Raw genomic sequence first — 72,089 nt, forward strand, 5'->3', positions numbered from 1 at the left:
CAAAAAAGAATATCTCAGTTATAAAAGGTACAACTCACCAACAGTCACATAATGCTTTCACATCTCAGAAATCAGTTCATTAAATGAACAATAAGAGTGTAGAAGGTCTGACAATTAACAGGTTAAATTCAATACAGAGCAGGCAAGGCACCGTCTCCCCACAGAACTCATAGAATACTTACAAATATTGACCATGCATTCCACAAAGTAGAAACCATACAGGTTATACTCTATCTGCTTGGAAATTTTAAACACACTTAATTCCCGGGTTAAACATAAAGGCAGTTGAATCTGAAATTACCCGCTAGAAATAAATAGTAACAGTCACCACAGCTTAAGACTCTCAGACACAGCCAAGGCAGTACTCAGAGGAGCATTTTCAGTCTTAAATACACTTATTAGAAAACAAGAAAGACTGAAAATAAAACTTTGCACAATACACCTTAAAGCAGTAATTGTCAACACCCCTGCAGATAGAGTGGTTCTTTGAAAGTAGCCTAGGAGTCAGAATCATTTATATATTTAAAGCCCACGGAATTTGCATGCTAACTTGTGATAAAACTGCAGACTAGTCAAAATTTGAATATTAAATTAGTTTGTAACATTGGTTACTTCATCCACCCTGATGAGATGAATTGGGTTAAGAGTCACATCTTTGAATAATGCAAGGCCTTACTCGTTTTTCTATCTTTACTCCATTAAAGTATTACACGAATTGAATTAATTAATGAACTGGACAATTTTCCAAAATATGGAGCTCACTGGAGGAATAGAGTAAAACAGAATACAAAGGTCTATGGTGGTTACTAGGTTGGGAAACACTGACCTCAACATGAATATTAATCTCAGGTCTGTGATGTCACGGGGTTATGTGCCTGGTGTTGCAGGATTCAGGATGGGACCTCACAAATGCAGAAGAGCAAGAAGGCAAGAGCTGCTATCAGCTTCCTTGCCTTATTTCTTGAAGGCAAGATTCATGGATTTCAATAATCACAATGTCAGATAAATTTTCCAATCTCAACAAGAGACTGATAAAAATCTAGCTCCTCTGGCTGTATGTCAAAAGAGTAGAGCTCCAGCACTAGCTAGCACAAATGACCAGAACCTAAGACCAGAACCTGTGGTATTAACGGAGATAAAAAGATCTTAGTAGCTGTTTATTTAAAACATTTCTAAAAGGTTCACTTACTATCCTTATAGGACAAATTTTAATTATTTAAACCTCAGGTAACATTATTTCACAAACTACTGTTTATGCCAAAAGAAATTAATTGAACCTCATCAAGTACTATACATACTTTTTCACAGGAAAAAGTTTTTTAAAAGGTCCAATTCTGAACCATACCAAAAAGAAGCACTTCAACTGAACTGAAACACACACAGAGGCCACATCTGTAATATTTCAAATGATCAATATTTGAGCTACTTAAGTGCCAATAGGTGAATTCAACATGTCCTTTGAAATAAACAGTGAACATTTAAATTTCAAGACCTTCTCATTGTATTAATTTGCTCTGGTTTATTTTTTAAAATATCCCCCTTTGTTACAGTTAAAGAATGACTCTTCCTCTCCCATATTAAAAACAAAATGACTGTATTTCTCTCCCCAACCTACAGCTCTGCTCAGCCGAATTAAAAAATTTTTAAGTTTTTTTCTTTACTACTAAACCACTATCTTCAATTTTTAACTGGCCCAAGGGCAGACTTCCTTACACGACAGCAATAGATACAATGCAGAATTCTGCCAGCAAATATTACGTATGACCCCAACAATACACAGTCTCAAAAATCAGTTATGTATTTATTTGTATAGAGTCAAAGGTAAGACTTGAAAATCCTACATAATAGTTCATGAGGCTTAATAATTAATCCAGTTTGTTTTTTTTTTTTACAAAAAAAAAGTTTTCCTCCACAAACTTGAGGATGTTACTATTTTACACACTTCAGATATGTGTGCTAAAACACCAGACACCTATTCAGCTTTAGCTTTCGCAGCAGCAGTATTAAGTCCAAAAAAGTCTTTTTTGATGATGTACCGAACACACTGCAAAATCACGTTTCTTTCATGTCGAATGTCCGGAGCTAAAAGCTAAAAAATGATAAATAAAAAGATTAGCTGGTAAATAAAATACATCCAAGAAACACCATCTAAAATATCATGTGTGTCCTCTCTATATAAAGAACACAGAACAATAAAGATGTGTATTATATTTACTAATTATTTTACTAAAAAGCAATGCAAGAATATTTCCTTTTAACCAAAACTATCTAGCTTTAAGCACAAAAGTTCACATTTGAGGTCCTCTCTAGGAGTACCAAGCAAGGGACAGGAAAATTAGCTTTAAGACTCTAAAATTCTTTAAATCTAAAAATCATGTCAAACAGGATCCTCTCAAACCCAAATCTATAAACAGTAGAGAAACTGGTAAGGAGCTATAGTAAACATAGTAATAACGAAACTAGCAGCTAAAAAATCCCAACATTCCCAGTCTTGCAGAACTTCTCATTTTTCTGCTTACTGTAACTGAAAGAAAGCTGAAAATCCCTGGTATCTAGAATACATAACCAAGGAATTACATGTGATTCGCCAAAAACAATAATGTAACTACTCATTTTATTTCTGAGGCCATTAATGTAGTTCAGAAACACCCACACAGGAACATTCAGTAGAAAGATGATTTAATATACCACTTACAAGGTAAACATTTGCAAAAATGCAATTTACTTTACTTTGCACCAAAATTTACAAAATAGTATATTACAGATCAATTTTATTAAGAAGCCACTGTGTCTACATGTAGCATGTCATACAGTGTAGTCCCAAAACACTTCAGCTATAGCAGAAACACTTATCTGACCAGGCAAAATCAGACTTTGCACAGAATGTCAACAGATAGTTTTACAATTCCACTAAAAATTTCAGAGTATTTCTCTCACTCTTAGACATGAAAGTGTTGGATCTTTGAACAGTTTCATGTCCATTTCTTAGAATCAAAAGAGGCATTGCTTCTTTATTTGTAGAAAGATCATAAAATTTTGAGCATAAATCATGCTGAGAATAAATCCAATAATGCACAAAACAAACATATAAAACCCTTTCTCTCCCTTCCCCCTGTATTGTATTTAACTGTGCTTTCAGTAGGAAAACTTTAAAAAGGTAAGTAAACTTCAATACTTATTTCTTTACCAACCACTTAAACCTAGATTCTTTTATTTTAAGCAGTTTTGAAAACTGTAATTATTCCACATTTACCGAATATCAGCTATATTCTAAATGCAGCCTCAGAATTAAGATACATAGATCACTCTTTAAGGAGCATGTCCTGGTAACCTTAAAACACACACGCACACACACACACAAGCCCAGCAGCTTTATCTTCAAGACACAAGAAGAACACGAAGATCATAATATAAAGAGAAATCACTCACCATTTCCAGGAGATATGGATGGTGTGTTCTTGGTTCAAATAATGTTTGATGGTTGCGATAATTCTTTTTCCTCTTAGGATTTGTGTTTTTAAAACTTTTCTTTTGGCTCTCATATTTGGCTTCTGAGGAATTTCTAACAGTTGCTTTAACATCTTGACTTGGTTTCTTTGGAGTATTGCTATGAAGAACCTGGTCTTCTGCCAGAACGTCTGCTTCAGTCTTGATGGGAGCCTCTAAATGTGATGAAAAATAAACACAAAAATAAAAAACAAATTAAAAAACAGGCAAAAGTTCCAAAAATAACAACAAAAAAACCCCCATAATAATCCCCTTCCCCAGCCATAATATTGGCTACTTATTAATTAAAACTGAGCATGTACAATGTATTACACAAAATTTTTCAAACTGGGAGCTACGACTGCCAATAATTGAGGAGACTGCCATAAAGAGCTACAGAAAGTGATCTCTATGAAAGAAATAATACCAGATGGAAACTTGGATCTACACAAAGGAATGAAGAGTGCCAGAAAGTCAATATGTGGATAAATACAAAAGACCTTTTCTCTCATTTGAAAAAATCTTTAAGGATAATTGACTATTTAAAGCAAAAATAATAACAATGTATGTGGGCTTTATAACATCTGTAGAACTAAAATCTAAGATAACAATAGCACAAAGGAAGGGAAGGGGAAAATCTAAGTATATTGCTATAAAATTCTTACATTATAGGAATACCTCATTTTACTGCACTTTGATTTAATGCTCTTCATAGATACAGTGTAGTGTACAAATTGAAGGTTTGTGGCAACACTGAGCAAGTCTATCAGCACTACTTTTTCAACATCATTTGTTCACTTCGTGTCTCTGTGTCACACTTAGAACCATTTAAAACCCACTTAAATAAGCAGCCTTCTAGATACTATTTCATGGTTCAGAGAAGGCTCCCTTTATTTCCTTGGTTTATTTATTTCAAAGTCCCTCTGTGTCAATATCCTACCCTATCCTATAGCCCAGAATTAACCCTGAAAGCTAGAAATTTGCTAGTGACCTGGATGGCTGAATAAAGCTGAATTCAAATTACATAAAATAATTCTTAAGGCTTAGGAATGTGAAGCAAGGACTTTTTCCTTAAGGCAGGATATTTCAGACAATTAGTCAAAATGAATTCATATAAAATCAACTATCTCTTTTAATAGAGTAACATCTTCTATTGTGTATTGGATAAGAAAAGCTATGCATTACTGTGCAGGAAGACAGCAAAAGCCACACAGAGAAAGACTGTAACGGAAGGCAATACAGTTGGCTTCTTTGGACTTTTATGTCCCTAAGCCTAGGCTTTACATCAGCTTTGCGAACCTATCCTCTTGAAGCTTAAGGGTCTATAAAGTGGAGGGCTGAAACCTCAAAGATCCCTTCCAGTTTCCTTTCTTCCTTCTAATTTAAAAAATAGTGGCAGCCTCAAAATGAAGACACGAGTATAAAATGTCTTATCTGAGGAGTGAGAGAAGAAAGCATTAATACAGCTTGTTTTTATGGGATTCAGTAATCTGGTAATAACTTTCTTTGCTATCGCCTGTCATAAATACAAATGATAAGCAGGAAATGTAATATGTGTTTAAAGAATAACTTCATATCAGTGTACTGGAAACAAGAGTAAAGAAATAAATACTGTCTTTCTTAAGATTAAAAGAATAATAATAAGAGGAGGCAACCATCTGTTAAGGAATACTCTGATAAAGCCAACATAGTTCAGATTTCAAAATTCAACTAGCTTTTAACCAGCTACCACAGTAAAAGGAAAAAAGGAGAAAAAAAATTCCTATGTTATAGATAGGCCGAAACCTTAACTTTCATATTAAAGCCCAACTCTTCCTTCTTCAACATCTTTCAACCACACAAACATTGATTTTCTCTAGCCTAGCCAACATTAAAAGTCCTGCCATCTTCATCCAATTGCATTCAAACCTTCCCTTCACGCTACATATTCACTTTTAAGACCCTCTACTCTTCAGCATAGCCCCTACTGTGATTATACATCTGAGATACACACTCGTGAACTCTCTCATGGTTGGTGAAGCCTAGATAAAATGACCACGCAGAGCCAGGAACAAGGCACAATAGGACACATGCTTATTCACTAAACAAAAATGCTGGACTATTGATAGGAACTTTGGGTTAAGAACCGCCAAATGGCCAAGCCTACTTGCAGCTCTTTAGGTGGCCCTAAGAGAGATGCTGGTGACTGAGCTGGTTTATCATCACCTTCAAAGATAAGACATGTATCCTAAACAACCTTAACTTCTTAGAAAGACTATCAAAAGGATTCTGTGTCTCTCAACCTTTAAAATACACAGGCTAATGCAACACAAGTATAGGGTTACTGTGTTTTCCAAATGAGATAATTTAGGTAAATGTGCTCTATAAAGGGCAACGCCCCACATACAGGTAAGGAATTTTATTATCCTCTTTGTCACAAAGGACCTCTCTCCACCTACTAAAGGTGCAAAAAACATGTTAAGACAAGGGTTCTTGAGAGTAGAGAGAAGTAATTAACATTCTTTGCTCTATCTTTTAGAATTTTCTTTGTTTTCATTAGTGGATATTATCTCTTCCCCTTCCTATCCTTCCACTATATTATTTTTGCCCTTTACTCCTAGAGAAGCAACACATTTTCCCATTTCTCTCACTTCCCTTCATCCCATGTTAACTTCTGAATCAAATGAAAAAGGCATCTGAGGATCAAATAAAGAATGTGCATGACACATCCTGCCCTCAGATACATACACATGAAAGGGTGCTACTGACACACGGTGCACATCAAAGGCAAAAAGCAGCGAAACAAAACAAGCCTAACGGTAACAACTGAGGCCACGACTTACCTTCTGGCTCACTGTCTGACCCCGAGAGGCTGCCATAGCTGCTCATTAGGGAGCACAGGGCTGGAGTCACTTCCTTGGGTATGACAGCACTTTGCGGTTTCTCCTCTCTATCAGACTCTGAAATAGAAAGATCTAAGAGTAAAAATGTATACCAAAAATATCCACCACCATAAAAAAGAAAGCTGACAGCCCCCTACTCCATCATGTGTTAGTGAAAAGAAGGTAATTTCTATCATGTCCTCAATCTTCCCAAAAATGAAATCCAGGGGATTCGAAAACTTTCCCCTTGGTTTAAAGCTTTATGGTCAGAGAAGCTATCCGCCGCAAAGAGAAAACAGAGGGGCAAATGCAAGCTATGTACAACTGAGTTTCTTACCACGCTACATGGGTTATGGAACTTGGGCCTTCTCTAAATTAATCACACAGTCTTTGTTATTAATTATTTTATTTATGCTATTAATTAATTTTATTAAGGTAGCAGGAAGGCCATAAATTTACTGGATTAGGATCATGGACTCTGAAAATTAGACTTAGAATAAATAAAATATAAACTATCCACTCTTTCTGTTGTTTTTAAGACTGGTTTAGAGGGCACAAATAATATTTCAAACCATTCTATAGCTAAAGACACAATGAGTTACACTGAACTGAATCTGCCCCAAATTTTTATTATTTAGAACTTCTAAGAACTTAAGTAAACAAGCCAAGTATGAGAATTCAGCAAGTACTAAGAGCCTGCCAAAGGCAGTGTTTGATCGGAGCCCAGCAAGCCTAGTTGTAGCCCCAGGACACCACCTATTACATTCATTTTTGGCAGCTCTCAAAATGTATTACATCTATTCCAAACAAGTCAGTAATGCCTGACTGAAGAATGAAGACAATAAGTAACTTGTCTGTGTAATGAACCAGCTCAACCCACAGCCAATATAAAATGTTTCAAGACAGTATTTAACGTTTACCAAGTCAGTCTAAAGGAAACCAAAACATGCCAGTAGGAAACAGGAGTATACTTTTAGGTGAGTATGGAATTACCACTTTCTGGTGGATGAAGTTAAATCCTCTCTCCTCCACCAATCCACACTGCCCAGCATCACCCCTTTAAAAACTGCTCCTTGTCAATTTTAAGCTAACTTATGACTTTTTCTCTGGAATTAATAAAGGGAAAGGAAAATATGCAGTTATATATATTATATATAATAATATATATTATAAATATATATAATATATAATACATAGTATATAATATATACATAAATTACTAGTGGATAAAACAGAATCTGCAACAATATTACCATGGAGACCGCTCATCTCATTGTTTGAATGAAGATATGCCAAAGTATAGTATTTCCTTCTAATATCCAAAGAGGGGCACCAAAAAGTACATTTGACTATATAACGCTCTTTAAAAGCATGAGCTCATTTAATCTTTATGAAGTAAAACCTTCACTACTAACTACAGGTGATGAAACCAAAATTCAGAGAATTTGAACTCGGTGATCCTTCAGGTAACACAACTATACAACAGCTGGCTATCAAATTTAAATCCTGGCTATCTAACTCCAAATCCCAATTCGTAACTAGTGGGCTAGAATATCTCCTACAGATATATAAAGTCCTCTTCTTAAAATTAAGTCATCCTACCAAAATGTCTATACGGTCAAGAATAATGCTAATAAATATCTTCCAGCTATAGCCCATTTCTCTGTTCCCTTTCACAGCAAAACCCCAAGTAACTATTTATATAATTCACCAAGGAAATCATCTAGCCCTGAAATTTCCTACAGCTGTCTGACACACTCCAGAATCTACTCCAACTGTCTTTCAGGCCCACCACACCAGTGAAAGTTTTTCTTCCAAGTTCACCGGATTCCTCTGTGTTGCCAAATCTAGAGGTCATTTGTTGATGCTCATTTTATTTAACTTCGCGACATCTGACAGTACAACTGACCCTTGAACAGTATGGGCTGGAAGTTCACGCATCCACTTATACATAGGTATTTTTCAATAGTAAATACTATTGAAACTGACCTACAGTTGTTGAATCCATGGATTTGGAATTGTGGATACAAAGGAACCGCATTACCCGGAAGGCATACTACAGGTTATACTTGAACTTTTTAAAATATAAATTTATTTATTTATTTATTTATTTTATTGGCTGTGTTGGGTCTTTTTTGCTGTGCACGGGCTTTCTTTTAGTTGTGGTGAATGGAGGCTACTCTTCGTTGTGGTGCACGGGCTCCTCATTGCCGTGGCTTCTCTTGTTGTGGAGCACGGGCTCTAGGTGCATGGGCTTCAGTAGTTGCAGCACATGGGCTCAATAGTTGTGGCTCATGGGCTCTAAAGCGCAGGCTCAATAGTTGTGGCGCACGGGCTTAGTTGCTCCGCGGCATGTGGGATCTTCCTGGAGCAGGGATTAAACCCGTGTCCTCTGCATTGGCAGGCGGATTCTCAACCACTGTGCCACCGAGGAAGCCCCTATACTTGAATCTTCTATCACGTGGAGGGTTGCTGCCCCTAACCTCCTGAATTTTTCAAGGGCGAACTGTAATCATGTTTTATTTTTTAAAAACATTTCCTTCACTTGGCTTCCAGAACCCTTTCACTTGGCTCTCATTTCCCAGTCTCTCTATTAAATTCTCCTCACTGACCAACTTCAAAACTCTTGAGTGTCCCTGGGTCCAATCTGCAGCAATCTTTTCTCTTTATGCCTCCTCCTCCTCCTCTTCTGACCTCATTTTACCTCAAATCTTAAAGTACTATCTAGATGCCGGTAAATCACAAATGTATACCTCCAGCCTTCAATTTTCCCCTAAACTTCAGAATAACCTAACTGTTCAACATCTCTACTTAGATATCAAACATGCATCTCAAAGGTTAATATGTCCAAAAACAAGCACTTGATTTCTCCTCCAAACACGCCTGCCAGCAGTCTCCATCTCAATAAACGCCAGCTCTTCTCAACGGTTACGCCAAAACCGAGCAATCACCCTTGACTCTTCTCTTTCTCACATACCACATCCAATCTAGCAACAAATACTGTCAGCTCTATTTTGAAAATGTATCCAGAATCATACTCCTCTTCAATACTTCACTACTCTAACCCAAGTCAACTTTTCTTACTTGGACAGTTCTAGCAGCCTCCTAAAAGAACATCCTGATATGACCTGCTCACCCCTGCAGTCCATTCTCCACCTTAACACATCACATCATCTCTCTGCTCAACCTCTCAGTAAAGTCTCAAGTCCTTCCTTGTCTACAAGACCCTACTTGATCTGGTCCTTCACCACTTTCTTCCTGGCTTACTCCACTCCAATCCTGCTGTTCCCTGAATACTCAAAGCATGCTCTCACCATGGGGTGTTCTCATTTCTTGCTTTCTCTGCTTGGAAAGCTCTCCCCTTGAGTCTCAGCCCCTAATTTCACTCAGATTTCTTAATGTCGCTTTATCATAGAGCTGCCTTCGCTGATTATATAAAATAGCAAACCTCTTTCTCCAACTGCCATTCTCTATCCTTTTTCTTAGCTTTAATCATCCTCATGATGGATATCCACCCGTGTTTATTTACTGTAGCTCCCCCAGGCAGAACATAAGGTACAGGAGAGAAAGGGTTTGGCTCTGTTCAGTACCGTATCCTCAAAGCCTAGAACAGTACACAAGTACTCAACAAATATTTGAAGAACAGACTGTTGCATGAACGAGTTAAGGACAAATGCAGAAAGGTAATGGGTACAGAAGGACACCGCTGTGCTGAGGTGGTGCCACAAAAGAAACCTGGCTCGGCCTGGACCCAGAGCTCACTTTCTTTTCTTTTCAATAAAACGATTCCACTTTTTTCTTAAAAAATCACATACACGTGTATGAGAAAAATATTGAAGGATCTAAAGAAAACACGACCAGTGGCTGTCTCTGTAAGATAAGAAAGTAGGTTGTGTTTTTTATTTTATGTTTTTCAGTTTTTCCCTCACATTTTCTGCATTATTTTTGTAATCAGAAAATGAATAGAAAAAGAAAACATCGGAAAACAAAACCTGGAGGAAAGTGTTTCCTCACAATTCAGTTCAAGAAGTGGACCACACAGCTTTAACTGGCCTACATATCACCCCTTCTCCTGCCTCCCATTTTTTCAAAAACTTTGTATTTTCAAACAATTTTAGATTTACACAAGTGTTGTAAAGGAAGTACAAGAATTTCCATATACCCTTTACCTAGCTTCTTCTAATATTAACATCTTACATAACCACAGTACATTTACCATAGCTCACAAATTAACATTGGAATAGTACCACTACCTAAACTACAGACTGTATTGTAATTTCACTAGCTTTTCCACGAATGTCCTTCTTCTCTGTTCTAGGATTCAATCCACCATATCACACCACATTCAATCACCATGACTCCTTGATCTGTGTCTTCTCCAAATCTGTGACTTTTTCTCCGTAATTCCTTGCCTTCCATGAACTTGACTGTTTTAAAGACTACTGGTGAGTTGTTGTAGAATATCCCTCAGCTGGGTCTGCCTGATATTTTCTGATGATTAGACTGAGGCTGTGGATTTTAGGTAGTGCCCTGCTTATCACATCATATTAGGAGGTACATATCAACCTGACTTACTACTGAGGAGATTAACCATGATCACTTGGTGATCTCCACCATAAAGTTACTATTCTTTTCTTTCATTATTCCATTTCTAGAAACAAGTCACTACGTCCAGCCCACATTCAAGGGGAGGGAAATTAAGCTCCACCTCTTGGAGCGAGGAATAGCAAAGACTTTTAGACATACATCTAAACCACAACCTGGGTGGTTGGTGTACTCATTACTAGGAGTGTCACAAAGCTCACTACACTGAACTGCCTTCCCAAGGACAACGGCTAGCAGTTCACACAAATGAACACCACTTTTGCCATTTCATTCCCCCTCAGTTATGTTTTGGGGGCCCATCACACATCATGACACTTTAAAAGGGGTATCATCCTTTTGGCACTACCAAAACATCCTCTATGGTGACTTTTCATCTCAAAAACAGAAGGCTGTTCACAAAGACTCTCGGATTGACTTGGCACTTCTAATGTAGGCATTTCAGGCAGCCATCCTGGAAAGGCTATGCTGAAGGCATAGCTGATAAAATAATACTCAAGAAACTTCACTCACATTTTAATAAAAACAGCCAGAACATCTCTCTCTAAACTAAAAATACCAGTATAAAAATAATAGCAATGAAAATTATAAAATCAAACTTTAAATGGATTATAAAATACCAACTCCGATAATTTCTCTTACTGCTGAAAAACCCAAACCCAAACCAAAAAACTAGTGACACTCTTCTTAGGGTAAATCTCACCTCTCTTATACAAACACATCACGTTCCCACTGACCAAAAAAAGAAAAAAAATTTAACATTATCACCAGACTATGAGTTTCTTGAAGGCAGGGAAAGACTTCTCTGAATCATAGGGCTGCGCAAGCAAAATGTAGGACCTCAGTAAATTCCTATTGAAATGAAAATAACAACAAAAAAAAATGCCCTTTGAGCCCAACTCTAAACACCAGAAAAAGCTTCTCATTTGGCTTCTTTCTACAACTTATTTCTTTATTTGTGCCACCCTCCTCTCCCCCTGCTATTTCCTATCACCTTTATGGAACAAAGCACAATTATATGCTGTAACCCCGAGAAGATTTAGAAATTAAGCCTCATAAAGAAAATGCTATATGTTGAAAGTCACTCCAAAAAAATGGGAACCTTGGTTTACAGCTTCCAAACCTCAAAAATAGATATTTTCCAACGGGCATTTATGATTTTTGATGTGCTAGGCCAGCTTATTTTCTTACTTTAATATCTATCTCTAACAACAGAAGCCATCTAGCTCAATTTGATGCATAGTTAAGACTGATGTCCCAGTGTTCTATGACAATAGCTTTATTTACATTATAATGAATGACTAACAAACTGGATCCTTTCTATTTTGTGGACACTGAGGCACTTCAGTCAGTGATGCTCAAGGCCACAATACTGACCAGCTCCTTTCTTTCTAGCTCAGACAATACTAGTTAAAACCACAGGCCAGGAAAGCCACAGAACATGCTGTATTCAAACAACAGCATAGTGTCACCAAGGAAATCTAGTGACAACAGGCGATATTCAAAACTCATACGTTGAGAGACTCCAAATGACAGGCTTTCCTTTTGAAACAATGTCGGTTCCCAATTTAAAGCATCTGTACAATTAATGAGGGTTCAGATACTACTAACTACCATCAAAGAGAAAGGTGGGCTCAGGCAATGATTTTCTAAACATGATATGAGGTTTACAGAGATTCTCAAGAACTACTATCTTGTCTAAATGTAAATGGCACTGTCTCAATAAGGTTTGAAGCCCAAAAAAGGGCAAAAAATAAAAGAAATGGGGAGATCTTCATTTTTAAAGTGAGGTTAGTGCTGGAAAGTGTCAACTGCCACATCAGAGCATGAATAGGGCCATCTGTCACAATGCTGTCCTGCCACCGACCACGTGAATAGCAAGCACAAGCAGATCTGAACGAAGGTTGGCTGGCTCTGGCCCACGTGAAGGAAGCTGTCTCCAAACAAGGTAAAACTGATAAACTGGAGAGGTGAGATGCTGAGAATATTTAGGGCATGTGAAAAAATGCTACATATGGTTTTCTGGAGCTACACCTGGAGTGGAAAGTTGAAAAATCAACACTGTGAAACACTGATTTTGGAAAACATAAAAGTCCAGAAGAAATCCTAGTTAAAGAATAACACAAATTTAAATGGAATCTTTCCTACAAAATTAAGCTACCATAAATTGATTGTTGGTATTTTGATTTCTTTGAAGAACAATATTATAAATTTATACCTTATTTTTAGGATTTTTATATTCAAGACTTACATTTTCATCTTTGACCTTGAGAATAGGTAAGGGTTTCCACATTAAGCCAAAACAAAAATTACTTGATATCTTTCATTTAACTGCTCCTAAGAATTTGACCCATTGCTTTCCACCATGAGGATGAAAGGTATTTAACTACTGTTTCTCAGGTCTAAAGTGTCTCTTGAAGATCTAGACAGGTACAGGCTTAAATAAAGGCAAGACATAATCATCTTTTCATTAGTGTTTCACCAGATTGACACACTGAAACACTTCTTTAAAAATGAGAAAACAGAATTATCCAAACAAAGCTAATGATACAAAAACAAACAGTATTCAATGTTACAGAAACCTTCTCATGTTCATTTAGAAAATTGCATAAAGCGAAGAACTACGTAATTTTCAAATTAGTAACTTACTGTTTATAACAGCAGTCTTCATATTTGTGTTTCAAGTATTTTAATGGCATGGAAGTTTATACTTAGATACAGATTGTATTTCATTATCAAGGTCACAAACATGAAGTTTGAAGGAGTATATGGGCTCTCTCCAACTTTTTTTGAAGAGGGAAAAAAAAAAAAATCAGTGCCCAAGAGTAAATTCAGCCCTGGGCAAAATGTCTTCCGTCTTTTCCTCACTATCAGCAAGGATAAGAAGGTGCCTTTTAAAAACTCTCTCCCACATCTCAACTCTCCTAGACTCACACAATATTTTTTTCTTTGGCTAAATTCAGACTTCCTGTGGAGAGGCAGTGTAGTATACTAGGAGTAAGGCACCTGAGCTCTAACTCTGGCTCTGCCATTAACTAGCAGCATGACTAAGGGAAATTACTCACTCTAAGTTCCTTGGTTTGAAAACGGAAGCAGCAACCACACATACCTACAAGGCTGTTATGAGGAAGAGAGTTAATGTCTATTAAAGCATTTAGAGCACAGTAAGCACTTTACTCAATAAGTGTTAGCTGGTGTTAAAATAATTTATGGTTATTATTCCTACTAAATTTTATCTTGTCATTCTTAGCCCAACATTCCCTTATGCCAAGATCATTTTTCCATCCTGATTTAGTCAATGAAGTAGTTATCCCCCCATTTCTTCCCATCCATAAATTCAATAATCTGCCCCGTGATTATCATAGAAGGCGCCTTCCCCCTAGGTGAGCAGAGCCTGATAGCAAACCTACAATGTGACATCAGTAACATCCCTTTGCAGAAGAGGAAGCACTAGCAACTGGATGAAGCCTCGCATTGTTATAGGAAGGAAAGGTGATAAAATATTTACATAAATGTTGTCATTTTTCAGAAGAGAAATGAAGCCTTAGAGGTATCTTTCTGTGACAGCAACATTTTGTGTCCTTTAATTTTTCAACTTATAAGCAAGAGTAAACTTATCTCCTAAATTTTAGAAGGAATTCAAGAATAAGCAATAAACACACAAAAATATACTCTATGCTGTGAGGAAGAACGGTATTATTTAAATACATGGAATTAATATTATTTACCCAAAGAGACCATGTTCATGCTGAGTAGCATAAATACTGGCTCCCATTGGAATTACTGCTCTCTAGGCGGGAAAATTCACATAATAGTGCAAATTTGAATCCACAGCATCTATACATTCAAAACAATCTTAAGAAAATTTCCGAGATTATATGATACTATGGAAATTATCCAATAAATATAATCTTTCTCCCACATTTCTGCCTGCCTCATGCATTCATTCCCAAGATTCAGAAAAATTTCTTAAAATAAGGTTTTTGACAAAACACTCTTATTAAGAACAAAAGCATCATTCTAACTTTTTACATTTTTGCCATTAAACTCTCCACAAACAAGGATGTGAAGAATCAACTTCTGCATCACTGTTTATACTTTTAAAAACACGGTGTTTTCCTATTTAGCTTACCAGAATCGGTGTTTACCAAAACACCCAGAGGGTCTGAATTTGCCGCGGGTGGACTCTCAGGCTTCGAATCACATAAGTGATGGCCTGACCCAATGGGTGCTCTCTGTCCAGCACGGCCATTTTTCCATTTGTGATGTTTGCCAGGACTTCTGATTTGTGCCATCTGTGAATGTCTGGTCATCCCCTTCATCTTGCTGGGGTAAGAAAAATACAATTCTTAATATAAAAGGCACTGACCTTTCAAGAAAAATTTGAAAAGCATTACTGAATGCAAAAGAAACTTCCCTGTCAAATCAATCACTTGTCGCCTAGTACATTAAAGAGACCAAAATAAAATAAATTCAGTGACTTTCAAAGACAGAACACTCTACGGCAGAACTTTAAAAGGGTAACACACCACAATATACCATATTTTATCAATACCAAATGGCACATTTTCTCCCATAATTTAATCCTCTGAAATTGCATTATGTTGTACAATCACCAGCAAGTGAATTTAATTGGCAGCATTCTTTCATTCCTATTATACATAAGATAAAATGTTCCTTGGACTTTACAAAGTGCATTAACTCTTACCTACTGAATTTTAAGGAGCCTTAAAGTTTCTGGGGCTTTTACAAATATGCTACCTTGTTTCTTGTTTAAACTTCATGATAACTCCTTGAAATAGATTAGACAGGCACTATTCTCTTCACATTACAGGAGGATAAACTTAAAGATCATAGACCAAGCACAATTTCACAGCTAGCTCAAATCAAGTGCCCTCTCAAACCACTGCAATTACTACTCTTAGGAGGAAAACAAATACTTATGTGAGCACCTGCTTATGTAAACTATGCATAGGAAAAAAAAAGACCATTTAAAAAAAGGTTCATTACATATACATTCAATGGACAATAAAACGAGGTAAGAAAATAATACTAAGACACATAATAATCAAACTGCTCAAAGCTGGTGATAAAGAGAAAATCTTAAAAGCAGTCAGAGGTAAAACATATTTTATATAGAGCAGATTTCTCTTGGAAACAATGCAAATGAGAAAACAATGGGGCAACATCTTTAAAGTACTATAAAGTTTTTAAAAACTGTTAACCTAGAATTGCATACCTAGCAAAAATATCTTTCAAATAGGAAGGTAAAATAAAGACCTTTTCAGACACACAAAGTAGAATGAATACATATTCTCACCATTGAGTTTTGTATAGCAATGGACTTACAGCCATACACAACCATATGGATGAAGCTCACAAGATAATTCTGAGCCATAGAAACTATACACTAAAGAAGACATACTATATGATTCCATTTTTACAAGGTTCTAAGAACAGGTAAAATAAATCTGATCATAGAAACCAGAAAATAGATTACCTTTGTGGGGAGGCATGGAACTAAGGAGGGCCTAAGAAAGCTTTGTGAGGTAAGGACATTCTACATATTATTAATCTGTGTGGAAGTTACATGGGTATGTAGGTAAATTCATTGAGTTGTACACTTCAATACAAAATAAAATGGAAAAAATTCTACGAAGGTGAGGCATTGGGGAAAATGGCATGTCATACATTGCTGATGGGAGAGTAAACTAGGAGAGCTGCTGTAATAGGTGTTTGGCAGTTAGCTATAAATATTATAAATACATGTCTTTTGACTCAGTAAATCCACTTCTAGGAATCCATGCTCAGAAATATCTGCACATGTGTAAAATATATGTACAGGGCAATAATGGCAACTTTTTATTAGTAAAAGATTGGTGAGGGGGCTTCCTAGGTGGCACAGTGGTTGAGCATCCGCCTGCCAATGCAGGGGACACGGGTTCAATCCCTGCTCCAGGAAGATGCCACATGCTGTGGGGCAACTAAGCCCATGCACCACTGAGCCTGCGCTTTAGAGCCCGTGAGCCACAACTATTGAGCCCATGTGCTGCAACTACTGAAGCCTACGTGCCTAGAGCCCGTGCTCGGCAACAAGAGAAGCCACAGCAATGAGGAGCCCACGCACCACAACAAAGAGTAGCCACCACTCACCGCAACTAAAGAAAGCCCGCGCACAGCAAAAAGGAGACCCAACACAGCCAAAAAAAAAAAAAAAAAAAAAAGATTGGTGAAAGCTTAAATGTCAATAGAGAATTGGTTAAAAAAAAAAAAAAAGACGACCGGGTGGGATATTCTTATGCTTCTTACACACCCTCAGAGAATGAGGAGTCTTATTTCTATATTAATATGGGACAATCTCCAAGTATATTATTTGGCTAAAAAAAGCAAGACGTACAGTAGTATCAAAAAGGAAAAAAAACAAAAAACACTACTATCTATCTATGTGCTGTATATAAATGAAATATCTCTAGAAGGATAAAATGGGTTGCCTCTGGGAAGAAGAACTGTTTAGCTAGGAGACAAAGATAGAAAAGATCTGTTACTGTAAATCGTTTTGAAAACCACATAAATATACAGTATTACTTATTTTAAAATATAATTTAAAAAATCCTAAGTAAAAGAGTTACAAAAGCAAAGATTTCAGAATTGAAAGTATAGAGGTTTTAGGATTTGGGTGTATGCTCTTTTTATTAAGTACACACATTCATTTAAAATAAGCACTGAGAATACAAGCAATTTAAGGAACTGACCCATACTGCGTTGTTGTCAACACTGCTCCTCTCTTTTCCTTCTCGAGTTTTAACTTCTTCTTCCTTTCAATATTAGCCAGAGTTGGGTAATTTCTAGAAAACAATAAAAGTCCATTATAAAAGGGCTTTTAGAGTACAACCTTAATTACACAATCAAGCAATTGCTGCATTTAACAACTTTTGTTTAACGAATGACTAATACAGTAAATTGATATAAACTTTTAATTCCTTCAAGAATTTTTTTAAGGGAAAAAGTAGACTATAGCTATGCTACTCAAAGTGTAGACCAGCTACCAGTCCACAAACTTTGCTACCAGTCTATTACCAGGTAAGGAGCTTACAACAGAATTTAAATAAAATCTATCATATAATGTGCTGAAACTGATACAGTCCATTTATTTGGCACATACCCACAAATACTATAAGAAAAATATGTTCAGTGTCAGTCCTCCCCTGAGCCATTGGCCTCACCAAACCTGAATAATAATAAAACCTACATTTTAAAACATCAAAAAAAAAAAAAAAAAAAGAAAGAAAAATATGTTTCTTTATGCATATACTTATACAAATACATACTAGTAGTTATATCCAAAGTCACCAAGATGAGGAAGAGACAGTTCTCAAAAAAAGCTACAGTCTACCAGGAAGGTTAAGAAAAGCATGGTTATTTCTAAAGAATAGCTATAACAAAGGGCAAAATATAAGCACCCAAAGGAGTACAGGGGAAGGTGGGAAGGGAAGATTCTATCTAGATGGAGAAATGCACAAAGAAAGGAACATGAAAGATACTGGTCTTAAATGGTATTAACAGACAAAAATCGGATGGAAAAGCATCAGAGATTTTGGTTGGTTTTTTTTTGGCCACTGCCTCAAGGACTGTGGAATCGACCAGGGATCGAACCCATGGCTCCTGCAGTGGAAGCACAGCCTTAACCACCGGACCAGCAGGGAACCACTCCCCACCCTCCCCGGGGCTTTCTTTTTTTAGTCAGAGTGTTCTAAAGCAGAGCAAACAAGGCTGACAAACCAAGGCCTCAGAAAGTGTGAGAGAATGGGAAGTGGTTCATTTTGAAACAAAGTGTTACAGGTAATCACACCAGAAAGGGAGGCTGGGGCCAAAATGTGCCTTAAATGCCAGACTAGAAAGCTTATTTTTAATTCAGGGGCAATGGGGAGCCACTGGAAGCTATGAACAGGGAGAGATATGAACAAGGCAGTGAGTAAGATTAAATCTGACAGCAGTGTGCAAGATGAATTGCTCTGACAAAGCTTTCTTTGTTCCTTGGCACAGTTGTGTGGAGACAGAGGCACCAAATTCTGGTGGTGCGAGGAACAGATCCTAGAATTATAAAAAGCACGAAAGGAAGGGAACACAGACAGCTCTCTACCACTCAGCCTGGCTGCTCACTAGAGTAAATTTTGAGAAACATCAACACATCATGTTCTGCCATTGTTTCAAGGACACTGTTTCCAACCCTTTCCTTTTTTAACATCTGCATCACTGACTTGGATAGCACAGACAATACGAAGCCCATGGGCTGCGCACACTGGAAGATAAGAAAGAAATGACATTGAGTAAGTGGTGAAGTCATCAGAAAAAAAGGCAATGAATTTCAGTGAGGACAGTGCAAAGCACTCTATCCAGCCAAGAAAAATAAACTCCATAAATAAAATATGATTAATGTACAAGTTATAAATAAACATAAGAGGAAAAGAGCAAGGTCACAGGAGATAAAAATCTGACAGCCAGTCAGCACCACATGACTAGAGTTTTGGAAAGCAAACATAATCTAAGGTGATACGAAATGAACTCTGGCACAGGTACGAGCATGAAATCATCCTCTCACGATACTCCAAAGTGATCAGAAACTCCCAGGGCACTACATCCAGTTTTGTACTTCTAAACTGAAAAGGGATGTTGAGGAAAAATAAAACCTGGAAGGGATTCAAAAGAGACTGAAAGATGATTAACAGGATGAAAAATAAAACCTCTGAAGAAAGATGAAAGGAACTGGAACTATTTGTAGCCTTTAAAAGAGGAAAAGAAGCTGTTCTCAATCTGAAGACAAACTACACAGAAGCAGAAATGATGCAGAAAAAGGTGATGACTTTCACAGGCCCCATAGTGTCTAGACGTGTAACTCACAGCTCCTCAACACTCTTCACACCTCAGAAATTCACTTATTCTTACTGCTTGTGTTTCTTTAACATTTTCCTTCTCTGTATTACAGACCAACCCTTAACACGTCGGGCCATATGCTAAACATAAAGACTTGGTCCTGCAGTGTCTCATGTGTAAGCAAGCAGATGCTGGTAGTGCTTCTCGGTGACAAGGACTATAAAGTTTGTTACAGCAAGTGGATCTGGGCTGAGATATAAGAAAGAACTCCTTAAATGAGACATCAAGAATGTTGTGGAAATTCCTTGGGTGGAAGTCTTTTTAAATAGCTCACTTTTTCTTTCTGGCTGACTGAAGTATCATTTTCCTAAAGGTAAAGATCTTTATGTCCCTTCCAAAGTATGAGAGTCTATTTTTCAGCACTTAAATTAATAAAATTTTCTTCTAAAAGTCATACCATTCTTATTCACATAGAACCTAGAGACTAAAAACTAGGGAAAACAAGGGTACCAGAAAGGAAATTATCCCCCCAAATGGGAAACCAGGAACACAAGACCTAGTTATACATACAACAGTAACCAGGAAGCCTCTTCCCGCAATACACTACTCAGAGACAAGAATAAGAAGTCTGGGTCTCTGATAAAGGACACAGTTCAGGTTTCTAAAGTACACAAATTCAGAGAAAATTGTTGGAAAAAAATCACAAATTGTCTTACATTGCACAATTACATACCAATAAAATTTAGTCCAATATCTCCTGGTAGAGAATGGATGTTATAAAGCCGTAAAGACTGTGACAAGTGGTCTTTTCACAGTTGGTTTCTCTATTTTTAACTACTAAAATCACTTATCTCCCTACTTCCATCTTTCCCCAACACCCCAAAAGGAACTGCCCCTGACACTGTATGCTCTTTTTCTTGCTCTCTTCCCCTTTTTCATTTCTTACCCCCCCCCCCCCCCCGCCCCCTTTGCCTTCCCTGTGTCTAAGCCTCAAGCCTCCAGTGACAATCCTTAGGCCCCAGAGCCAATAAATGGGCAACATGGAACCAACCATTATCTTAGCACCTCTCATTCTGGTTACATCTTACTCTGTCTTTATCTTCAAATCACCGCCCACTCGTTGGCTTTTCCCTTAAGCCTGTGTGTAGAAAAACACAATCCCTCTTTACTCTCACTGAACCACAGCTGCTTCAACACTACTGCATTTTTATTTCAAAGTCTTTTCAAACATCAAAAAGATGTAGCATTCTTTCAGAGCACATCCCCTGTGTTGGAATTCTGAAGGAACTGGGGACGCGACTATGAAGTGTTTCCTCAGAGCCACAGTAACTACCGAACTGAAACAAGTAACACAGAACTACTCCACCTAGTGGACATCCAGTCTGCTCTAAATACGTTTCAATGTCTCTAAAATCGAGGTTTTGGAAACGAACCTCTTCCACTCATTTTCCCTAATGCCAAATCATACAGCATTTGTGCCCCACAGGACAGGCATTAAGAATCACTATGGGTTTTTTTGGCTGGGACTTTTTTGCAGGTTATTAGTGGAAAGCCTTAAGGTTTTTAATTAAACACAACTATGGATGTTTGTGAGAATCATGCATTAAAAAAGAATAAATTTCACCTTAAAATTAATTGGGGGGGGGAGGACGGCACGACCCCCTCTTATAAGAAGTCTTGCAAAACAAACTGGTTGCCCTGCCTTCCAAAGACGCCAGGTACCCCTTGACCAGACACTGTTATCCCGACACAGCAAAAATGAATGCTTCAGTTCTCTGGGCTCTCGTGGCCATCTATGGGCATTCTGCCTACGTCTCCCATTACAGCTAGAGTCTTAAAGGCAATAGCCTACTCCTATCTGTTTTCAGTAACCCTGGCCACATATAAAACAATCTTTGCCTTTTCAAATACTGAATGTTTACTTCTAATTTCAAGTTAAACTCTTGTCAGGAAGTTATTCAAAGCTATAATGTACAGCAACATTAATTCAAAGGTGACTGAGATTTCTCAATTACATTAGAAAACCGAACTAGTCTTCTACCAGGGACTTTATTTAAACACATGCTACCTGAGCCAGTTTGCATCTTCAAATGTTAATATTCCTTAAGTTTCTCTAGCCAGTGGAATTTTTTCCTTTAAAGCACTTTCTGCATAAAACCACAAGGTGGCAGAGTTCACATTTCTATGAGGAAAGTCACTGTAGAAAGTAATGCATCGAAATACGGATCAATTTGGTTTGTCTCAGTGATGATCTGTCCTACGTGGTGAGAATTTATTGTTCAAAACCACAGCAGTTTAAGTACCATTAGTTATATTACTGAATTCCAACTATAGTTATTAATGAGATCAACGCTGCCCAATTTCTTTAACAATGACAAAGGTATAGTTTAAAACATAAATTAAAAATACCAATCTCAGCAAGATTTCTCCAACCACTTACTTGTATATACCAAAAGAGAATTATACCCATAATAAAAAATATTTTAAGCCTCATTTACATATATTAACATTTATAAGCATCCCTTCTATCTGCGGCACCATGGGATATAAACAGTCACCTAAACCATGGTTCTTACATTTCTAAAGCTTGTAATTTATTTTTTTTTAAGACACATAAGCAAAAAAGTTCATCAATAGGACCATAATGAGGGGCATCTACACTAAAGAGGCAGAGGGGATACCACATTCAAGGAGGGACAAGATAGTCCTCTAGGCAGATAAAGGAAAATATTCCCCAAAATTTAGTCAGGCAGGATACTAGCTGGACTAAAGCAGTGAGCAGAACTTCAAGCATATAGAAGGGAGGCTTTTCTACAAGCAGTAGCATGATCAAAACTGAGGTTGAAAGTTCAAAAAACTTGTTTGGGATATGATAAAAGAAAAACACCAAGTCTGGCTGGGACAAAGAGCTCCTATAAGCAAGTAATGTGGGATTAATCAGAAAAGATGTTACAGGACCCTGACTGTCAGTTCTAAGGTGCTCTGTTGTCTCTGGCATTTTAGGTGGCTAAAATAAAATCAGTTTAACAAATTTATTTTTAAATTTTATTCTACAGTCACCTATGTAATTAAGAAATACATGCATACTAGCATCTAATTTTGCGTGAAAAAAGAACACACACAAAGAGAATGGCCTAACCTCATTGGTCAAAGTCAATTCCTTCAGTGTGATTAACACTGCTGAATATTCACCTGCAGAGCACACTTCAGCGGTGTGGTTTTTTTTGAACAACACTTAGCAACTGAGCCAGGGTTGAGATTTGGCCAGGTGGGTGCAATGAAGGGCGGTGGAATGAGGGAGCTGAGATGCTGAGAGTGGTGGAAGTGATTTAAATTTGGCAGGGAAGCAAAGATGGAAAGGGGGTGGGAGAAAAAAGACGGTAAAGAAGGTAAGAGGTGGGAGGCCCCAACGCGTCCAGGACCAGGTAGAGGTGACAGTGAGGGAGCTGGATGGAATGAAAGTTACGACCAAAGAGGAGTAAGCCCAACTTTAAGATTTCTGGAGCAGAAAGTCCAAAAGAAGAGATCCAGGGGGGCGGCCATGGAAGTAAGTGGCGAAAACGGCATGGAGGTAAAGGACACCGGAAACTGGAAGGTAAAAAGGTACCAAGTGAACGCTTTCTTGTAAGCTGTGAGTCTCAGAAAGTCAGTGGAATTCAACGTATACACACTTCTGTCGGACCATCGATATGTATATGCCAAGGGCGGGGTGGCAAGGGCCAGTGCAAGCCGTCTTGTTAAGAATCACGGGGGATGCTGTCCGAGCTGCAGAGAGCCGTGGAGACAGACGGCAGGAAACTCCGAGCAGGAGGGCCGAGAAGCAGTCACCTGGAGCCCATATCAAGGGGGCCCTGCAGGTCACAAAATCAGTCCGTTTCTGTTCTTGTTTTATTTGACCTCTCCACAGCCATATCGCTGATAAGCATATCTTCCTTCTTGAAATCCTCCCCTCTACTGGCTTCCACGACCGGTCATATTCTGAGTTTTCTCCTACTTCTCTGGCTCTCGCTCAGCAGCCTTGCTGGTTTTACTCCCTGGGAGGCTATCTTCCCTTTCCACTCTACCCTCTCTCTGAGGGGAGGATCTTCTGCATTCATGGTTTTAAAATATCTATCTCCAGCCAGTCTGGTTTGAGTCCCAGTTGCCTACACAACATCTTCAAATAGATGTCTCAGAATCTCCTCATACTCAATGATGTCCCAAATCAACACCTCCAAAGCCGGTCCTCTCCCAGGGTTCCCTGAGTAACAGGCACCACCTTTCACAGAGGTGCTCATGCCAGGAACGTGGACGTCTCCTCAAAACCTCTTTCCTCCTCATCCTCACAATTGTTCAATTACCAAATAGTGCCCACTTTTATCTCCCAAATGTTCTATATCCACCTAGTTCTCTCTGTCCCCACTGCCATCTCTCAAAAGCTTCTATCATCTCTTACCCATACTCAAGTTCCTATACTCATGCCAATCTGTCTGAGCTCTAATCCCTGCCTCCCCTTATTTCTTCCTAGTTAGGTCTAAATTCAGCTCAACCGTCCTGTGTCACGGAATACCCCACTCCTCCTTCCTCTTATATGCTGAGAGGGAGGGTAGAGAGGAGAACTGTGGGAGAGTAAAACAGCTAGAGACATAGGAGAACAGAATCACTGAAGGTGGCTACCATTAATTTAATAGCGGGTCCAACCTACCCAGTTTATATAATGACTTAACTTAAACAACCGTTAGATATAAGAGAACCAAAGTTGGAAAATCAGAAACTCATTTTAGAGCTTCCCTATTGCCTTAAGTGAACTCAAACTTGAGAGATTAAACAGCTTAGCTTCTTAGTTGCTTTATAATCACTGCTGACTAGTAACCACCGTCATTCTCCTTAAGAGAACTAAACATATACAACAGGGGCCAGCACCACTGAGCTACAAGAACTTCCAACTGACCAAAGTCAGGGCAAAGCAGCAGGGGAAAACCTTTGCAGATAGGCCATTTCCAATCCATCTAGCAGGATATAATCTTCAATACTGTCACCATCAGCTCTTCAAAAACTATCAGGAAGTAGAGCTAACTCTTCTTGTTTGATTATTCCTCTGTGCAAAATAATAAGAAAAAGATACAACCAACAGATAGAAAACAAATGAGCAAGACAAACAGAAAACAAAAAAACCCAGAGTGAAGTGGAATCAAGAGGAGAAAAAAACTGTACTTGTAAAGAAGCCACCTAGAGGAGGCAAGGAGCTTTATATGCACTGCTTCGAATTCTTCACTAAGTCAAATCAGGTCATGGTCCCAACTCCTTTGACTTTCAAGTTTGACCATGCAATTGGCTAAGGCTCCTTATCAATGCCAAGACTGGTTCTTCCCATACTGCTCCATTTAACGGTAACTCAGTCCAGAAATACTTATTCTCCCCACACTAAACCCCAGCTACTATGCAAAGTGCAGCAGAATCAAAGATGTCTAAGACTAGGACCACCTATAATATAATGCAACAAACGCTATTTTGATTGTATTAATAAGCTATGTATTCACACAGGAAGTAGTGACTAATGCTTCAGGGTAGGTTGGTCCACGGACTGGCAGCCAAATCGCACCCTTATGGCAGGCTATAAATCAACTATGTCCCAAAGCAAAATATTTAGTTCAGCTGACATTTTCTTCTTACAAGACTTTCTCAATGGAGGAAGTAAGGTATAGATTTACATTCTGGTACAAGTTCCTTATCTTGCTACAGACTGGCGCTCTGGCAGCACTGAGATAGAGGAAATGAAGAGTAAGAAGAGAATGACAAATCAGGTGACATTTAAGACAGGTCTTACAAGATAAATAAGATTCTGCCAGGAGATAAAGGGGAAAAGGCATTCAAGCATACCCTAGTCCTGGTGGCCTAGATTCTTAACATTTGTTAGCTAAAGATGCTCTTGAAATTCTGTTAAATCCATTGAGTCCATGTGGACTGGATGGACCCAGGTTTACTTGCTTAAAAACTAAATTACTCTGATAGTCCACCCTCATCCAATTTGCACACAGTATTAATAATTGATATTTCTATGCACACTTACTGAATTCTATGTGTTTTCAGTTGGTTCTAAATCTTTATGTTTATGCTGGTTTTCCTCAGAGTTACCTCTCAAGCTTTAAAGGGCAATAACTAACTTTTTCACATAACAGTGTAACATTTGGCACAGAACTACATACACATACATACAGTGGATTTAAATTGAAAACTTTAAGTTGAATGAAGTACAAGTTTAACCCGCTGATCAAAAGTTTTTAAGTATCTTTCTTGACCTATGAGGATAACTCGTCCTATCCCAGGCTCTCCTCATTTTTTAATTCCAGAGAATCAGCTATTGACTTAAAAGCACTGCTGACCATCCTAATAGTTCTGACTTGGTCTTCTGTTTCAGGATGAGGTATCCTGGTCCTTCCTGAGAAGATGATACAATAGCATCCTTGCGGGATTTTTCATTGGTAGATGCTAGCTAGACATCTACTAAGCTTTCTTCTCTGGTAAGTATAAAGCTACGAGTCACATGGTAAGGCCCAAATTTCTTAGACTTTAATTATCGGAAAACATTTCTTCTCTTTTTATAGATAAGGACAGGCACATGTATATCTTGTCACTGCTGTACTCCTCTGCCTAGAATACTGCAGTCATTCAACAACTTTTTTAAAGTAATCAAAACAATAAACATAGCAAAATATTATACTTTTTTTTTTTTTTAACATAGCACCCACCCATCACTGCCTCAGTACTGAACAACTAACAGAGGGGGCATGTAGTAGCTCCCCCGGAAGAGCAAAGTCCCATTATAACAACATCTATTTATGAAGAGTTCCTATTAGGTCTACCAAAAGCTACTTTAAATAGCCTCACCCAAAAAAATAATAAATTTTTAAAAATAACTAAATAAATAAATAGCCTCATGTAATATAGTTTACAGTCCTATTCCCTAGTACCAACATTATAAGGAATGCAATGAATCCAAACTGCAATAATAAAAATTGTGTGTTTATCAAACATCAAGTAGCAATGCTCTCAAAGTCACTATATACCAATTGTGAAGAACAACAAAATTAGGACTTGTCATTTTCAGTTGAACATTTGCAACGTTATTAAAGACCAAACTTCCTTTTTCAAACTATTCCTTAGGGCCAGAACAGTCATTATTTTGAAATACTTAGCCTTGCCACAGTAAAAGAAAGTTGTTTCACTAGTTCTGAACTCTTTACTCACTTTCTTCTTTCTTCCCTCCATCTTGCAATCTCCTCTGGAGTGTCTAACTTGATTTTCTTCATACCAGGAGCATGCATCTAAGGGGAAAATGCCTGCTGAATATCACAAAGCATATTGTATGCTTTTGACTACATCTCAGGTGTTATGGGGGATAGTGGAGACTCTGTACCCAACAGTAAATTTACTAGCAGAGACAATTTTAAAACTAAGTAGCAGGTTTTATCTATCCTTATTATGACTTTTCCTTCAAAGGAAAAAGAATAGTTTTCCTCATTTCTTTAGATTAGTGCTATTGATAAGAAAAAAAAAGGCGTAATATAATTTTGGTTAAAAGTAAATGTCACCCATTTCTTGACTGGTATTAAATACCCAAATGAATGACCTACCAACCAAAGTTGAGGGAGTTAGCTAGAGAAATAATGAATACACAAAACAATCTGAAACAGCATGGTGTAGTAAAACAAGCATAGCATTTGCAGTCAAGAAACCCAAGTCCAGCTAGATGATGGGTGATGACTTAGAGGGCTGGGATAGGGAGAGTGGGAGGGAGGCTCAAGAGGGAGGGGATATAGGGATATATGCATAAATACAGCTGATTCTCTTTGGTGTGCAGCAAAAACTGGCACAACAGTGTAAAGTAATTATATTCCAATAAAGAGCTTTAAAAAAAAAAAGAAAGAAACCCAAGTCCAAGAATCAGTTCTGAGGACCTGGGCAAATCATTTTATAAATCTGTTAAATAGGGCCAAGATTTGTCTACTTTACACAGTGGTTTATGAGGATAAAACTGAATAATAGTTGTAAAAATGCCTTACAAAGCACAAAGTGTTGCATGAATGTTACTTATTCTTAGTCTATGTAAATAAAGAGCAATGAAGATAATAGATCAATGAAATAAAAAGAGCATGTATCCAAAAAAGAAAAAAAAAGAAAAAAAAAAAGAACTTACATTTCTCCAGTGGAACTGGACAATCTTTTCATGTGCACTAAAAGAGCAATCTACTTCAGGGCACTGTAAGAATTTAAAAAAAAGACTATTCAATGTTTTCCATTACAAATTTACTCTACTACTATACATACAGACATATTCTAGTCATATTGTGTAGTATCCCATCTATGTGGCATTATCGCTGAATACTTATGACAATAGCGAAACAAAAATCACTCCAAAACAGAGTTGCATTCTCAAAGTATATAGTACAGTAATACATATCTTTACTTCTCCACTTGAGTGAAAGCGTGACATCAGCAATGCTGTAAAATGTTCTTAATTCCTAAAATTGAAGGGCATTCCTATAAACTGAAAGAAAGAGAACTTTTTCAAACTAAGATTTTCTTTATAACTTTTTTTACTTCTCAAATATTTGGCTTAAAAAAATGTTTAAGTACTTAATAAGGTCTAAACCATTCTTGGAGGGTGCTGGCCACGGCAAATTACACAGTGTGGTTAAATAGTCAAGGGCAGGGACTTCCCTGGTGGTCCAGTGGCTAAGACTCCAGCCTCCCAATGCAGGGGGCCCGGGTTCGATCCCTGGTCAGGGAACTAGATCCAAAACGCCACAACTAAGATCCCAAATGCCACCACTAAGAGTTCGCAGGCTGCAACTAAAGACCCTACAGCTAAGACCCAATGCAGCCAAATAAATAAATAAATATTTTAAAAAAAGAGAGAGAGAGAGCGCGCATCAAGGGCAGCCTTAAAGGTGAAAGAACTCACAAAGGAGGCAAATGGAGCAACCAGAGGAGAGGCCAGCCTCTCACAAAGCAGAGGAGGCGAGCATATACAAACAGCTGCCAGGCCTCCCTTCTTGTCTGCTGCTGTCTCACCTCTTCCTGAAGCAGTGGGCTTCCCACCTTCAAAGGGCAAATCCTAGCATCACTGTCCCAATTTGTCAAGTCATCAAACAACATTTCTACGAAAACTATAAACTTTTAAGGAAAGAAAGCTCACAATTTCTACCAAATAGACCCATTTTGCTAAATAAATATCAGGACAACCAAGAAAACCTACTTTTGTATGTTCAGACATGTGCTTATCAAACTTCTCTTGATTTTTAAAACCACGATCACAGGTATCACAAAAATAGTGAAAAACTGGTTCCTTTCTTTTCTGTAAACAAAAATGAAGAGGCATTAGGCTTTTGCTGAGAACTCTTTAATCAACAGTAAAAATATGGTATGTATTTTGATTTTTCACATAACCTTTACATGTGGGAGAAACTTCTGAATACATTTCTAATGAAGGGATGATTCTGTTTCTTTTATTTTTAACAAATGCATTAGGAAAAGCCAGACTTGTTAAAAAAAAAAATTTACATCTGAGTAAAGCTAATATAAACCGTGAATACATTTCAAAATGGTAATCTAATTAAGACTTTATAGAGCATATGTCAAAATGACCTAAAAATAAATATTCAGGGTAAAAACAGTATTTCTTCTTTTAGGAGAAACAAGTGTGTGTGTGTGTGTGTGTGTGTGTGTGTGTGTGTGTGTGTGTGTGTGTGTGTGTGTGTGTGTGTGTGTGTGTGTGTGTGTGTGTGTGCGCGCGCGCGTATTTTAACTACAGAATGAGAAAAAAAGAACTATTTAGGTAAATATTAGTTATTTTTTATTCCCAATTTGCTACTTTTATGTTTAAATACAAAACAAAAAAGAATATTACAATGATAGGCTACTGTTCAATGTTGAGATTATGTTAATAAATACATTTTCACAATATTTTGTTAATATTAATTACATAGTTCTGATGTCAAAATGAAGGGTACTAATTTCATGCTGTAGATTTACTCAATTCATTCTAAACTAAGAAAAATTATTTGCACACCTTAAAAGTTATAAGACCAGATTGTAAGCTACATCAGAGTAAAGGAAGCCTATTTTAAGACTCAGTTTCTGAACATAACCAAGCATCGTTCCTCATTTTTAAAAAACACAAAAACTTTTAATTTCACCCTTCCCCTCCCAATCTGCTAGTAAAATAAATATATATAATATATATTATGTATAATTTATATTATACTTTTGTCACTTCACTCAAGTTTAATAACACATTTCTCAGTAATCATAATTCCCCATTATATTTACTCCTGATACTATGTTGAAATGGATTAAATGTTCTCTTTTTCTATAATTTCTCCATTTAGTGCTCAAAAAGATTTTGCTTGAAGTTTCTACTTACAGCCAAGACCCTTAACAAGGCTCCTTTTATAACAAGGCTCTGCTGTGTCCATAATGAATGCAAAACAGTGAGACGGTTATGACAGAAACACAAGATATGAAGCAGTGACATAGGGACTAAAGCAGCACATTCAAGAACATCTTTAAAAAATACCTTTTTCTTCTGTTTTCTCCTGGGAGAGACGTTGAAGTCATTGACCTTTGCATCATGTTTTCGTGGAAAATAAGAATGTTTAACTGAAAAACAAAAAGAGATCCATATATTTCACAACTATACAATTATTTAAAGTTTTGCTATAGCATGTCATAAATACTTGAGTAAAAACAGTGGTAAACTATCCCTTCTAGGAAGAACAGTAGTTGAAACAAATTAACAAAGATTAAGACTAGTTTACCAAATAATTAATACATACTGGTAAGATGACCTGTCCATAGATGCTTTGGATGTCTAAGTAAAGGAATGGACAAGCTAACTTGGTAAAATTCCTTGTATTTATTTCAAACATTAGAAATGTAAACTGTAAAATCCTTACTAGAGCTCTGTCAGCATCAATTTTACACCAGGAAAACAGATTCTTGTGAAATATATTTCCTCTTAAATATTCTTCCTTTCTTATCACCATGAGCCAACTCTGCAACCTTGATCTCTCACTCAGATCACTGTGACAGCCTCCCAGACTGCCTTCCAGTTCGTAAGCCCTCTCTTCCAACAGACCCTGCACACTGACACCACAAAAATAATCCTCCAGTCATCACAACCCTGCTCAAAACCCTAGAAGCAAGTAGCTTCCTAGAGTCCTTCAATTCCACTTTATTTTCTCACCCTGCTCTTTCCCCTACCCTCCACATACTCTGCTTCAGTCACACCAGAACACTGCAAGCTTCAGAACTCACCTCTTTGCTTCTACCTAAAAAATATCTTTTCCCAAATAGTAAACATCTCCCAATACACTTCTTCCAAAAGTTTTTCCCAACCTCCTCCATACTCTGAAATCTCCTTCTATAGTCACACTACGTTGTAATTTACATTTATGAACCCATCTCACCCTCGCTTGGGACTGTCTTAGGCACATTCATAGCCCCAGCATTTGGCATACAGTAAACACTGATTTGGATTCAATTTAACGTAAACTGAATGGTTTTAAGTGAACAATCTCATGGCTTTACCTATGATCTATATGCTGATGACACCCCGATTTACAGCTCTAGGCACAAATCTCTCCTAAAAGTACCAACTGATAGCTAACAGCCAGTTCACTATCTCTACTTGACACAAATCATTCCAAACTCAACTCCTGGTCTCCTTTCCAAATCTACTCCACCCACATCCTTCCACTTGCTTCACAAAAACTTTAGGTTATTCTTGTCTCCTCTTTACATCACATTCCACATCCAATTCCTCAGCAAATCATGCTGGCCCTACCCTACCTTCAAAATATATCTAGAATCTAACCACTTCTCATCACTTCCTGAGATCCACCCGGGTCCAAGGCCCCAGTATCTCTCACGTGGTTAACTGCAATACTTTAACTCATCCTCCTTTCAGGCAATTCCAATCAGTAGCCATTTTTATTTACTTATTTACTTGTTTATTGGTTTGCACCAGGTCTTAGTTGTGGCAGGTGTGCTCCTTAGTTGCAACCAGTGGGCTCCATAGTTGTGGCATGTGAACTGTTAGTTGCAGCATGCATGTGGGATCTAGTTCCCTTACCAGGGATCAAACCCAGGGCCGCCTGCATTGTGAGCTCGAGTCTTAACCACTGCGCCACCAGAGAAGTCACCTAATCAGCAGCCATACTAACCCTTTTAAAACACAAATTAAAGCATGCCACTCCCCTACATTAACCATATCATAACAGTAAAAGTCCCACAAGCTACAAGGCCCTCTTCCTCTATTGCCTACAACTCTACCCCAGGCTCAGTCCTTTCTAGTCTCACTGGGTTCCATTCTGATCCACAGCTCCTGCCTCCAGGCCTTTGTACTTGCAGGTCCCTCTGCCTGTATTCCTACTCCCCAGATACAGGCACTACTCTGATCCCTCACCTCCCTGAAGTCTTTGCTCAAATGTCGCCTTATTTATGACAGACAATGACATTTAAAACTGCACTGCCTGTAACTCTTCTTTGCTTTCTCTCTCCATAGCACTCACTGCCTTCTAATACACACTGCTTTATTTTGGTTACTGTCTGTCTTCTTGCACCAGTAGATGTTAAGCTCCTTAAGATAAGGATTTGTGTATGTTTTGTTCACTGCTATATCCCCATTTCCTGGTTCATAGCTGAGATTCAATAAATAATTGCTTTAGAGTGGGATGAATTGGGAGACTGGGATTGCCATATATATGTTACTAATAAGGAAAAAATATCAAATTGTATACTTTAAATATATACAGCTTATTGTATGTCAATTATATCTCAATAAAAGTTCTTAAAAATTTGTTTTAAAAATAAATAATTGCTAAATTTAATGAACAGGTAGGAAAAACATAACTGGAACAAACTATGAGATATTAATGACCAAACTCCAAAAGTGCAAGGTAGTATCAGAACAAGCGTGGAAAAGGAGAGGGAAGAAGGGATAAAGGTAAGGGGTGGTACGGAGAAGAGTAAAAACCTACCTGGAGTGTTGTGGGATTGCTGATGCCAAGGAAAAACACCAGGAGACTGTGTCCAGCACCATGATGTTGAAGCCTGGAAATTCCAGGAAGGCTGGCCATTGAGTTGAGCCTGAGAATCAAGGGGGGACTGGGCGTTGAAGGGGGGTTGAGCCCCGGGAAGAATCTGGGCGTCGAATGGGGGAGGCGCCTCGGGGAGAGCCTGGGCCTCCGCGGAGGTCTGCGCCTCGGAGGGAGGCTTGGACGCTGCCGCGGGAAGCGACGAAGGCGGAGGTGGTGGCGGCAGCGTCGCCCAGAGCATCCAGTTGTCCGGCAGCGAGGCACCGTCGCTCAGAGGCCCCAACGTGGGGGTCAGCTCGGGAGCTGGAAACCACCCCCTGGGAGTCGCGAAACCACTTGCCGGCTCACCCATGCCTCCCGCCTGGTAATGAACCCAGCTTGCAGATGTGTAGCAAGCCTTAGGCGTCACTTCCGTTATCGCTAATAACGCGGTTCGCCCAATCACAGGCTGATACGTCATTGGTCGGCGCCGGAAAAGCTGCCCTCGTTTTGGGCGGGTCGCGGGCTACCTATCCGGGAGGTTAGACCCGGCGTGGGTATACTAGTGTGAGAGACCATTGTCCGCCACCGCGGATGGCGAGGGATCTGATCGGGCCGGCACTGCCGCCCGGCTTCAAGGCCAGCGGGTCAGCGGAGGACGAGGAGCGGGACCCCAGCCCCGGTAAGCGGCGGCGTGTCCCCTGCCCGCCAGGCCCTCCCGCCCCGTCTCTGACCCGGCCCCGCTCTCGGAGTACAGGTCACGAGGCCCCGGAGGGCGGAGGAGTGGCGAGTGGGCGCGGCCCGACCCGAGCTAACTTTACTTCCCAAACGTGGCGGTGGGGGCTGCAGAAACGAGCTTTGGCCTGGTAATCATTATCACGATGAAGTGTTCGCGTTTAGCGCCTAATGGGCTGGACGCTGTGCTAAACGATCGATACACATTCAGTCATTTAATTCTCCTGGCCACTGTGTAAGGTAAAGATTATTATTTCGTGTTACAAATGGGGACACTGAGGTCGAGGCTGTTGCCTGGACCTCATAGCTGGGTAAGTGGTGGAGCCCGATTTAGAGCGAAGCCCGTGCTCTTAACCTCTGTGCCGTCTTGCCTTCTGACGTACAACGAGTGCCCTTGGTTCTTGCAGACGATGCTTTGCGCCGTAGCCCCCGACCTGCCTTCCTGGCCTCTCATCTTGTCTTTGCATCTGACACACAGCTCAGTGCTCAAACCAGTCCGAGTTTGTGCGTAGTTCTTCAGTTCTCTAGGCTCCCGCGGACCTCGCCCTGCACTTTTTGACATACCTGGCAAAACTCCTACCTCATCCTTCAAGCCCTAATTTCAGTGTCACTTCAGTGAAGCCTTTCCAAACTCCCAAGCATTGTCACGCCCTCCTCTTTTCCCGCGGGTTTTTTTCCTACTCAATTACATCACATATTTAATACACCGATTTTGAATAACTTGTTGACATATCTGTCTCCGCCTTTGCGCTATGGTCTTCTGTCCTTAACACATAGCAGGTACTTCGTACTTGCCAAATAAATGCTTCTCAGACCCTTCCATGATGAGTATCTATCTCCTTTCATGTATGTTCTAATTCGTAGTCTGGGACTGACTGAAGGTGGAAAAGAGTAAAGTTGAAAGAATAACTCTCCCATTTCTAATCTGCGTTCTTTGACTACCCAGAGGCCATGTTTCCACCTAGGTGTTTCTTTCCAGGTCTTATTTTTGCTATAGCTGTTAAAAAGTTAGGCTTTTGTTTTTAGCAAGGGAAGTTCGATTGCACTAAGGTTGAAGAAGAGTGAGGTAAACCAAATTTTTTATTTAGCACACAGGTCTGAGATGGACCAAATTAGTTTTATTTGAATCCTCTGGAAAATTGAATACTGGAAAATGTCCCCGACATCGTGTTCAAACCACTGTAGTGCATATGTTTTCTCCAGACCGGTCCATACACTCCACACCCTGCTTTGTGGAAGGAAAGTGGAGCCTCGGCTCTTTTGACACTGACTTATTCTCCTCATCTGCAGTGACCTTTACGCCACTCATCTCAGCTACCTTTGCAGTCACACACTGGACCCTATTCCATCTCTGAAAACTTTTTTGGGGGGAGGAGTGGGGTGGGCACACCTGGTAGCCTATGGAATCTTAGTTCCCCAACCAGGGATTGAACCTGGGCCCTCAGCAGTGAGAGCTCTGTGTCCTAACCATTGGACTGCCAGGGAATTTCCACATCTCTGAAAACTTAAATTCAGATCTCATTCTCAGCCAGAACCCCTTATTCATCCATCATTCTTACTCAATTACTCTCACGATGCTTTTTTTATTTTTTATTTTTGTTTTTAGCTTCATTGAGCCATGTAGTCTCCACCTCTGTCCTTTTTGGTCCCTTTCCTTTAATTGCTTCTGTCCCTGCTCAACTTAGTCTCCATAGTCCATCCGTTCGACCCTTCTCTTGTCAGTGTTTTCAACTGCCTTATCCCATTCAGTATTTTGTTAAACCCATCCAGCAAAACCCAGCCCTGGATCAATCCAGACTTTCACCCAAGCTTCCAAGTGCTGCTAGAAGAAACCTCACCCTTCCACAGGGTAATGATGCTAAAAACTATAGTTTCCTCCCTGGCTGGGTCCTCAGCTCTGCCCAGCCATCCTCAGACGTTTCCCCACGCAGCTCTCCTCCGCCGTGATCAACCATGGCTCTTTAAAACCTTATCCTTCACAAGGCAGAAATAGGGACACAGATGTAGAGAGCAAACATATGGACACCAAGTGGGAAAAGCAGGGAGGGTTGGGGGGGGATGAATTGGGAGATTGGGATTGCCATATATACATTACTAATAAGAAAACAAATACCAAACCGTACACTCTGAATATATGCAGGTTATTGTCTGTTAACTGTATCTGAATAAAAGTTCTTAAAAAAAAAAACAAACTTCTCTTTCTTCTTTAGACTCTCTCTCCATCTACTTCACAGAAAAAGTAGATGCCATCTGAAGAGAACTGCCTCACTTTTCTGGCACTGTGCCTAAAAACTTTCCTGAACCTCTGCCAAGCTCTTTTACCTACCCTTTGATTATAATGGAATAGGGGAACTATCTCCTTCCAAGGCTAATCCTTCCACTTTTACTTGGAACCCCTTCCCTCACTTGTCCTGGGGGCTCCTTGCCCTTAGCATTTAACCAGAACATTCATATTGTTCCCATCTTCATGAAGTCGTCTCCACATTCCCCAGTAGCTACTCCTCTTTCTCTCTGACCAACTCTGGATGCTCCCCATTTTCTCCTTAACCCACTGCATCCTGGCTTCTGTTCTTGCCAATCCACTGGGACCACTCTCACCAATTTCATGGTGAAAATAAACAAAGACCGCCCACCAGTTGTCTCTCAGCACCTTTTTGCTAAATTCAAGGCACCCTTTTCAGCCCTGACCTTGCTTGACCTCACGGCAACATTACCCCCTGGTGATCCCTCCTTCTCTCTTCTCTTGGTTCTAGCCACACTGAACACATGTTTAGATGTTCAGGCTCTTAGGCTTTCAGTTCTTTGCAGATGCTTTTCCCTCTACCTGGAGCACTCTTCCTCCAATCCACACTCCCTTTGCTCAGCTAACTCAGTCTCATCTTTTAGCCTCAGCCCAACCATCACTTTTTCTAGGAAACTTTCTCTGATGACACTACCTACTCCCATCAAAAGACAGTTGGATGCTCCTTATTGACATTTCCATGACTTAATCCTGTCACAGGATCAGCAAGCTTTTTCTGGACCAGATAGTAAATATTTTAGACTTTGCCAGTCCACAGGCAAAATCAAGATTATTATGAAAATATGTATATATAAGAGAAAACAAATTTCCACAAGTTTTTATTGTTGAAATTCAAAACAATATAACAGAGTATAATTTTGTGTATAGCATAAGTCTACTTACTAATGAGAAGAATGGAATTGCTTTGGAGGGAATAACATTTTGTTTAATTGGGGTTCAGAGTCAGTATTTCCTATTATCATAATCAATTGCTGATCTATAATGAGATTTAATGTGCTTTATACTGAGTACTTCTTTTTGTATGCATAATTCTGTGTGATAGATATTTCAAGGGAAACTTAATGGAATATATAAGGCATAATCTCTATTCTCATGGAAGTTGTAATCTATTTGTAAAATTACCATTGCAGCAGAAGAGCTACCCTAATAACATGCATCGCTGCTTTAGGAAAGAGATGGAATAGTTCATTACAAATGCCTAAAACAATTTTTCAAGACATTTTATGTAGTTCTGAAGAATGATACCTATAAAGAAGTAAAGCCGGGAATATCTTCGATTTTATTAGAAAGTCTGTGTGTGGTTAGTCTAAGTGTGGCTTATACTAACTTAGGCTTTCAGTAGTCTTTTTTTTTAATATTACCATTTCTTAGTATTATGTTATTTTATTGTCATAGTTATTTCTTTTGACACAACCCAAAAGGAAAATAAATAATTCTATATTTTGAATGTTACTTTTTTATTTTTCCTGTGAAATTTTTTTAAAAGTAAGGCCATTCTTTCTTCTCAGATGAGTTTTATCTTCATCTGTTTATTCCCATCTTTAAACTTATATCCGGCATGTTTCTTTAAAAATTAAAGACAAATTTATCTGTTAGTTATAATACCAAGGACAGCATATGTTTAGCCCATTAGCCTTTTAATCATTTAAACTATATAAAAGAGTAATAAAATCTCTTCTTGATCCGAACCAACCCAAAATTAGCCAGTAGTGTCGAATCGACAAACTGCATTGATAACATTCACATATGAGAAAAGAAAGGAGCAAAAGAGGAAGGAAAAAAAAACTTCTCTCTTTAATACTTAGAAGCAAGAGGAAGATGGAAAGAGCCAATCATGAGAGTGAAATGTAATCCCCTAGTCTCTTTCATGTTAAACTGTGAACCCCCAGAATTTGAAGAAAGGGATCTTTATGGAAGGTTGTGTGCCCCGCTTCTTGCTGTATTCTAAAAGGTGCTTTCTCTAGGAGTTAGTAGTATATACAGAGATAAACCAGAAATCAGTAAAGGCATTATTCATTACAGTCAGAAGTCAGATATAATCTCCATTTATAGTTGGGGAACATTTACATACTGAGATATTAACTATTCTTCAGTCTTGAACAGTAGTTGAAGATATGAATTCTATCCCCTAAGTCTTAATGTTTTCCTCTTTGTGCTGCTTGATGGTTCTTTTCTAGACATGCTGTGTTACAAGCTTAGAATTTATTTTCCAAAATTCCTTCCTTTATTTAATGATGTATAGAAGAATGTAGAAAAAAATGCATCCAATTTTTTAAGATAAAAGTTTGGATTTTTTAAGTCAATTTGTTGTGTATTGAGCCCTTGTTTTATGGTAATACACCAACAAGTGATAGGAAAACATTTTCATAAATAGTCTAGTGGTTCCAAAACTGACCCTGCCTTCTCCCCTGAGCTTTATATTAATATACCCAAGTACCACTGATCCTGCCACTAAAATTTCTAATGGGCATGTTGAACTCAAGATACGAAAAACACTCTTAGCTCTTCCCCCAAACCTGCTCCTCTCCTTGTCTTGTCCATATTACAGGACAGCATTACCATCCTCCTGGCTAGCCAGTCAGGCCAGAAACCTACAACTCATCTCCGTTCCTGTTTTTGCTCCCACTTCTCACATCCAAACCATTAGCAAATCCTCTTTGCCCTTCCTCCAAGGCTGGTTACAAATCAAACCATTTCATTTCAGCTTTCTAACTCATCTCCCCTACTCCTGATCCCCTGTTGTCCACATGCAAACAGTTTTTTTTTTTTAAATAAAGAAGGTAACTCAAATTATGTCTCTCCAAACTTAAAACCTTGCAGTGACTGCCTGTTATAACTAAAATCCAAACTCAATTACCACAGCCTGTGCTCTTATGGAGTACTTACTGTATGCCACATACAGTGTTATATGCTTAGCGTGTATCAACTAATGTAATCTTCATAACAGCCCTATGAAATTGGAGCTACTATTAAGCTCATTTTTACAGATTAAGACTGTAACACAAGAAGGTTAAATAATATCCAAATCACACAGCTAGTGAGTGGCTGAGCTGGAATTCATAGCTGGAGTCTAGCCCGAAAGCATATAGTGTGGCCCCTTTATACCATCCAATTTTGTCTTGTCACTTTGCTTACTTTGCTTTAGCTACACAGGCCTTTTTGTCCCTCAGACACATCAAACTTGTTGTCTCCATAGGACTTTTGCACTAGTGATTCTTCCATCTAGAATGTTCTTCCTTCAGATTGTTGCATGGCCACTGTTATCATTTAAGTCTCCTTAGAAATGTCTTCTCGGGGGACCTTCCCTGACCTCTGTCTTTAAAATTACCCTCCCACATATTCACAGTCACCTTTTTTACTTGTTTCTTTTTAAGTTGTTTCTCTAGAAGTAATTACTCAATACATATTTGTTGGATGGATGGATGTTGACTCTTTGTTGAATGTTGTTTAGTATATTGGTTAAGAGGTTCATATCCTAGCTCCACTATTTAGTTGTGCAAAATTGGGCAAGTCGCCGTCTCTCTGCCTCAGTTTCCTCATCTGTATGATATTAATACTACTTTCTTAATAAGGTTGCCGTCAGAATGAAATAGGTAAATGCATGTAAATCTCTTGTAAGTTTTTGTTGTTATTACTATTGAGTGAATAGCATACCTGGGAAGCTCTTTGGAAAATCATATTTCCAGGCCTTACCCCAGGCCAACGAAGTCAGAATCTCTGGGGCAAGGGCCCAGGAAACTCTTTTTAAAAAGTGGGAAGTTGTTGTATAACAAAGGGAGTTCAACTCAAGGATGGAAGATGCCTTAGAGGACTGGGACGGGGAGGGTGGGGGGGACTCGAGGGAGGGCGGGGGGGCAGTCGAGGGAGGGAGGGAGCCGAGGGAGGGAGGGAATACGGGGATATGTGTATAAAAACAGATGATTGAACTTGGTGTACCCCCCAAAAAATAATAAATAAATAAAAAACATAAATATTTTGGCGAATCTGATAAACATCCGGGCTTGGGAACTGTGGCAGTAGAGTTTTAGCATCACTGCTCAGGATCGACATAGACATTTGTGTCTGTGTGACGTCATGGAATGACATCACGCAATAATTTGTGATTTTGCTTAGCCATAAAGTGAGAGCAGTTTGCTCTGGTGAGTGGCCCAGAAGACCCTTACCTCTTCCTGGGCATCCCCATCCCAGTGCAGCCTCATCCTCTTCTCTGAATCTCTGCTAGTAAAGAGCAGAATTTAGAGTGCCTCTACTTTTGTTTCTGCTTGGAAAATCATCCCAAACAGAAAACTAACTGAGAAGTATGATAATGCCAGTAAAAAATTTTTTTAAGTGGTGATTCTTAGTCAGAAACCAGAGTGGATCATTTTGATTTTTAATATATTAGAGTGTGGAATGGCAAATTTGTTGTTTGCTTAGCTCCATGATATAAACGTTGTCTACCATATGCTGTCTGTAAGAAAAAAAAACATCATGAAACCATTTTGGCAGTTACACCAACCAAAATTACAACCAATGCAAAAATTGCAAGATGTCAGGGAAGTTATATGCTATTGCTATATTTATAAGTTTGGGTATTAAAGTTTTTGTGAATGTCATAGTTAATACTGTGTAAGACATGATTTCTGCCTTCCTGGAGTTGGAAAGACTGTACACAAAACAGGAGCAAATGAGATTAAAGTCCGTAATAAATGATAGCCAGCCAGTGCTCTGAATTTCAGAAAGGAAAGTGTGAAATATCAGCTGGGCGTTCATTGAAACAGTTGTGACTGCTTATGACATACACAAGACATCTTCTTCAGTTGCAGGACCAGCTCTGCCCCCTAATTATAAAAGCAGTAGTTCAGAGTCGTCAGACAGCGACGAGGACAGTAGTTCTTTATCCGAAGAAGGAAATCAAGAATCTGAAGATGAGGACACTGGTCCAACTGCAAGGTCAGTCACTTATTACATTAAATGGTAAACCAAGCTTCAAATCTGGTGTATGCTGGCTAGAACAGCTAGCTAGTGAGGGGCTAGCTTAACCTGTGTTTATACAGCACAGGAAGAAATTACTTCACATGGCATTTCCTCATGATCTGTACCTTTTACAAAGAAATTTGTTTTAGTAGTATATCACTCCCGAGCTATCTAGAATTTCAATAAAAGTCTTAAATAAAGGATTTTTCCTTAAGGTATTATTGAGGTGATGACTCTAAATAAACCATACATCTTCTTTTAAAAATTATGTATGCAATGTGTGCTTTTGTTTAAGTAAATGAATGATTACCTCTGACCTAGCCTTACTCACCACAGGTCCATGTAAAAAAGTCAAATCTTTGTTTATTATTGGATAGCAAGGGTTTTTTTTTTTAATGCATTTTAATGATTAAGAGACAGAATTAGCAACTTAAAACCCTTACTTAAGTGAATTTAAAAGCCAATGTCATAAACTTTTTGCTCAAAAAAAAATATCTAGCAAATAGAGTTTTTGAAACTTCATTGAATGGAACCTTCAACAACACAGATAATATAGAAAATTGATACATTACTGCTGTAAAGTAGTTACAAATCTCTATTTTAGACCACAAATGAATTCCAGGAAAAAATTAGTATAAGATCTGTGGTAGACTTTTTTTTCTTACTTGGCAAGATTAATTTATTGTTTCAGTGTTTATACAACTAGTTGAAGTTAATGTTCCTTTAAAAATGAAATTTTCTCTATGAAAAATATTTTGACATACACACATAAAATTGCACTACTGTTTTCAGAAAACAGAGGAGAAATCAGGATGACGAGGATGACGATGACGAAGGGTTCTTTGGACCAGCCCTTCCTCCTGGATTTAAAAAGCAGGATGATTCTCCTCCAAGGTGATACTGTGTGCTATTTCTGGCCAGTCTTTTCTAGTGTCTGCTAATTCATTAAAGAGTTTTCTGGAATTGTTTTTAACTTATATATTTATATAACATTTGAAATGAATTTGAAATAAAAATAACTATAATTTTAAAATTCATATAAGGAAAATAATTATTTACATGCTTATGACACTTTTATAATTCATAAAAAACTTCTGCATCTCTTATTTAATACTCACAAGGGTGCTCCGTGGTAGGCTGGGTGAAACATGGCCCTTCTTCCCCCTTTTTTTAAACAAATTAGATTGTACACATAGTCAGTGGTACACCTGGGGTTAGAATCCTGGTATTTGACTTCTAATTCAGATGTGTTCTTAATTGCTTATTGAAGGAATAGACGGATCCCTGTGTACCAAATTACACTGAACCTTAAATTTGTCATTTGTGGAATAAGATAGCAACACGTACCTTACAGAATTGTTGTGGTGATTGAGATTTCATATATATATACGTATATATACATGTGTGATTCTTATGTAGTGCCTGGCACAGAATAAACATATAATAAATACTGATTCCTATCTTCTCGCAGTTGTAAAATTGCGAATATGAAATTGCACACCAAATTGTTTATAATTCATAACACTATATCCCAACATGCAAGAACAAGTAGAAAGGCTGTTATACAATTTATATTCAGAGCTTATAATCATACTTGTCAGCTTCTGATTTTCATAAAACTTTTGGGCAGTAACTGCCTCTGACTTCAATGCAGAAAACACTTTTTGTTGCGAATGTAATCAGTTTTTGTAATGGCAGCAGCAAATAAAGGGATGCTTATTATTCAAAAGAAAAAAAAGAACTAAGAGGAATAGGCAATCCACTGCCTGTTTTTGTATGGCCCCTCCAAGCTCAGAATGATCTTCAGGGGGTCATTAAAATACAAAGACAAATATGCATGAGACCAAATGTGGCCCTGAGAGCCTAAGATTTCCTGTCTGGCTTTTTATGGGAGATTTGCTGACTGCTGGAATATAACAGTCCTTTCAAGAAAATTCATTATTAGATACATAGCAATTTCTTTCTTGAGAATTCTGTCTTGACAGTAATAAAATATGTGTGTGAAATAAACAAGTGGTAGCATATATGGAAGGCAAAACCTTATATATGCCCATAGCATGCCATGGTTATTTTCCTTTACTATATTTTAAGATTTTATGTATTGGTAATTTTATCTTCACAAATTCCCTGAGGCCAGAGAATTGAGTTGTAATTGCATTTGTAGATATGCTAAACACTGTACTCAGAAAAAATCCATACAGCACTTCCTTATACTTTATAAATGATAACAAAACAATGCCACACTTCCGCTTTTCTCATATGCAAAATTGTTTTGGTTCATAGCAGTTTTATGGACCAAGACAAGAGGTAGTTAAATGCCCAGGAACAAAACCCAGACCTTGTGACTCTAGTGCTGTTTTGCCCTACCAGGAAACCTGTCTGTAAGACTCCAGTTGAACATAGTGCAATCTGGAAAATTCAGCTTAGGACATCAGTGCCGTCTTGGTTGGTAACATTAGCACAGGGACATCTCTGGGAAAAACTTAATAGTATGAAAGAGAGTAGAAAGTGTCGTTCCTCTTTTGTTTTTTCCATACGTAAAGTAAAACTTTTTAAGGCCGAGAATTTAGGCAGTTTTCTCTTTGGAACTGATGTCAGTCCCCTCAGAATATGGCAGTAGGGTAGCTTGAAAGAAAATGAACTTTGGCTTCAGATAGACCAGGGTTCAAACTCCAGCTCCGCCACCTACTATTTGTGTTGTCCTTGGGTACCACATGCTATTTGTGTTGTCCTTGGGCATTATTTTGCTCAGGTAGAAACTAGAGTGACATATACCAACCAGGGTTTTTTGAAGGAAACAGAAAAGTACACTGGTTAAAATGTGGTTAGCATACTACCTTTTCCTTTCTCTTTGGGTCTGAAATGAACTATTTTCCTTCTTACACCCACATCATTATTGGATCGTTAGTGAGGACAGTGTTTAGGTGTTTATACTGCCTTGGGACACGTGTAACCATAAATCACTCACATCTGTCGTATGCATTTGCTACATATGTCCTTAGAACAAAATTCATACTTAAGTAGTTCTGACTATAATTATAGTGCTACTAAGGTATTTTTCAGTGGACTATGAAGATCAAAACTGAAAACCAAGGGACAAAAAAGATTTTCACAGGCTTTAGTTCATAATAAGGACTTTTTTTTTCAAGTTACTGTTTTTATTTAACATAGTTCTTTTGGGAAGCGGGTATACACCACTGCCACAATGAATGAGAATTACTGGTTTAGCATCTAATCATTGACTAACAAATAGAAAGTTAAAATACAAAAAATTAGATTTTTTTTATGATAGTAAAAAAATACTAGGTTATAGTGTAAAAATAGTATGTTGAATAAGATTCTAATTTTCAACATTTGTTATTATCTGCCTTTTCATTATTTGTGTGAGCTTTTATTGTGGAAGTCAGGGAGAATGATAAAGGTGCATTTTATTTTTCAGGCCTATAATTGGTCCTGCGTTACCACCTGGTTTTCTTAAATCGACACAGAAAAGTGACAAAGGCAGAGATGACCCAGGACAAGTATCATCATATTTCAACTCTGAGGTTTGGAAATTTTTCTATTTAAAGAATAAGATGTAAGAAACTCAAGACTTTGCATAGTAATAACTACAACATTTGACTCAAATGCAATGTAGGATACGTCATATTCAAACTAATTTAGGATTATAGCTAGGTAGATGAACTCAAAAGCTGTCACAGACCTGAGATTCTCTTAGAAAAATAACAAGGCAAGTTACGTGTTGACTGGGTGTTACCTATTCATGCATCTCATCCTTGAAGTACAAGAAAATAGAACATGAGGAAAAATTTAAGGAATCGTTGTGATTTGCTCCAGAAGAGAACAAGGTGAGAAAATTTTTAATAGTGAAATAATTGTTATAAAATATTGAGATGAACTTTCTTCTACCCAGCTTTCATACCATTATATAACAAGGGCACTGGTGGATGCATGATGTTTTGAAAAGAACAAGTGATTTTGGAGTCAAGGAGGAATCCTATTTTCTTGCAGAGGGCCAGTCCTTAACAAGAGCTGAGATTTGCGGAATATTCTATAATCTGTAATGCATTTTCCCCATATATGGATACTATTTTCAGCTTCTCCAAAACCTTATGAAATCATTATGTTCTGTACATTAGAGATGATAAGAGCTAGAGAAATTGGGTAACTTACTCCAAATGACACAATTTCTACTTATCAAAAGCCAAAGCTCAAACCCAGTTCTTATGACTTTAAATCAGCTGTTCAGTCTGCTGTTCTGCAGTGCCTTCCTGTATATGAATTAATATACCCCTGTGTATTTCCACTGAGAATTCAGCAATTCCACTGAGGTTGTTACTAAAGGAAATGTAATGCAGTGGTTAAGCTCATGAACTGCAGAGTCATTTACTCATTCTTTCAACAAATGTTTATAGAACACCTACCGTGTGTCAGGCACTTAGTCACAGAAATCAATCTGATGACAAATTCTATCATTCCCACTTTCTAAAACATCCAGAATCCAGCCACTTCTGCTGCCACCCTGATCCTAGTCAGCATCATATGTCATCTGTTCCACTGGGCTTCATGTCTGAGCCCTTGTGCCTCTGCTGCCTCTTCTCAACACAGCAGCCAGAGTGGCCCAGATAAAACAACGTCAGATCACGTCATTCACACTCAGAATTGTCAATTTGCTCCTCCTCTGTCTGTATAAAAGCCAAAGTCCTTACAGGGCCCTCTACAATCTGGCCTCCATTAGCTCCCTGATTTTCTCTCTTATTTTGATCTGGCCACACTGGGCTCCTTGCTCCTTAGATATGCCAGCTGGGCTCCTACCCCTGAGCCTTGATACCTGCTATTATCCAAGTCTCTCCAAAATGGTTTTCCCCTAGATGTTTATGTGGCTTGCTTATCACCAGCTAGAGTGCTTTTAGCTGCTAATAACAGAAAATCCAACTCACAATGAAATGTAGCCTTAACCTTCTTAAAATGGGTTTTTTATATAATTTCCTGGGTGGTCTGTAATCTGTATTCTCCAAATAAGAAAAATGTGTTTCATACCTAAGAAGAGGTCTAGGAACTTCCTTGGTGGTCCAGTGGGTAAGACTCTGTGCTCCCAATGAAGGGGGCCTGGGTTCAGTCCCTGGTCAGGGAACTAGATCCTGTATGCATGCCACAAGTAAGATCCTGCATGCCACAACTAACGATCCTGCAAGCTGCAACGAAGGTCTCGTGTGCCTCAACTAAGACCTGGCGTGGCCAAATGAATAAATAAACATTTTTTAAAAAAAGAAGAAGAAGTCTAGAGGTAGGGGTCATTCCAGGGTTGGTAATTTCAACAGCCAAGTGAGATTATCCAGGGCCCAGTTTTTTATGTCTTCTCTATCATTTACAATATGTTAATTCCTCTTAGACTGATCAAAGTTCTGAGATTCACATGCAGGTGACAATGTCCAGACATAGGGCCCCTATCCTGTGCACCCTTTTTAGAGGGAGGAAAACCTTTCCAGGTTTCCTATAGACCTCTTCTCGCATTTCTTTGGCCAAAATTGAATCAGATGCCCATGCTTAAGCCAGTCAGTTGGGCAAGAGGAATGAGACCAAAGTAATTGGCTTAGAATTATCAGCATTTTTGCCCAGGAATTAGAGAAGGTCCCAGTTTCCTGGAAAGGGCGTGATTCCAACGAGAATGAACAAAACACAGGATTCTCTTAGCAGTAGAGTAGTTATTGGTTGGAGCTGTTACAGTCCCTATCTGAAAGACAAAACCAAGGCCTAGAAAGATTAAATAATAGGCTTGAGGTCACAGGGCTGGTACAGTGGCACATTGAGGCCTTGAAACTAGGTCTGTCTAACTCTGCAGTCCAAACTAGAAACCAGTAGGGTATATAATTTCTGTTGTATTTCTGGATAAAATGTTATGACTCACCTTTTAAAAAAATTTAAATAACTCACCCAGGACACCAAAATGATTTAATTCCTAAATTGGATTTGGGTTTGTGATCCTAGGTTCTCATTTTCATTTTAGTGTATTGGGCCTGATCTTGTTTGCTCTTCCATCCACCCATTTAGTTTCTGTCTAAAAATCCTAAGTGATTTTTATTTCTAAAAATTTCAGATATCTATGTTTATAAAACCATCTCTTTTTTTTTCTTTCGATCTTTATTGGAGTATAATAGCTTTACACTGTTGTGCCAAGTTCTGCTGTACAACAAAGTGAATCAGCTGTATTTATACATATATCCCCATATTCCCTCCCTCTTGAGCCTCCCTCCCACCCTCCCTATCCCACCCCTCTAGGTCATCACCCATCATCGAGTTGATCTCCTTGTGTTATGCAGTTGCTTCCCACTAGCTATCTATTCTACATTTGGTAGTGTATATACGTCAGTGCTACTGTCTCACTTTGTCCCAGCTTCTCCTTCCCCCCTTCCCTGTCTTCATGTCTGTTCCTTACTTCTGTGTCTTTATTCTTCCTGTATCACTGAATTCATCAGTACCGTTTTTTAGATTCCATATATATGTGGTAGCATGTGGTATTTGTTTTTCTGCTTCTGACTTACTTCACTCTGTATGGCAGACTCTAGGTCCATCCACCTCACTACAGATAACTCAATTTCATTCCTTTTTATGGCTGAGTAATATTTCATCGTAAATACGTGCCACATCTTCTTTATCCATTCATCTGTTGATGGGCATTTAGGTTGCTTCCATGTCCTGGCTATTGTAAATAATGCTGCAGTGAAAATTGTGGTACATGTATCTTTTTGAATTATCGTTTTCTCCGGATATGTGCCCAGTAGTGGGATTGCTGGGTTATATGGTAGTTCTGTTTTTAGTTTGTTTTTGTTTTTGTTTTTTATAAATTTATTTATTTATTTATTTATTTATTTTATTGGCTGTATTGGGTCTTTTTTGCTGTGCGTGGGCTTTCTTTTGGTTGTGGTGAGCAGGGTCTATTCTTTGTTGTGGTGTACGGGCTTCTCATTGCGGTGGCCTCTCTTGTGGCAGAGCACAGGCTCTAGGTGCGTGGGCTTCAGTAGTTGCGGCACATGGGCTCCATAGTTATGGCTTATGGGCTCTAGAGCGCAGGCTCAGTAGTTGTGGCGCACGGGCTTAGTTGCTCCATGGCATGTGGTATCTTCCTGGGGCAGGGATTGAACCTGTGTCCCCTGCATCAGCAGGCAAATTCTTACCTGCTGCGCCACTTAGGAAGTCCCTCATTGTGGTTTTGATTTGCATTTCTCTAATGATTAGTGATATTGATCATCTTTTCATGTGTTTGTTGGCCATAAGACCATCTCTTTTTGGATGGAAGTGTAACTATCATTAGCTTATCCCATCATCCTAAACTTCAACACTATATTAATATCATGTCTCTTATAGTATTAAAAGTTTATTATATCTTTTATATCTGCTCATTTTATGTCCCCAAGTATTATATTTGTAGGAGGCTATAAATATGTTTAAGATAATGCCTGTTCTATCAAAGAGCTTCCTGTTATAGAGATAAGCTATAAACATTTAATGTTAAATCATTAGTGGTTTAAATAAAGAAAATAATAGAGGGGCTGCTGTAGTATAAGTAGAAAAAATACTGGCCTTGATATTAGAATATTGGAGTCTTAGATACTAGTTTTATAACCTCAGACAAGTTGTTTAACCTTTCAAAGTATACTTCTCTAAACCTAGGTTTCCTCAAAAAGAAAACAAGAATAGTAATGCCATTTCCCAATTTTATTATGAGGTTCAAATGAGGCAAAGTCCATAGTTATTGAGAGAGAGAGAAAGCGCATACGTGTGTGTGTCTGTGTGCACGCACGCGTGGCTTAGAATAAGCCACAAGACAATATGTAATTATCTAGTTATTTGTACCAAGAGCAATTGTTATAAGGGTTCAGAGAAGAAACCGCAGAAAGTTACCATTGAGTGGTTAGCAGGGAAAATGTAAACAATACATTAACTTGCCTAATCCTGGTGGTTTGAAAAAACAGGAGGAAGAAGCTGCCTGTCAGAGCTGGAAGACAAACAGCTTGTTGTTATTCATCTTGTTGTTTATCTTTCTCTCCTTGTTGAGGACAAGAACTGTTCTAAACCCTAGGGCATATAGCATCTAACACAGAGTCTTAACATGAAAACCCGTTATTAAAATGATTTACTAAGAACTACTTGAATTCAATTACTGCAATACTATTGTATCTTTGGGGTAATAAGAAAAGTACCTTGGGAACCAAATGAATTTGTTCGGGACAGCATTTTGTAAGGCATTGCACAGCATTTCTGTTTCACTGGCCTGTACTAAATCATGAAGGCTGGTACAGCTTCCAAGAATGTCTTACCTGTGTTCATCTTATTCCAAAGAGCCCTTTCTGCACCAGGAAAGAAAATGGTTTCAACCTGTGTCATCTCTGACCAATCATTGATAATTCCCTGGAATCTTACAGAGAAATTGTGAGGCCACATCTGTGTGTATCAGGAAGAGGGCTGAAATGAGTTCACGAGCTCTGTCGTGGACATAGGGGAAGAGGTGGGACAGTCCGCAAGCCCTGGATTTGTCATCTCTGTACAGTGCATTTGAGGAAGGCACAGGAAGGGTGCTCAGTGATTAGCCAGCAACACAGTGTTTGCTTTTTTGTTCTGTTTCTAGGTGATCAGTCTCAGTTAAATTTTAAGTAATTTAGGATCATTTTCTATAACATGTAGCTCCACTCTTGGTTTAAAAGTCATGTCTTGTTTCAGAAAGAAACAGATAGCAGTGAAGAGGAGGACATTGTGGGACCGATGCCTGCCAAAGGACCAGTTAACTCTAGTGTAACAGCAGAGTTTGAAAAAAGGGCCCAGAGAATGAAAGAAAAACTAACTAAAGGAGATGATGTAAGTTTTAAATACATAATACATTTTACTCTGAGAAACTGACCAAATATATTAAAAACCTCAGTTTAAAAAATGCACATTAAAACAATGTACATATACACGTGTATGTGTGTAAAATTTTAGGCTCTAGGTAATTCAGAAGCTGTAAAAGGAAGAGACTGGAAAATTTGCCTACTTAAAAATTTCTGTGTGGCAAAAGGTAACATTAGGTTGAAGGAACAATAAATTAAAGTATTCATAACATATTTGACCAAAAAAGTCAATTGTCTATTAAATCCTTTCTCTTAAAAGTCTGTTAATTAACTTTCAAGCCTCAGTTGAGAAGCATAGTCACTTATACAGTATTCTACACACACACACACACACACACACACACACACACACGCACACACACACAAACACACATATACACAATTCCAGGCTACTTTTTCTTTTTTTTAACTTCTTATTTCTCTGGAAGGATTCATCTAAACCAATTACAAGAGAGTCCTGGATGACTGAGCTTCCTCCGGAGATGAAAGACTTTGGTCTTGGGCCCAGAACTTTCAAGAGAAGAGCTGATGATAAATCTGGAGATCGGTCAGTCTGGACAGATACTCCAGCTGACAGAGAAAGGAAAGCTAAGGTAAGAGGGTTTGTTTGTTCCTGTGTTTCTGCCCATGTTGGCTCTATTTTGAAAAAAATAAAAGGCAGAATTATTTGAGTACTATTTTTAAAATCATGATTCCAAAGGGGAAAGAGTTCCCCTGAAGGCTTGCGCTCTCCAGGGTACTGATTCTGTCTCTGGCTGGTATCTGCCCTCCCACTCCTCTGGACACAAGCAGGTTTCCAAATCGATCAACCACCCAGGCAGAGGTGTGGCATAAACATATGCACTGCCCAGTGGATATATGAATAAACCAAAGAGAAGAATTTCATAACAGAAAACATTACAGGACTGCAAACCAAACCAAACCATGGTTTTCATTCAACATGTTCTGGCCACTTTACAGGAAGTATTGTACCATTTCCTATATATCCCCCAAGCCATCTATAGCACTCTGGTAGTAGACTAGAACCCACATCTATCAAGCTTCAATCTAATGTTCTTCTGACAGTTCCTCTCTGCTTCTCTTTTGAGCCCCAGTGTTTTCGTGTTAAGACTCTGTGTTAGATGCTGTATGCACTAGGGTTTAAAACAGTTCTTGTCCTCAACAAGGAGAGAAAGGCATTTCATTTCTTTTTCTTTATTTTTTTCCCTCAAGAATGGTTTTCCTAATTTTGAAAACAGAAAATATAAGATTTCGTTTTTAAGCCTTCTTTTCTCTTCTACGTTTCATCATTGTGTGTCAGATTCACCTCTGAGTTTGATACAATCCAGTTAGTTGATTGGACAGAGATTTTGTGAGGTTTTCTTGTTTTCAGGAAGATGTTAGAGTAGAACACCAACAGGTCCCTTATCAAGTGTATTAACATTTCTAGTGGGAAGAGATTCAACAAGCCTGGCTTCGTTTAGTCTCCTATACTCAATCTGAGTTAAAATAATAGCATTTCGTTTTTATTTTCTCTTAATTATGTGGTTCAGTAATGTGTTATCTGTGTTCGTTCCTCAGGAGACACAAGAAGCAAGAAAGTCATTCAATAAGAAGGATGAAGAGCATATATTGTCAGGAAGGGAAAAGAGATTGGCCGAGCAGGTGTCCTCATACAATGTAAGTCAGAGAATAAAATATATAACCTTTCATTTTTTTCCATCTTTTAATGTTCTTCTCATTTTTTCTCTTTTTCTTGTTTCTCTTTCCTTTATAAGTCTTCCTTTTCATCTCAGACTTTTTCTATACGTCTGTTCTGAAAAATACTCTTGTGTGTGTGTGTGTGTGTGTGTGTATAATCCTTCTGTGTAGGCTTTTTTTAATGCATCTCGCAATATTTTCAGTTTCTTTTTTACTTGTCATATATCAGAAATTCAGTTCCTGGAGATGGGTAGCACATGATCAGAAAGTAGGAGCCCTACTAACTCCTAGAAAGCCCAGTTCATACATTTTTAAATTATAAGCCAATTTGGAATGTTTGATGTAAAGATTTAAATGTGGGAGAAAAATATAAATATATATAAAATTTAAAAATATGGTTCAATTTAAATTTATAAACTAAACAGTCAGTATTCATTGGGCATATTATTATTTTGTAATAATCTCTTACTCATTGAAAAACAAAACAAAACAAAAAAACTGGTGTTCCAGCTCAAAGAATAAATGTAAACTACTGAACCCTTCAGCCCCTGAAAGGTATTTAGGTGTTCAGGAAAATTACTTTCTGTTCCCAGTGTATTAGTTAATGAAAAGTTCCATAGGCATTAAAAATATGGTTAGCATGATTTATTGGGCATATGTAGACCAGTACCACAAACAGTGAAGCATACATGAAACATGTTTGGAAACTGACCAGAAACCCAGCCCACATGGAACACCTAAGAAAACTGACCAGCTCAAAGTCAAGTCTCAACAATTGAAAGAATCACTGTCATTCAAGGCCATATTCTCTGCCACAAAGAATTTAAGTTAAACTTCGGAATAACTTAAAAGCCCTACACAATTGGAAATTAGAAAATTCAAAATTTAACCTTTACCTCAAAGAATATGTGATAAAGTTAGAAAATACCTAAACCTGAATGATCCAGAAATACAACATATCAAAATGTGTGGGGTGCAATATAAAGTGGTACTTAGAGGCAAGATCTGTAGCCACAATGAGTTATATTAGAAAAGAAGAATAGCTGAAAATTAACACGCTGACCTTTTAACAAACAGACATTTCTTACAAAACTAAACAAACACCTACCCTATGACCCTGCAACTCCACCCTTGGGTGTACTTAAGACAGATGAAGACGTTTTTTCACAGACTTGACTGTGCTTCGCTCAGCCTCAAAAAGACTTATACAGAAATGTTCACAGAAGCTTTATTCATAACAGCTAAATTCTTTGAGCAGCCCAGGTGTCCATCAATAAGAGGAAAAAGAACAACTGACTATGTCTATGGTGAAATACCACTCAGCAATAAAAAGGAACAAATTACAAATAAATGCAACAACGTGGGTTAATCTCAAAGTCATTATGCTGAGTGAAAGGAGTTGTACATAAGACCACTGTATGATTCATTTACATGTAGCTCTACGATACTGCAAAATGAGTCTATGGTGGGAAAAAATCAGAATTGTTGTTGTTGGAGTAGGAGTGTGGAAATTGACTAGGAAGGGACATACAGAGCTTTCTGAGGTGATGGAAATACGTTCCAGAAATTGCTAGGAGTTTGAATTGTAAAACTCAGTGAATGTAGTATTGACTTGCGCATGTCATTGTATATAAATTTACTTTAAAAGAAAAAATTGTAAATAAATGTTGAACTCTAGTTAGTGAAATCATGCTGAAGTAGTAGGGGTACATGTAACGATGTCTGCAATTTATTTTAAAACGCATCCAAACATTAGGGTTCTAATCTTATGCTGAAACTTTGGTTACTTATGAGATATACTTTTCAAAATACTAATATAGTCTTAAGATTAAACTACCCTATAACTCTTAGTATTGATAAATTGAACACTCTTTAAAATATTACCATGAAGGCAAAATAAAAACCAAACAACTAGAATCTTAGCATGAGTTTTCAAAAGCTGCTGAAAAACTAGCCCATTCAAAATAAATAGCCCCGGCTTTTTATAAATTAGTATAAAATATACACATTTTTATTAAATGATTAAATTTGGTAAATCAGCACACTGGTCATTTAGCAAATTGCATCTCTACATGAATTGGCTTTTGGTGTGATTTTTAGTGAACTGACTGCTTCTATGTGTTTTTATTACTTATTTGTAGATTTGGTCCTGTGTGTCAGTCACAGTGTGCCAATTGTGCTAAACCAGACAGACAGTGCACCTGAAACAAACTGATAGAACAGTTCATTTCCTTTATCGTAACAAATCTGAGCACTTGGGTTGTGTAAATTGACTATAATAGTCCAGTGGTTTAATATATTCCTCTGTCTGTCTTGACGTTTAATTTACTACTGTAGGGCATCAGTCAGTTGAAACCTGCCATCTTTATTTCTGCATCTGTGTTTGCTCTTTGTTACCTTCTGCAGTGTTACTCATCACTGCAGACCATTTTCCTTGGCTGCAGCTCTAGACAAGTACAGCCGGACCTCTGCAGCTGTGGCGCGTGGGCTTAGTTGCTCCACGGCATGTGGGATCTTCCTGGAGCAGGGATTGAACCCGTGTCCCCTGCATTGGCAGGTGCATTCTTAACCACTGTGCCACCTAGGAAGTCCTAAATGCTTAACATTTATTGACTGATTCTTATGTACCCTGACACACTATCCTTTGTATTCAGTAGATGACTTAACTCCTACCTCATCCAAATATTTGGACATTATTACTATTATGATTTGTTATTTTACAGCAGAGAAATTGAGGCTTAAATTACTTGCCTAAGGTCACCAGTGTTGAAAATGTCATCACCATCATTGCTACCCAGATTTTTCTAAATTCAGAACTTAATTTCTTGGGACTTCCCTGGTGGTTCAGTGGTTAAGACTCCGTACTTCCACTGCAGGGGAAGGTCCCTGGTCAGGGAACTAAGATCCCACATGCCTCACAGCATGGCCAAAAAAAAAAACTCCTTAACTGTTTCTCCATGTTATATGTATTGATAGGTTATTTTTTCTTAGCATTATTTGATTTTTTTTTTACCTCCAATTTCATTAAAAATAAAGAATTGGAAAGCACTTAACTTGCAAATCAGTTTGTTCCCTAAAGACTTTCCCAAGATTTATGAAATGACCAGTTTATGAAATGAGAAGGATTGAGAACATGGAAGTAGTGCTAACTTAAATAAATATTTACTAATACAGCATCCAGATAGAGCTCAGTTTATAGGAAGTAACAACCACATAACCTATTTGACAAACCAGTTGACAAAATCAGATCTCATTGTCAGATCAGATTAGTGAGACTGACTGTCTGTGAGAAAGTCTGACTTCATTTCTCTGTTCAAATAGATGTGATTATGATCATTCCTGTGACACTTCTGAATTGTAACATAGGCGGGTAGTAGGTGCCGTGAGTTTCTCTTCTGATAAAATAAGATGCTGCCACCTTCAACGTTTCTTACCAGTTATTTTGCTTTCACTGAGCTCTCCTTATGTCTTTGCTGTCAAATATATTCTCTGACAGGAGGCAGGGCCTGAAAGAGATGTGGTTGTTAAGGAAAAACTGTCCTTTCTTTCATCGCCCCATTCTGCAGTATATTTGAATTCAGAATGAGCCAAACTACCCATTCGAAAAAGACATTGCACTCTTTTTTTCTTCTTCTTTTTCTTTTTAGTAATGTATATATGGCAATCCCAATGTCCCAATTCATCTCCCCCACCCCCACCCCCACCCCCAGCTTTCCCCACTTGGTGTCCATATGTTTGTTCTCTACATCTGAGGACATTGCACTCTTAAGACAAATGTGTTTGAGACACAAGAGGACACAAAGCCTCCTGGGTTTACAATTGTTTGATTAGAAGACGTTTCATTCAAACCAGTATTTCAGGTTTTTTATTTGATGCTCTGGAGACTTGCTCTCTGAGACCGTGTTCTGTGATAAGATTCTGGAAGCCCTCTCCTTTGCTAAACGGGAAAGGGCTCTAATAAAAGGGGAGACATCCTCACGAGATGCATTATCAGGCAAGTCACTGTTAAGTGAGGCTACGTGAGGAAGTTGAGAATCGTGAGTAGATAACATTAAAATTCTCCATGCCTTCATACTTCATGCGCCGTGGAATTCACTCTGTGTGGCCCCCAGGGGTACACATACTGCAGTTTGATGCCCGCTGGTCTATACTGTCTGCACCTACCCCTGCATCCCACTCCCTGCTTCTCCAGTCCAGGGCCATTCTGTCTTTTACTTTAACCGATACTGAGAGGTCTGTAATGAGTCTCTAATTTATGAAACCAGTTGCCTTTGCTCAGACCTCATCCTACTAGATATATTTGGCAATGTAAAAGTAATATCATATTGTAGATCAGCTGTACTTCAATTTAAAAAAAAAGAAAGAAAATATGAGCCCCAGCTAAAAATAAAGAAAATGAGGGAGATAAAGAAAGTTGAAAGAAACAAAAATTCTCTTGGCACACAGACAGCCAGCTTTTCGCGCACCGGCCTTGGATTTTGTCAGCTCTGTGCTGTTGTTTTTCTGCTTCGCGCCTGCTTTCACTTTAGCCTGGCAGGGCCCGTCTTTTCCGTTCCTCCTGTTCAGGCTTCACGGACCAGTGCATCCATGAAGCTTTAACTGGGCTCCCAAGTGAGAAAGTAATTGCTCTTCTTTCTCACCCGTGTTCTTGGTTCAGACTCTAATGTTGACTTATCGCACGATGCTTTTCATGATGGTTACTTAAACATTACTTTCCTCTCTGTCTTGCTCTTTTTTTTATTGTGTGGCATATAGTTGGTAGACACCTTCATTTTGGTTGAATTGAGTTTGCCTCTGATACATATTTTTTTCAGAGATGCTGTCTTGGATTTAGAAAAACCTATTGGATTTTTGTTCTTAATGTTCCTCCTTAATGTTCACCATTACTACTTCATTCTTTTGTTTCATGATTATATTCTGTCAGTGATCTACACAGACTAAGACTGTTATTTCCATTCTCTTGCGCTCCCCAGGAATCAAAAAGATCAGAATCTCTTATGGACATTCATCATAAAAGATTAAAGAATAAGGCTGCTGAAGATAAAAATAAGCCCCAAGAGAGAATACCATTTGACCGTGATAAGGACCTCAAAGTTCATCGGCTTGACGAAGCTCAGAAAAAAGCCCTGGTAAAGAAATCTAGAGAACTACACACCAGGTTTTCACATGGCAAAGGCAATATGTTTTTATAAGTAAGTATATTTCAGTGAGGTATATTTTCATACTGATAAATTTGAACTTTTCTAAATACTCTGTTATCTATGCATGTAAAAATTGATTTCCTTTTATAATAAAGTAGATTATAAACTTGCAGATCTTTTTTTTCTAAGTAAAGTGTGAGTTTTGAAAATTCAGCCTTGTGGAATAAAAAATGTGGTATACTGAGAAAGTAGACTTATCCTCATAATAACCCAACAGGGCATTACTATTCAAAATGCTAAAATAAAAGCCTTTCATTTGTGAGAAATGGCGAAGGAAAGTGTGGTTTGAACCTTGGGTAAATATACATGCTTTATTAAAGAATGAGGTTTGCTAGCAGTCTTCTTATGTTAAACAAAATCACGGTTCGAAGATGGTCATTGCTTTTGAAAGGCTCTCTGTAAGTTAAGATTTAAAACCATTACATCACACGTACATAGTCCAAACTGACAAGGGTTCATAATGGTGATTACATAAAAGCTAAGGTTGCTTCTTAAAATCTTTGTGATTTTTAATTGTATGAAACCTACGTCAATATTAAAATGTGACTTTAAGGGAAAATACAGTTAAAGTGAGACATATTTTCCAACTTACTGAATTTTCTTATTCTTACTTCAGGGGGATTTCCCTGTGCAATGAAGAAGAGTTGAAGATTACTCTCTTTTCTGTCTGTCCATCTTTCTTCCTTTGTTTTGAGTTTCTTAAGATTGGAGGATTACTTTAGTCTTAAAAATTGTACAGACTTGTTCTGTGTGTCCTTTAAAGTCACGTGAAAACAAAATCAGTGCGTTTTATGTAGAGTAGAATTTTGTGTGTCTTTGGCTTCTGAGGAAGTGTGGGCTTTTCTTCAAATAATTATTTTATTTTGAGGATTCCCCCCCCCCCACCACCCCCTAATTTTTGTGCCGTCTCACAAGTGCCCTGTAAGACCTGGTCAGGACCATCTACTGAGTCTCTCCCATAACTCTGACCCGCTCATCAAATGTTATGAACCTGTCCTGAGTGACTGTGTCGAGTCCTTGCAGTGAATTCGTGAATTTGAAATCATGTGGGTTTCCCTCTAAACTGCAGCCAGTGAATACACAACATTTACTTGAAAATAGAGGGTGTGGAGGTTTTGTCTATTTTGTTATCAATTTGCTTGTTTGGGCAATCAGGGCTTTTTACTTGTAGTTTGGGTTTTTTGGTTTGTTTCTAAGTCAGAAACAGGGACCTCTGAATTATTTCATGTACTAAGGAAAAACTATTTTGATTTTTCCAACATTAGTAAGTATTTCTAGGGGAGGCAATCTGAGGGGCAAGAGAACACCATTAACCGTTAGCAGTGTGAAGTCTGAGGCTTGGTGTCTGTGATCTCCACCAAAGCTTTTCTAAGTCTTTAAACTGCTTTAGGATGAGTTGACTTGATTCATTTATATTTAACACGTTTTAGCTAATTTATTGGGGGCAGATCTTTTGTATCAATCATAAGTAACTTTTTAAAAAATCAAACTCATAATCCCTGAATACAAAAATAGAAATGGAAACTGTAATCGAAAACACCCTGGTCAGGAGTATTGTAAGTTTGTGATGCTTTAAGCACTGCCTCTTAAGATGTTGAACAGAAAACTCAATAGTTAAAGCTTAAATTCAATTTCTGAAAGTTATATTTTCTTACAGATTAATCCTGATTGTTCTGCTAGTTCTGTGTTGTAGTTTTGATGAAGCACATGGTCTTAATGGAAAAAAATTCTGAGTCCTAGTTCATTTAGGCTTTATGAAAATTGAGTAACCTCTTCAGTCAAAGATGGGACAAATTTTTCTCCTTCTGGTCATAGAAGTACAATGATACCTTCCATAACAGTAACCTACTCAAGGAGTGTTACTGTTTAAAAGATGAATCTTTCTCCTAAGCAAATTGAAAAAGTCTAATCTAAGCAAAATTGAACAGCTATCTTTTGACCAAAGATGTCATTTTTAGTGGATGATATTTTCTGAATACAAAACTTTGTACAGGAGCATCTATTACTTTATTAATTTTGTTACAATTTTTTTCCCTGATGAAAGGAAGAAATGTTTTCTAGTTCCTCATCCTTATGTAAATTCCTAATATATATTTTTGAGAAATTTTGGTATTTTTAAGGTAAAAATGTCATCTTTGGACACTTATTTTTGCTTTGCTTTCCCCTCCTTAAGGGTGATGGGAATATTCCGATAGTACGTATTTACTATTTCTCCCATCACCCTTGGAGTGTCTGTGACCTTAGCAAAAGGGAGAAAATACTAATACTTTCCATAAGTGACCACCTTACCCGGTACCTCAGGTCTAATGCTCTTTCATGCCACCCTGAGGACAGTTTTAACAAAATGTGAGGCCAAGCGAGAGGTTTTTTGCCAGGTGGAGAGACTGAACCCAATATAACAACATTGACAATAAAAGAACAAAGTAGCTATTTGCACAGGATGGACAGGTAGTCTTCATTTTATCCCCTCCCCTCTTCCAAAGCTGCAGGAGGCCTGATAAATCAAGTCTCCTCTCCATCTGGCAGAAAACTGGGTTCACTGACATTTTCTGCTAAGAACTTTTAATTTTCTATGCTTCTTGGCCAGATTTTGTAGAGTTGTGACCTCTTTTGAAACTTAAAAATGAAGAAGAAAGAACAACACAGTTCAGAGTGGAACAGACATTTTTAACATTTTTACTGTTTGGTGAAGGTGACATTTAGGTTCATTGTCCCTGAAATTATATGATTTTGTTCAACTCTCTAAATTGTCATCTCAGATAGATTTTGATGCTTCAAATAATAACAACATTACTGGTAAACAAATGGCTTTATTAGCAAGTGGAGGAATTGGGAGGGGAGACAAAAGGTGAGAGGTGGTAGCTACACCTGTAATAACGCTGTTTCATCAGATAAATTTTTTTGTGTTGAGAAAAATATCATAAATTAAGCCCTATGCCAAAAAAAGAAAAAAGAAAAAAAAAGCTACAGTTTTACTAAGATTTTTTTATCTCGTTCAGTTGTAGCAGCTACTTGACATTTATCACTTGAACATATGGATTTTTGAATTAATGATATTTTTTTAGAAGTAAGGTTGGGCTTTACATGGTACTGAGGCCTACATGCTCCAGCACAGATTAACAGTTATTATATAAATTATTTGATCCTGAAACATGTTGGCACTTTTTGTCTTTTCTATAGAGTGGATAATGTTAACAGCATGTGTTACTTAGAAACATATGATCATGGGAGATAGTTTTCAGACTATTTACAGGAGCCCTTATCACTTCTCTTCACTTTTTCCATAGCAATGATAGGTATTGTTCAGAAAAAAAATTCTCTGTTGAGTTGTATACCTAAGAGGAAGAGTTAACGTGGGGGAAGTAGCTAGAGGTAGTACCCATGTAACATCAATGCCGAGTCTTCTATTTCAGAGTGTTAATTTTTTTACTTTGGCTTTTGATGCCATTATGTGATTTTAGTCTGCAGTTACAAAAGGTCATGCATTTCCTATTATAAGGGAGGTATATTTTTTGCAGCTTAAATATTAACTGTGGCTATAGTATGTACAAAATTAAAAGGCTATACACTGCCCCTTTCAATCTTTTCATTTTGAACTTTACAATTAAAAGACTTTTTAGAAAAGAAGAATTCCTGAGGTGTAATTTTTTTATGTATGAATAAAGTTGCATCTGTATCTGAGAAGTTGTGGTCTTTTATTTTTGTTTTGTTTCTTTTAATATGATTAGCTTTTCTGAAGCAGGCAATGTTCATAAAGAGAATATCCTGTAAAAGTTTATTCTAACCAAACAGATCATTGTAGGCTGTTGTAGGTTAAAAAAAAAAAAAAGTCTTTCACCCCAACTCACTTGCTAGATTTTCATTATCCCAGTATAACTACAAATATTAACTATTTATTTAGAAACAAATTGGAAACGCTCTTAAGAGCACCATGGCACAAGAAGGACTGGCACTGGGTTTGTAACCAATATTCCATTATTCTATGTTTCATAAGGTTATGTGACAGTTGGTGGTCTTTTTTCTGGATTGGTTGATTATGAGATTTTATGGGGTTTTGTTTGGGATTTTGTTTTTTGTTTTTGTTTTGTTTTTTTGCCTTTTCTACTTCTCAGATTCTTTCAGAAAACATGTATTCTTTTATAATTCCAGGGGAAATGAAGCTTTTTTTTTAAAGTCCCAATTTTGTATTATATAGAATTAGAGTTAGAAACTGAACTACTAGGGAGACAGGACTCAGGATTTCTCTCTTCCTTAACTGGGGAAGTTACCAAAAGAGATACTTTGCAATACAAAAGCTAAGCATTCAATGCTAGCAATCTGGACATACAGGATCAAGGAAAGAGAGCCCCTCGAGTTTTCAGATCATTTCCCTATAATAAGTATTTCTTGAGGAAATAATGTGTTTGTTCATCCAGTAAACATTTGTTAAATACCTGGGTGTGTCCTAGGTGCTAAGAACACAATGGTGAACCAGACATTCGTAGCCCTGGTCCATGAGAGGAGGTTCTGGGCTAGTCACTACAGAGTGTTCCCAGGTAAGTAGCACAGACTCCCTGCCTCGTGACAAGTGGGAGAGCAGAAGATCTCAGTAAAAAAGATCAAGTAAGTGTACAAAATGGTGGCTGTAGCTAACACTGCTGTATGATAGATAGGAAAGTTAAGAGAGTAAATCCTAAGAGTTCGCATCACAAGGAGAATTTTTTTTTCATTTTTTTTCCTTTTGATTGTGTCTATATGAGATGATGTTAGCTGAACCTACTGTGGTATCATTTCACAATATGTAAATCAAACCATCGTGCTGTCCGCCAGAAACTCATACAGTGATGTATGTCAATTACTTCTCAATAAAACTGGGGGGAAATGTCACAAACTGTGGTGTTATAAAGAAAACGGTAATAGGACACTCCCAACAGGTAATTGAGGATGGAAATCCTACCTGAGTAAGGTGATAAGGAAAGTCTTTCTGAAAAGATGTTATTTAAGCTGAAACCTAAAACAATGACAAGCTAGCAGTTTGAAAAAATGACTTGTTACTGAGTCAGGTCTGGCTGCTCGCTACTCAAAAATCAATACTCAAGAGAGAGGCAGATGTCGCTAGAAAGGAAAGTTGCTTTTAATAAGAATGCTGGCAATCTAGGGAGATTGTGGACTCAGTGTCCCCCTAAAACCACCTCTGAAGATTCTGCTCAGCAGTGAAAGTTTTTAAGGGGAAAAAGAGAAGTAATCTCATCAGTTAATTGTTGAGATGGGGTCAAAGTCATTGCCATCCCCCACTGCATGCAGGTTTATAGATGCTATCTAGTTCACACAGTCGGCCTCACACAGTTTGTCCGTGAGGTTACTGAACGGGAAGCTAGGGAAGAGATCTGGTCATCTGTTAATGACTTCATCTCTACTTCGACCTATGAAAGAACAGGTTAGGCAAGGTTTTATATGATCAAAAGATTGAAAGGGTGCTAGGACAGGAGATGGGTGGAGCATGGGGGTGCGTGGTTTAAGGTTAGTGACAAGACAGAAGGGGCCCCTTTCCTGCAAGCAGCTCTTGCCTGCCAAAAGCTGCTTACAGACTGATCGCATAAGCAGAAATTCTGAAGCATTGATTCTGTGCTATTTGAAGAATTGCATCAGTGTGGGCGGTGAGAAATACGCTCAGGATTGGTCCTTGTGTCAGTAAATACCAGGAAGCACGTGTAACTGCACTTAACCCAGTTTTAGAAGGTAAAAGGAGCCTCCCAGAGGAGACTGGCTCTTGGTCAAGTCATAAACATCACCTAGTAGTTGGCCTGATGGATCCTAATACCAAAGGTCTACCTTACTGGCCTTCCAGAATTTCCTAAACGTGTCTGAATTCATGCCTTTTGGCCCTTGCTCTGAAAACCTGTAAGAAACCCCACTAATAACGGTCATCACTTATCAGAATATTAGTACATTGAACTCCTGCCTATACATTATTACCAAAACTGCAATTATTTAAGTAGAGCCATTTAGGTTTGTTTTTTTGTTTTGTTTTTTCAGAATTTGTTATAAGTTAATCTTCATTTCCTCCTCTTAGGCCTAATTATTGTGGATTAGATACGTCCTTTTTAAGAGCTAAATAACTCCAGATGAATTCAACAGATATCAATTGATTGATAACAATCAGTTAATTAATTGATAGCAGTTAATCTTCAGAATTCTGGGACATGGCAGAACCTTTTCATTTAGGGACTGGAGCATGCAGTAGGTCTCTTTCTTAACGTGTAAGCCTTGAACCACCTCCATCAGAATCACCTGGGGCGCGTGTTTAAATGCACATTCCTGAACCTACCTCTACCGAACAGAAATCTTTGAGGGTAGAGTCAGGAAAGCTCCGTTTTTAACAATTATCCCCAGTGATTCTTTGTCAACTGAAGTTTGAGAATCACTGCGCTTATTATCTATGTCCCTATAAACGGTCCCCTCTCCCTTGTTATACGTTCCACTTCCCTATATTAGGTATTCTCAAGTACATAGTCATTTTATGTTACATGGCTGTCATCCCCAGTGCTGATAATACTTGCATTGTGAGGAGTGCATTATATATCTCTACGGAGTGAATTCATGCTTAAAAGGTTTCATTCTACAAACATTTTTACCAGCCAGCTGCTACAGGGTTTAAGATCATACTGTCCATGGTAATTCAGTTTAATTAGACTTTGCCTTCTTTTGGGCGCCTTTTAAAAATGGGAAAGTCCCTGGGAGCAATAGCTCCGCTATAAGATCATTGTCCTTGGCTGCCTGGGGCTCCACGGGATCACTGAACACCCTGGAAGTACAGAGCATTGAAAGGGTGAGGGCCTCATTGGGATGCTAAAGATGAACCACAGAGTGCGTGCCTTGTGACTGTTTTCCTCGGGAGAAGTAATCAGTGAATGTTCCTGAAGTACTGTGAGGTCTTAGGTAATCGCTTTGGCAGCAGTTATCTTAACTAAGCTGGCAAGTGTACTTTTAGATATCAGTTTCTGCGTCTGCTAATAAAAGATAACTATAGATAAAAGAATGGCAAACAGCAAAGGTACATGATTGTTTTAATCAAGACTGAAAAATGTAGGGACTTCCCTGGTGGTGCAGGGGTTAAGAATCTGCCTGCCAGTGCAGGGGACACAGGTTCGACCCCTGGTCTGGGAAGATCCCACGTGCAACTGAGCCCATGTACCACAACTACTGAGCCCGCACACCTAGAGCCTATGCTCTGCAGCAAGAGGAGACACAGCACTGAGCAGCCCGTGCACCACAACGGAGGGCAGCCCCCGCTCACTACAACTAGAGAAAGCCCACGTGCAGCAACGGAGACCCAGTGCAGCCAAAAAATAAATAAAAGACTGAAAATGTCAAGGACCTATGCTAGAATATTGAAAAGCATTTCGATGCTCATTTTCAAGTCTCTCTGATCCCCTCCTTTCCATTGTGCAGCCCTTTATAGAACTTCCATTTGGTTTCCTTAGGATGGGTTAATGTTGGCTGAACAGACCATATAATCAGGTATTTAGTCCTGAAGTTTTCTCTTGATATAATCAGCTTTCTGAGATGAAAATAAACTTGCTCCTTTTATCACTGGACACAAAAGAAGAATGGAGTTGCCTATGTATATAACTTATTTTTTTTTAATAATTTTTAAGGTATTTTTAAATTTTATCTTATTTTATTTTTTTGGCTGTGTTAGATCTTCATTGTCGCACACGGGCTTCCTTTGGTTGTGGTGAGCAGGGGCTACTCTTTGTGTGCGTGGGCTGCTCATTGTGGTGGCTTCTCATGTTGCAGAGCACAGGCTCTAGGCACACGGGCTCACTAGTTGTGGCTCTCAGACTCTAGAGCGCAGACTCAGTACTTTGTGGCGCACGGGCTGAGTTGCTCTGCGGCATGTGGGATCTTCTTGGAGCAAGGATAGAACCCATGTCCCCTGCATTGGCAGGAGGATTTTTAACCACTGCGCCACCAAAGGAAGTCCAAAACTTATGATGATATTTATCCTTTTGGGTAGTGCTGAAAGCAACACATCTTGCTCTCCTAAGAATACATTATGCTATAATACCTCATCCACACTACACACTTAAAGAAAGCAATTTATTAACCTAAGGTTGCTACTTTTTACAACAGGTACAGACATAATTAATTTGACATTGACCAGAAAATCGATCCAGAAACTGTGGCCATTTTCAGTCTTCATTTTTTTTTTTTAATTTATTTATTTTTTTTTTTGGGGGGGTACACCAAGTTCAGACATCTGTTTTTATACACATGTCCCCGTATTCCCTCCCTCCCTCGACTCCCCCACCACCCTCCCTCGAGTCCCCCCCATCCTCCCCCTCCCAGTCCTCTAAGTCAGTCTTCATTTTAATTGGATACTTTATGGTCTTTTAAAATTAGTCTTTTTTTTTTCCCCCCAACAACCTTATGTGCTGGTTAATAAAATTGTCATACTTGGAAACTGAGACTCTTGGAGTTAAAAATGTTTGCCTGTCAAACTGGTTTGTCAGTCAAACTGGTTTGTCAGTCAAACTGGTTTGTCAATAACGACAAGATTAGGACTCACCCTGTCAATTTATAAGATGTTAGTTGACCCATTCATTACACTGTGGTGCTTCTAAGAAAAAAGCATGAAAAGATGGATTCAGAGCATTTCCTTTTACCAGCTAATCATAAAGAGCTTTTAAAAAAAATCACATTTATATTCTTTCTAATTAGTGCATATCAACACCCAGAAGGACCGCATCTTTAGTTCAGCATTTACCAGAACTGAGTAATACCTAGGTTGAGCGTGATGAGGGATGATAGTTGAACAAATATGGTGAAGACCAATTTAGACAACAAAAACCTCTAGGTCGATGTTTTTGAAACTTCAGTGTTCATCAGAATCCCCTGAGGGCTTATTTTTATATAGATGCCCTAAGCCTCGTTATCAGAGATTTTGATTCTGTCTGTAGGTTTTGGTTTGGGCTCAGGTATCTATTTTTGGCGAGCTTCCCAGGTAAGTCTAACGCACTCCAAAGTGTAAGAACCAAACTTGGTTTGGTCCAAATATGGCATATTAAGATTTCTAGAATCAAAAAAGTCAGATTGCTGTCATGCTGTGGCCACTGAGCTTCTTGATTCAAAGGATAGAAGCCGAAACTCATTTCCTAGCCTCCCTTGCTGCTACATCACAAGTATGTGGCCTGGGCTCTGCCAATCAGATGCGCCCACATTGGACTGGGGTTCCAAGGCAAGAAAACTGAAGAAGCAGATATTCCCAGAATCATCTTGTGGTGGTGGAGGTGGCTAGATTTTCAACAGCAGCAGAGGTGACCCTTCTGGTACCCCATCCCAAGCATCACTGGTGTGACTCAGCACGTTGGAGGCCTGTGATGTGGTGTGGAGCGGTGGTGCCCCTGGAGCATTGCAGTGAGGTCGGACACATCCCTGGTTCTATAGCTTCCAGACCTGCTTAAACTGGCCAGATACATTATTCTGTTTGCAACTAAGAGCTCTGAGTAACATAAAGGAGTTATACTCTGCTAGTTGAGAGCATAAATTTTGGAGACAGCAGCCTAGAGTCAAATCCTGGCCCTGCCACTAGCTGTGTAAACTTTTTTTAAAATTAATTTTTATTGGAGTATAATTGCTTTACAGTGTTGTGTTAGTTTCTGCTGTACAACAAAGTGAATCACCTATACATATACATATATCCCCTCTTTTTTGGATAGCCGTGGAAACTTGAGAAAGTTTCTTTTTTTTGACTTTTTATTTTTTTATTTTTTACAATAAACTGCATATATTTAGAGTGTACAATTTGGTATCCCAATCTCCCAATTCATTCCCCCCCAACCCTCCCCGCTTTCCCCACTTGGTGTCCATATGTTTGTTCTCTACATCTGTGTCTCTGTTTCTGCCTTGCAAACCGGTTGATTTGTACCATTTTTCTGTAGTCCACATATATGTGTTAATATACAATATTTGTTTTTCTCTTTCTGACGTACTTCACTCTGTATGACAGACTCTAGGTCCATCCATGTCTCTACAAATGTCCCAGTTTCATTGCTTTTTACAGCTGAGTAATATTCCATTGTATGTATGTACCACATCTTTATCCATTCATCTGTTGATGGACATTTAGGTTGCTTCCATGTCCTGGCTATTCTGAATAGTGCTGCAGTGAACATTGGAGTGCATGTGTCTTTTGGAATTATGGTGTTCTCTGGGTATATGCCCAGTAGTGGGACTGCTGGGTCATATGGTAGTTCTATTTTTAGTTTTGCAAGGAACCTCCATACTGTTTTCCATAGTGGCTGTATCAATTTACATTCCCACCAGCAATGTAAGAACGTTCCTTTTTCTCCACACCCTCTCCAGCATTTACTGTGTGTAGATTTTCTGATGATGCCCATTCTAACCGGTGTGAGGTGATACCTCATTGTAGTTTTGATTTGCATTTCTCTAATAATTAGTGATGTTGAGTAGCTTTTCATGTGCCTCTTGGCCATCCATATGTCTTCTTTGGAGAAATGCCTATTTAGGTCTTCTGCCCATTTTTCGATTGGGTTGTTTATTTTTTTGATATTGAGCTGGAAAAACTGTTTATATATTTTGGAGATTAGTCTTTTGTCTGTTGATTCGTTTGCAAATATTTTCTCCCATTCTGAGGGTTGTCTTTTCATCTTGCTTATAGTTTCCTTTGCTGTGCAGAAGCTTTGAAGTTTCATTAGGTCCCACTTATTTATCTTTGTTTTTATTTCCATTACTCTAGGGGGTGGATCAAAAAAGATCTTGCTGTTATTTACGTCAAAGAGTGTTCTTCCTATGTTTTCCTCTAGGAGTTTTATAGTGTCTGGCCTTACATTTAGCTCTTTTATCCATTTTGAGTTTATTTTTATGTATGGTGTTAGGAAGAGTTCTAATTTCATTCTTTTCCATGTAGCTGTCCAGTTTTCCCAGCACCACTTATTGAAGAGGCTGCCTTTTCTCCATTGTATATCCTTGCCCCCTTGTCATAGGTTAGTTGACCGTAGTTTATCTCTGGGCTTTCTCTCCTGTTCCATTGATCTATATTTCTGTTTTTGTGCCAGTAGCATGCTGTCTTGATCACTGTAGCCTTGTAGTATAGCCTGAAGTCGAGGAGCCTGATTCCACCAACTCCGTCTTTCCTTCTCAACATTGCTTTAGCTATTCGGGGTCTTTTGCGTTTCCAAACAAATTGTAAAATTTCTCTTTCTAGTTCTGTGAAAAATGCCATTGGTAATTTGATAGGGATTGCTTTGAATCTGTAAATTGCTTTGGTAGTATACTCATTTTCACAATGTTGATTCTTCGAATCCAAGAACATGGTGTGTCCCTCCATCTGTTTGTGTCTTCTTTGATTTCTTTCATTAGTGTCTTATAGTTTTCTGAGTATAGGTCTTTTACCTCCTTGGTTAGGTTTATTCCTAGGTATTTTATTCTTTTTGTTGCAGTGGTGAATGGGATTGTTTCCTTAATTTCTCTTTCTGATCTTTCATTGTTGGTGTATAGAAATGCAAGAGATTTCTGTGTGTTAATTTTGTATCCTGCAACTTTACCAAATTCATTGATTAGCTCAAGTAGTTTTCTGGTGGCATCTTTAGGATTTTCTATGTATAGTATCATGTCATCTGCAAACAGTGACAGTTTTACTTCTTCTTTTCCAATTTGGATTCCTTTTATTTCTTTTTCTTCTCTGATTGCTGTGGCAAGGACTTCCAAAACTATGTTGAATAGTAGTGGTGAGAGTGGACATCCTTGTCTTGTTCCTGATCTTAGAGGGAATACTGAGAAAGTTTCTTAACCTGTCTTGGCTGTAATTTGTCTTAAAATGGGGACACTGATACCTCACAGGGCATTATGAGGATTACATGAGAAGACACATTTAAGCAGTTGTCACAAAATCCAGCAATAAATGATGGTTATTATTGTAGACTCCTGGATAACAGGCCCAGTGATTTCTTACAACCTCAGAAAATTCCTGTATTTATCAGGACTCTTGGCAGCAGGTGATAGAAACCTAACTCAAACTGGCTGAAGCCGGAAAAAAAGATAATTTATTCACTCATGTAATGAAAAGTTCAGAAGATAGCCCTGGCTTGAAGTACAACTGGACGTGGACGCCCAGGTCATGTCACCGGGATCCTGTCCCTGTCCCCCAGCCTGCTTTCCTTTGTGTGGGCTTCATCTTCCCAGGTGGTGACAGACAGAGATAGCAGCCCCTCTAAACTGATGTCCTACCAGCTTAGCAGCCAATGAAAAGAGAGCCTCTCTTTCCCACTCATTCCAGCCAGTCATGCCCAAGGACTGAGGCTCATTGGTTCTAGCTACCGGCTTTGGTCCCCTGTTTACCCCTGAGTCAGTCATGTGGTCAGGAGGTCACCCAGCAGCCCAGGCTGGTTCACATCTCCACCTATGAAGCCAAAGGGTGGGTTGAACGGGATCTAAACCACACAGGCTGAGCGCCTGGGAGGGTAGGTCCCTAAAAGAGAGGGAAAGTGCTGTGACTGGAAACAAGGTAACAAAGGCACCTGATGCTTGCAACAGCCCCTGTCTCATTGTTTTATCCCCACCAATTTGATAAGGAGAATACCAGTGTTTTGTTTGCCAGAATGGAATATCACGCATCTACCTGTCTATTCACCCCAGGTTAACCACTGTGAACCCCCCCGCCCCCTTTTTTTTTTATGGCCACGCTGCACGGCTTGTGGGATTTTAGTTCCCTGACCAGGGATCGAACCCAGGCCCTTGGCAGTGAGAGGGCAGAGTCCTAACCACTGGACCACCAGGGAATTCCCTTTTTGGCTTCTGTGTGTGTATGTGTGTGTGTGTGAGAGAGAGAGAGAGAGAGGGAATCCCCTTTGCGTTAGGCATCTTCTATTCCAGTTCTCCTGGTTATGAATCTTTGTGGGGGGGGGGGGGGGGGGAGGGAACAGGCACACACTGACCTGCTTTGGAGAGGACTTAGCCCGGGTAGGTTCTGCCCAGTAAGACAGCACTGCTTGTCCCCTGCTTATTTGCTTCCATGAAATCCTCTGACATCAAGAAATACATTTAGCACAAAGCAGATGAGAAATGAGGCTGTCACAGTTTATTCACCCCATTCTGCTGCCATCGTGTAAATCACAATACAATTCAACATGATTTATTTAGCCTTTCCATTTACAAACAAGGCCAGAAAAACGAAGAGAAGGAAATGAAAAAATATATAAAGGATTGCCAGCGTCAACCCAATCAATAGCGAAGAAGCTTGCCTGACGTTGCCAATTTATCATGTATCTTGATAGAAGGCATCCAATATCTGAGACAGCCCTCAAGAGAGGTTAGCCAAAGTTGGAGCCACAAACTCCCAAACCACAAAACTAGGCAGAAGCAGGAAGGCGAATAGGAGATGATCATTTCATCTCCTGAGCACCTGCAGAGCCGGGTCTAGAGGAGAGCCAGAGGCAAGCGTCAAGGGCTGGATGGTGGCCCCCGAAAGGCACGTCCACCCGGAACCTCAGAATGTGACCTTATTTGGAAGAAGGGTCTTTATAGCTATAATCAAATGAAGGATCTCAAGATGAGTTCATCCTGGATTCGGGGTGGGCCCTACATCCAGTGACTGGTATCCTTATAAGAGAAAGGAAAGGGAGATTTAAGACACAAAGACACACCGAGAAGAAAGCCTCGGGAAGACAGAGGCAGCGACTGAAGTTATGTTGCCACAAGCCAAGGAACTCGACGAGCCGCTAGAAGCTGGAAGAGGCAAAGGAGGCTCCTCCCCTAGAGCCTTCTGACCCCTTGATTTCAGACTTCTGGCCTCCACAACTGTGAGAGATAAATTCTAAGTTACCAAGTTTGTGGTAGCTTTTTTTGCAGCAACCCTAGGAAACCAGTATAACAAGATAGGAAGCAAATTCACCTTCGTTTCATCAAACCCAAGATGAGGCCTAGTGTTATAACTTCTCGTCCACCAGCATCACTGGGTGAGGGCACGGTGGCCACGAGAGTCGTCAGGTGCTCTGAGGGTTCTGGCCTCTGTGCATCATGGGTCCCTAAGGGAAACTGGAGGGATTGTCACCAAAAGAAAATCTATTCTTGGCAAGCAAAAATTTCAAAAAACAAAAAACACAGCAATCAGTAAAAAGCCTGATATGGAGTCGTTAGAAATGGATTTTTTTTAAAGTAAACATGGTCAACTAAAGGTAGTTCTTTAAGAAAGAGTTTTTTACACTTACCAGTGGTGTATGTTGCCATGGTGCTGCTGGCCTCCTTTACATGGCAGTTAGATCATGTGTAAATGTATCCTTCTAAAGAGGAAAACGTGCAGTATTTTTCCTTACAAATGTAACTATTTCTAAATGAGCTTTGTACTGCCTCACAAGCAATCAAGCTTCCGTGTGGGCAGTAATGACATTAGTTTGGGCGATAATAATCAAATTGTACTTATTAGAGTATGAGCTCTGAGTTCTCAGTTATAAGACAGAAAAGGGTACAGGAGTCATTCAGACCAACTCGGTGCATAGCTGTGGCCCCCAGATGCTAGAGAGTATTGGATAATATAAGAGAGAAAAGAAATACAAGAAAAAGTTGTACTGCTTCCTGTTCTAGTTTCTATACCTCAAGGAAAGATCTCAGTAGAGAAGAAGGAAGTCTACAGAAGGAGAACTAACTTAAATCCTGTGTACAAATATTTATCAAGCTCCCACAGTGTTCGAGCCCCTGGTCTAGGGATGCAAAAATGATTAAGACGTGCTCCTCACCTTCACAGCCTAAAGGGAGAGACAGATACACAGAAATAGCTGTGATAACGCGGCGTGGCACGTTCAGGACAGAGAAACACACAGGACACCAGGAGATCACACAGGGAGCAGCAGGACCCACTAAGGTTGAGCTGCGAGTGAAACAGAGAGCAACACAGGGACTCGGGCGGCCAAGCTGTTATGTGTGTTTAGGAATGAGAGGGACCAGCTCAAAAGGAAGGGCAGTGGAGGGAGAGCTGAGGAACTAAGAGAAAATAATCTCGCCGAAAGGCTGGAGTTAAAGGATGATGAGTAGGGGTTGGCCTTGGATAAACAGGAAGAGAGATCCACATCCTCTGAAAGTAGAGAAGGAAACGCAGGTGGTTATGGGTATCAATAGGTTTTAGGTAAAGTTCAAAAGGACAAGGGAGATTATACCTGGCATACTCAATTTGCTGAAATCGAGAGGTTTTTTTTAACCTTGGGGTGTGTTGAGAATGTGATGAACACTCTGGATGTTTTACTTCTTAAAAATGCACGTAACGCAGATTTTTTACATGTAATTTCAGTTTCCCAACCTTTGAATCCCAACCATGGACTCCGGATAGAGAGCCTGCATTCCACGCAGAAGAGACAGGTCGTTTGCTGAGAGAAAGGGGTCAGGGGCTGGCAGGTTTGGAATAAACCCTGAGGGCAAGCGAGACAGTCCTACACAGAGACCAGCAATGATCCAGATAG

At 38.7% G+C, this 72,089-nt stretch overlaps 2 protein-coding genes across 2 annotated transcripts; one reads left to right on the plus strand and one right to left on the minus strand.

Moving 5' to 3' along the window:
• Window positions 1–1,775: 1,775 nt before the first annotated feature.
• On the minus strand, window positions 1,776–33,282 carry NUFIP1 (nuclear FMR1 interacting protein 1). The gene is made up of 10 exons (XM_057707858.1): window positions 32,843–33,282; window positions 30,379–30,461; window positions 29,059–29,157; window positions 27,997–28,059; window positions 27,048–27,124; window positions 17,702–17,794; window positions 15,082–15,275; window positions 6,309–6,425; window positions 3,430–3,662; window positions 1,776–2,089 (listed from the first exon to the last, which is right to left on the minus strand). The coding sequence occupies exons 1-10, from the start codon at window positions 33,249–33,251 to the stop codon at window positions 1,973–1,975; spliced, it is 1,485 nt and encodes a 494-aa protein (XP_057563841.1). The 5' UTR covers window positions 33,252–33,282; the 3' UTR covers window positions 1,776–1,972.
• A 98-nt stretch (window positions 33,283–33,380) lies between these two features.
• Window positions 33,381–60,291, plus strand: GPALPP1 (GPALPP motifs containing 1). The gene is made up of 9 exons (XM_057707797.1): window positions 33,381–33,560; window positions 40,715–40,847; window positions 41,664–41,765; window positions 44,311–44,416; window positions 49,590–49,724; window positions 50,185–50,349; window positions 51,317–51,415; window positions 56,410–56,628; window positions 57,254–60,291. The coding sequence occupies exons 1-8, from the start codon at window positions 33,473–33,475 to the stop codon at window positions 56,626–56,628; spliced, it is 1,047 nt and encodes a 348-aa protein (XP_057563780.1). The 5' UTR covers window positions 33,381–33,472; the 3' UTR covers window positions 57,254–60,291.
• The last annotated feature ends 11,798 nt before the right edge of the window (window positions 60,292–72,089 follow it).

The sequence above is a fragment of the Hippopotamus amphibius genome, chromosome 14, assembly GCF_030028045.1.
Source record: "Hippopotamus amphibius kiboko isolate mHipAmp2 chromosome 14, mHipAmp2.hap2, whole genome shotgun sequence".
In the NCBI taxonomy this organism is placed as follows: Eukaryota; Metazoa; Chordata; class Mammalia; order Artiodactyla; family Hippopotamidae; genus Hippopotamus; species Hippopotamus amphibius.

What these genes read in the sequence shown, in the direction of transcription:
- NUFIP1 (XM_057707858.1), bottom strand. Translation starts at nt 33,251, where the DNA reads ATGGGTGAGCCGGCAAGTGGTTTCGCGACTCCCAGGGGGTGGTTTCCA. An exon ending in GCAATCCCACAACACTCCAG is followed by an intron (nt 30,462 to 32,842) that starts GTAGGTTTTTAC and finishes TTTGTTTTTCAG; the next exon opens with TTAAACATTCTTATTTTCCA. An exon ending in TGGAGGGAAGAAAGAAGAAA is followed by an intron (nt 17,795 to 27,047) that starts GTGAGTAAAGAG and finishes ATTGTTTTCTAG; the next exon opens with AAATTACCCAACTCTGGCTA.
- GPALPP1 (XM_057707797.1), top strand. Translation starts at nt 33,473, where the DNA reads ATGGCGAGGGATCTGATCGGGCCGGCACTGCCGCCCGGCTTCAAGGCC. An exon ending in GACACTGGTCCAACTGCAAG is followed by an intron (nt 40,848 to 41,663) that starts GTCAGTCACTTA and finishes TACTGTTTTCAG; the next exon opens with AAAACAGAGGAGAAATCAGG. An exon ending in AACTAACTAAAGGAGATGAT is followed by an intron (nt 49,725 to 50,184) that starts GTAAGTTTTAAA and finishes TTTCTCTGGAAG; the next exon opens with GATTCATCTAAACCAATTAC.